Source organism: Anopheles coustani, chromosome 3, assembly GCF_943734705.1.
Source record: "Anopheles coustani chromosome 3, idAnoCousDA_361_x.2, whole genome shotgun sequence".
NCBI classification, from domain to species: domain Eukaryota; kingdom Metazoa; phylum Arthropoda; class Insecta; order Diptera; family Culicidae; genus Anopheles; species Anopheles coustani.
In genome coordinates this window covers 20171439-20240064 of record NC_071288.1, presented here as the reverse complement: position 1 = coordinate 20240064, position 68626 = coordinate 20171439, and the positions used below count along the sequence as shown (strand labels likewise).

The window sequence follows — 68626 nt, the reverse complement described above, 5'->3', positions numbered from 1 at the left end:
GCGAGAAAATCGATCGAGTGCAAGACAAGGAATCGTTTCTCGCATTGAAAGCGCGAACCAAATCCGGCACTGTACGCCACCACCAACAAACAGTGATCGTGGCGAAGGGGGGGCACATTTTCCGTGATGATGATTTCGATTCGCGATCGCCCGAAGATTCGAGTACGGATGCGCTTCGTATGCCGATCGTGGTCCTGCCAGCTCGTGGCAATCGAGTTGTTCCTCTTGAATAAAAGAAAAAGAAACACGAGCCTCCTTCTTCTTTATCCCGTCGTATTTTTCTAGTGTAGCTCAGTGAATTCCAAGTGTTGGGAAGAATGAGCAGGGCGGAAAACCGTAGCATTCCAGTGGTCCCAAGCCCAGCGCGTTCTGGCCTTGTGCCACGCCTGGGAAAATTTTGAAGCTCCTCTGCTCGCACCGCCTTTACCTTGCAATCTTGCGTATCCTTCACCATCCATAATTCGTGCTTTTCTAGTACTCTTATCCGTGGTTTCTGCCAAAGTGCAGTTTCAAAGCAGAAATGGTATTCATTTCTTTCCGATTTGCTTGTGCTAATCAAAACTAAATTTTTAACTAAATTGACAATTATGTCAAACTGTGTTCCCTACTCTTTTACTTCATGCCTTGTTAACTAAATCTGTAAGCAAAATTCAGGAACCCCGCCACCTTATCTCAGAATATTTGTTTTATACTTTAACTCTTCATCCGACACTTCTTTGAAAAGAACCATCAAAAACCGGGTTTCAACAAAAAGCACATCTGAAATCCAACACGTCAAAAACCACCCAGCTGGTGGAAAAGCTCCATTCCGAGCCAAATCAAATGGCGCCTACTTGAACAAAGGTAGAATGATTCTTTCATCAAACGCTCATTGAATCTCGGCGTCGTTGCGGGGTTGCGGATTGAGTTCGCGAATGATGAACAACCATCATCAAACCGCAGCCCTTTCAAGCAACATTTTGCGAGCTCAGCACACAGGACGCAAACAAACAAAACGGTTTAGTGTTACCGCAAAGTGTAGACAAAAATAAGTCAACAAAAATCCTTCGCCATATCGCACCGTATCGTTTTTCTTCTCCCCAATCAAATAAACTTCCTGCCCTTAGTGGGCCTTTTCCATCTTTCTCACCCTACGAAGACCGCTTTAAACGCAAACCGGGAGCTTTATGGAATACAAACGATCCGTCGAACGTAAAAGTTGTGCCAGGGGATCTTCGAGGATGGCTTACATGCTAAAAGGAATAAATAAAGCACGGCGTATGCAACCCAAATGGGTTTAAAAACGGCACTCCACCAGAAGAATACCGAGGCCCACCCCAATGCTGCGTGTTTTATTTTTCTCTTTTGTTTGTTTGTACTTGAAATATTACCGATTGTCCAGAACAAAAGAAATCATTCTCGGTCTCCCATTTCAATAAAATAAATTCCCCTGCCGGTTTTCCTCCCAAGGCGCCGGAGGATCGTCCTGCTCTCTGTTCGCGTTGGTAGCTTTCTCTAGCTTAAACTGCTTTTTTCCCAACATGCTACTGGAGAGAAGACAATCCTTCCTACCTTTCCCCGCCAGTACATATGCCGAACCAAGAGCAAAATACACGGTGGACTTACGGACCTACCTCTAGGCTTTTAGAGCGGCAACCTCGCCATGGGGCAGTACTGGAAAATTAAGACAAGCCCAATAAAAATAAAAACACGCAACCCCGCTGGCGGGACCCATCCCTTCCACCTTGTACGATGGGGCGCCGGAATGTTGGCGACATATTCGGAAAAGTCAAATGAATTTTCTGCTGCTCCCGCGACAGGCAAAACGTCCTCTGATAACAGATACACCACGGTGCATAGAAACCCACCGTCCGTCCGATCAGAACGTAAAGAGTACGTGTAGAGGAGAAGCATCTGCAGCATCCATGTCCTGCGAACGATAACCTCAATCAATGGACCCCTCGCAGAACGCGGGTGGCGAGTGTGGAACGACGGGAGAACATTTTTCTACCGACGACAACTGTCCACAGGGTGAGATTTGGGCTGCCGGGAGCGCGGGAGTACAATTTTCAAATATTATGTTCACAATATAAAAATCTCGAACAAGACATTGTTCTCGTGCTAGCATCGGCCGGCATCGGTTCGGAAGGAAAGTGGCGAACGATCGGGGCCTGGCGCAGGATGGAAAGTGCATGTACGATTATATGCCCGTGTATATTTATATCCCACCACCGTGCCGTGCCTTATGAAATGTTTTGTCTGCTGTCGGATTCCAGGATTGTTTCGTTTGCTTCTTTTTCTCGTATTCTCCTCTTTACTTGCTGGCATTTTTTCGCTCAATTGTATCGATCGATGCTTGTCGCGGGCGGTACAATCGGGTCGAAAGATTTTATTTTCCGTTTGTTCGCTCGTTTTGCTCCTGTTTTATCGTCGATTTGTTTTCCGTATCGCAGCAAAAAATTGTAGCTTGAGGAGCGTTTGCTTTATCGATCAAAAGTCAGCCCCCGCCAGGCGATCTCTACTACCGGATTAAATTCAACAATTGCTTTCCGTCCGACTCCCGTTGTCAGTAGGCCACCATGGTAAAACAAGCGCTAGCGTAAAATATCCTTACATATCATAAGCATGCATGATAAATGACAAGGCAAATAATATTGCCATTATTTATAAAATTATTTAAATAGTTTTTAAGCCGCTTAGTTATTCAATAACCATTAATGGTCTCCCAAGATTATCTGTTCAAACGTGTTGAAATATAATTATTGCACATTTCCCTTGTGGCTTAAACGGTTAATACAAACGTCCACTTGGCAGAACACTTCTTCGAGTTTCTACCCGTGGGATAGCTATCAATGCCTATGATATTTGTGCAAAGAATTCCCTGTGCACTTTACCATTCACAACGGTCGGGCGTCTTGTAGCTGATAATCGGGTCACAGCAGGAAGCTTATCGAATCGCAACCGATTTCCAATACTCCCCCTTCGAGCGCACAGCAGCCGGTTGGTAGAGGGAAAGCCTTGAAAGCCAGATCGTCCGTGTCGTTCGCCAAACCGCTCAGCGGTACACGGTTGGTTCTCCCTATCACCCTATCTTGATGCTAATGCCGATGGTCGATACGTAGTGCAGCCTGACGCAGCCTATGCAACAACGGTCACCTGCAGGAGGTGGTTGATAGCAGCGAACAATATGCTAGGGAGCCCAGCCAAATGTTACTCGCACAAACGTGTTGCGTTAACGCTTTACGCGTTTTTCTCCTACCTTTCTCAGCGAGCCAGTGTACGCTGCAGACTATCTGAAGAATGTCATCATCATACCAAGCCCCGAGGGTGCATGTGAGAAAGTGTCCTCAAAGTTGAGGCAAGAAAAAGCATGTGTACAGAAAACATTACGCGGATTTCCATGCGTTTGTCACGAGCGATCGGTTGTTGTTGATCTCTTAGATAGAAGCATGTTGCGAGTTAGTTTCATAAAATGCTAATTTCGAGATAGACAAAAACTAGCAAAGAAACACTGACCAGTAAAAGGTTGGAGCTGGTTCCGATTTCCCGTCGGGTATGTATAAAAAAAAATTACTAAGACATTGGCATGCCATACTTTGTACATTAGCTTTGGAGAAAACCGGATGTAGTATGGTTCACTTCTACAAATTTCCCCCTGGCTCTAATTATTATAATTAAAGCTTAAACAAAATTAGACTTCCAACTCAATAAAAAGTCAATTCAATTTTTTTGAACGCTTTTCTTCGTCATACACGAGCTGAAGCCGATGATACGCAGTATTTGCAATAATTTTCTAATTTCTGCACTGATTTTTGTCACCAACCTGTGAATGCTGCTTTGATTTGTTGAACAGTATTCTTCTTTATCATTTTTGTTTACTGATGCAAAAAAATCTTCACAACCATTAATTATCACAGCCGTTTCACACTGAGTTCACTTCATTTTGTTTAGCAGTATTACTTCGCTTTTCAAGCTATCGCTATGAAACCAAGAGGGGTTCGTCGCTTGTTGCACGCATGTCGGTCATTGCTGTCACTTGTTTGTTTCTGCGTTATGCGGTTGCGGACTGTATTAAACACTAACTGGTGTAGTTTTGAAATAAATTTCACTACATTTCCACAATATTAAACTAAACCACATATGCTACTTAACGTTGCGAAGTTTATTCAATCCATTTTCTAATGTGAAGATATATATATTTTTTTTCATTTGCATTAAATTAACTTTCCGGCTCATGCATATCTCATTCAATCATATATATTTTCAATCATTAGTTGCTTTTTTCACAAACACTGAAGTGAACTGAGTGAACCGCACGCGTCAAAAAGCACTATACAACAACTTAAATTCCAATCGACAAGAAACCAACAAAAATGTCGATTCGCGCGCACTGATTCACTTCGAACCGCTCTGATTTCACTCGCTAATATAGCGCTAATCACATCAGTCAACATAAGACACTCTTTGCAGTGATTTCCTTTTTCCGTCTAACAGTACTCTTGCTTCTGCATCTGTCTGTCGGTTGTCGTCAGATTAATCTTCGATATACATTACAAGCTGCTTTGTAGTTTCACATTGTTTTCTGTTGTTTTCATATTTCCACTATAACCAACTCATGATTACCAGTATTCAGTAGCAACTTACAGATGACTAAATAGACCTCTAAAGGGTCTTTTGCGACAAGACACTTTTAAAACTTCATTTTTTCTAATATTTCATGTTCACGGCTCAAACAATACCACATCTTTCCTAAAAGTTAACACGGAAGTTTGATCACATTTGACAATAGAAGTTGTTTCAAATAAATGGAGATATGCGTACACAAAACTTGTAATTGGTGGCGAGAATGTACTATCTCGTCGAGAAACACCACGCCACACGATCGCGTCTAAACAACGACGGCCGACAGAACGCGTCTAACAACTTCGTCCAAAGCGATCGAGGAGCGCACTGATCCGAACGTCACCTGGATCGATCCCACGAAGCGCGAGTGTTCGCGCAACTGAGGATCGCTGTTCGCGGAACCGAAACAAACCGGCTAACAACATGCCGTCCGCGATCACTCACACACCGTTCCAAAGGTATTGGTAAGCCAGCAGGTTTCTCCACCGATGGCACCGGAATCCCGGTATCCACCCGCTGGCTGCCCAGCAGCTACATCCAATCAGTAGCGTGCTACGATCATTTGCTGCTCCACCGACGAACAGAGACAACCGGATACGGTCCACGTGGGCTCTTACGATCGAGCGAGGAGACCAACTCGCGTCGTTATTCCAACAACCCGCGCAGGCCATTCATTCTCGCTTACTCCTCCTCTTTATGTGCATCACACGGAATGTGATATCATTTCAAACTTTCATTCTTATCACTTTAGCCTTACACCGTTTTTAAATCCCTTTTGCAACCAATATTAGCTTCTTTCTATCCTCTTGACTTCTCCAGGCAATTTATAGCTTCACCAGGACGTTAGTGGAGCAAGTCGTTCATGGTTTTGCATTGCTTTAGTCACGAAACGACAGCATTTCTGATCGATCGATCAATCGGTCGAAAAAGTCACGATTGAAAGGTATGTGATGTGCCTCTTTTGATCCTTCCATTCATTGCGAGGCTAAGTTGTCTCTCTATTAATATAATGTTCTTATAGATCCAATTGTTTGACTTATCTTCTGTTTTTTTTTTCATTCTATTAGTTATTGGTTTCACTGACATTTGTTTTGTTCTAATCTGTATATTCTATTTTATATATCTTACTATATGTGTATATACTTTATATTTACTTTTCAAATACACAATAAAATCTCATTGCTACAACAGCCGCAATAAAAAGCTAAAACACACATAATGATTTTTTTAGGATAAACTTAATTCAATTATAATTACACCACCTATAACACCAACGTAAAAGCAATAGCGAACATGAGTTTGATAAACCAAAAATTAAGTTTTCGTGGCGTACCAAAATATTATCAAACTCGATGGAATTTTGTTTATGATTTTTCTTCTTTCAAAATTTCATACTTTATCTCCAACGTATTTGGCAAACACAACCAAACCACATTGCTTCAAAGAATAAGAAATGTGAGAAAACAAATCGGAGGCAACCTAAAAAAGGATTTTAAAAACTTCATTTGCCCCCCTTTATGTCACGACATGGGCGTGGTCGTGCGGTGAAGCGTAAAGCATCATTTCAGGTGTAATAAATGTTGGAGACTTCAAGCAGTAACAACAACAACAACCCATAGCATTTAAAAAAAGATGAAATTATCGCCAACGAGTGAGCCAATGGTCAGCGTGAGAATTTCTTGGGCTACTGTCGCGGTACAATCGGATCACGATCGTATGAAGCCTCTCTCGTTCAACCTCACTGGTTTACCATCAAATGGCTTATTTGGTTTTTACATATTACAATAAATTCTATTTTGTTCGTAGAATACAAGATGTTTGCCTTCGCTTATAGTTTTACAGACTAATAAATTTTGTTGTTTAAATATTTTTCTGAAATTTAACCCTTCGTTTTCACAGACTGAACAGAAGAAAACGTCAAAGTTAGATACTACATTAAGTAGCAATTTCGTATGCACTGTTCACCGTGAAGTGAACATAAATCCAGTCCACCATTTTAAACTTCCCCGTTAAGGGAAAAAACTGGCTTTCCTTATTTGTTGAATGAACTAACATGTTGCCCGACGAAAAGATGGGGGCAATTAAATTCAGTTCAGTACTTTTGAAGGCAGCAACGGTAGTTTCGGATATTCAGGAAATAAACAGAAAACAACGACGGAAGCGTGACTGACAAAGTGAACCCGTGCGTAGAATTGTTAAGTATTGTTCTTTCATGTTTTAATGAGTTTCTCAGCTTCTTGCGCAGAATGACATCAGACCGGATCAACTAGTCTGAACCAAATGTAAATGATGTCTAAGTGGCCCCTTTCCTTGATACATTGCCGGACCACATGTTCAAGAATGTACTTTGAATCTTTACTAAGATTCAGTTGTAAACTTGTTTATTGGCATAGCAAATATGACTATGTTCGCAGATAAGTTTAGCTCTGTACCAGCAGCGGCTCTAACGGTAAGCGGACTAAGCGGCCGCGGAGGGCCCCGAGCTGTGGATCACAAAAATAATAGCAGCATTCAAAGCTGGATTTCAGCAAATCAAGGAAGCGTTAAATAAAATAGTTACTGCTGAAAATGAAAAACAGGGGACAATTTAGGAAGCAAAATCATTGTTAATAAAAATGTTTAAATTTGAAATTTATTTAATGACCATAATCTGGAATAGAATTTTGCAAAGAATGAATGTGACCAACAAGTCACAACAATCAGTAGAATGCGAAGTAATAAAAGGGTCAATTTTACTTCGATCTCTCACACATTTTGTTAATAATTTCAGAAATAATTTTGATGAAATCGAAAGGGAAGCTGCAAGACTAACTGTCTTATCGTTTAATTCGAATGAGCGAATTCGGAAAGGAACAAACAAAACTCTGAATAATTTCAGAGTCAATACCTTCTACAGCATTTGCGATAATATAACTGCCCAAATAGCTCAAAGAGCAGACAAATACGAAGAAACTATTGAACCGTTTAAAATATTTGTTGACTTGAATTTATCAATAGAACAAAAACTACAATGCTGCTAAAAATTAAAAGAAGTTTAAGCAAATGACATTGATATAAATGATTTGGACGATAAAATCGAACAATTTTTATTGTTACTAGCTGATTTGATTTTTTTTTTTGCATAACGAGCGGTAGAGCCGGTTAGAAAATCGGCCCATGAGCGCCGGGGCTCACCACCTCGACGGCGTGGATTCGAATCCCAACCGAGACCGGACCCTCCCCTGTACGAGAGGACTGACTATCCACGTACAACAGGGATACAAGTCTCGTAAGCCCTTAATGGGCAGGCATGACCAAGAGGTCGTTACGCCAAGAAGAAGAAATAATTATGTTTGGTGTAAATTGATTAGACCAATTTTGTGTCATTGAAAATATTTGTTACGAAGAAGAAGATAGAAGAAGTCTAAGATGAGATTGAGCGCTCAAACTATGATCATTCGATTTAGTGACCAAAATACTACGAAAATTCCATTCAATGTAGAAACCCCCCATAATGCCATTCAATGTAGAAACCATAAATACTGCGAAATTGATACCCATATTGCATTTTTACCATTTTTATATACAAACAACGGTGACTTTTATTTTTAGCCTTCAACCAGAACTCGCCCGAGCAGCCTTCAACCAGAACTCGTCCGAGCAGCCTTCAACCAGAACTCGCCCGAGCGGCCCTGAACCAAAACTCACCCGAGCAGCCCTGAACCAAAACTCACCCGAGCAGCCCTCAACCAGAACTCGTCCGAGCATCCCTGAACCAGAACTCGTCCGAGCAGTCTTCAACCAGAACTCGCCCGAGCAGCCCTGAACCAGAACTCGCCCGAGCAGCCTCGAACCAGAACTCATGCCATCCTCTACCAGGATTTCGTTAGATTGTTTCGTTAGATTATTCCCAGTCAATATTCGCAGCACTTGAGCCACTATCTTGCGTAACTCTTCCAACGTTTGTGCAAACAGTAGGATATCATCAATGTAGACACCTCCTTCAAAATTCGAGACACTGGAGCACAGTTCACATAAAACATAAGCCGCGTAAAACGGTACATGCCATCCTCTACCAGGATTTCGTTAGGTAGCGCTAATCGTTAATGAACTCAAGATGAGCTTCTGTTGGGTGCGCGCATGCCAAGCGCCAAGCGAAAATCGTCTTCACGAGCTCATCGAGCTGCCCTAAACCGTGCTCATCCCAAGCTGCCCTCCACCAGAACTCGTCCGAGCAGCCTTCTACCAGAACTTGCCCGAGCAGCCTTCAACCAGAACTCGCCCGAGCAGCCTTCAACCAGAATTCAACCTAGCAGCCTTCAAACAGAACTCGCCCTGCCAGTCCTGAACCAGAACTCGCCCGAGCAGCCCTGAACCAGAACTCGCCCGAGCAGCCCTGAACCAGAACTCGCCCGAGAAGCCCTGAATCAGAACTCGCCCGAGCAGCCTTTAACCAGAACTCGTTCGAGCAGCCCTGACCCCGAACTCACCCGAGCAGCCCTGAACCAGAACTCGCCCGAGCAGCCCTGAACCAGAGCTCGCCCGAGCAGCCCTGAACCAGAACTCGCCCGAGCAGCCCTGAACCAGAACTCGCCCGAGCAGTCCTGAACAAGAACTCGCCCGAGCAGCCCTGAACCAGAACTCGTCCGAGCAGTCCTGAATCAGAACTCAACCGAGCAGCCTTCAAACAGAACTCGCCCGAGCAGCCTTCAACCAGAACTCGTTCGAGCAGTCCTGAACCAGAACTCGCACGAGCAGCCCTGAATCAGAACTCGCCCGAGCAGCCTTTAACCAGAACTCGTTCGAGCAGCCCTGACCCCGAACTCACCCGAGCAGCCCTGAACCAGAACTCGCCCGAGCAGCCCTGAACCAGAGCTCGCCCGAGCAGCCCTGAACCAGAACTCGCCCGAGCAGCCTTCAACCAGAACTCAACCTAGCAGCCTTCAAACAGAACTCGCCCTGCCAGTCCTGAACCAGAACTCGCCCGAGCAGTCCTGAACCAGAACTCACCCGAGCAGCCCTGAACCAGAACTCGCCCGAGCAGCCCTGAACCAGAACTCGCCCGAGCAAACCTGAATCAGAACTCAACCGAGCAGCCTTCAAACAGAACTAGCCCGAGCAGCCTTCAATCAGAACTCGCCCGAGCAGCCTTCAACCAGAACTCGTTCGAGCAGCCTTCAACCAGAACTCGCCCGAGCAACCCTGAACCAGTACTCGCCCGAGCAGCCCTGACCCCGAACTCACCCGAGCAGCCCTGAACCAGAACTCGCCCGAGCAGCCCTGAACCAGAACTCGCACGAGCAGCCCTGAATCAGAACTCAACCGAGGAGCCTTCAACCAGAACTCGCCCGAGCAGCCTCGAACCAGAACTCGTCCGAGCATCCCTGAACCAGAACTCGTCCGAGCAGCCTTCAACCAGAACTCGCCCGAGCAGCCTTCAACCAGAACTCGCCCGAGCAGCCTTCAACCAGAACTCAACCTAGCAGCCTTCAAACAGAACTCGCCCTGCCAGTCCTGAACCAGAACTCGTCCGAGCATCCCTGAACCAGAACTCGCCCGAGCAGTCCTGAACCAGAACTTGCCCGAGCAGTCCTGAACCAGAACTCGCCCGAGCAGCCTTCAACCAGAACTCGTTCAAGCAGCCCTGAACCAGAGCTCGCCCGAGCAGCCCTGAACCAGAGCTCGCCCGAGCAGCCCTGACCCCGAACTCACCCGAGCAGCCCTGAACCAGAACTCGCCCGAGCAGCCCTGAACCAGAACTCGCCCGAGCAATCCTGAATCAGAACTCAACCGAGCAGCCTTCAAACAGAACTAGCCCGAGCAGCCTTCAATCAGAACTCGCCCGAGCAGCCTTCAACCAGAACTCGTTCGAGCAGCCTTCAACCAGAACTCGCCCGAGCAACCCTGAACCAGTACTCGCCCGAGCAGCCCTGACCCCGAACTCACCCGAGCAGCCCTGAACCAGAACTCGCCCGAGCAGCCCTGAACCAGAACTCGCACGAGCAGCCCTGAATCAGAACTCAACCGAGGAGCCTTCAACCAGAACTCGCCCGAGCAGCCTCGAACCAGAACTCGTCCGAGCATCCCTGAACCAGAACTCGTCCGAGCAGCCTTCAACCAGAACTCGCCCGAGCAGCCTTCAACCAGAACTAGCCCGAGCAGCCTTCAACCAGAACTCAACCTAGCAGCCTTCAAACAGAACTCAACCTAGCAGCCTTCAAACAGAACTCGCCCTGCCAGTCCTGAACCAGAACTCGTCCGAGCATCCCTGAACCAGAACTCGTCCGAGCAGCCTTCAACCAGAACTCGTTCGAGCAGTCCTGAACCAGAACTAGCCCGAGCAGCCTTCAACCAGAACTCGCCCGAGCAATCCTGAAACAGAACTTGCCCGAGCAGCCTTCAACCAGAACTCGCCCGAGCAGCCTTCTACCAGAACTCGTCCGAGCAGCCTTCAACCAGAACTCGCCCGAGCAGTCCTGACCCAGAACTCACCCGAGCAAACCTGAACCAGAGCTCGCCCGAGCAGCCCCGAACCAGAACTCGCCCGAGCAGCCCTGAACCAGAACTCTTCCAAGCAGCCCTGAATCAGAACTCAACCGAGCAGCCTTCAAACAGAACTCGCCCGAGTAGCCTTCAACCAGAACTCGCCCGAGCAGCGTTCAACCAGAACTCGTTCGAGCAGCCTTCAACCAGAACTCGCCCGAGCAACCCTGAACCAGTACTCGCCCGAGCAGCCCTGACCCCGAACTCACCCGAGCAGCCCTGAACCAGAACTCGACCGAGCAGCCCTGAACCAGAACTCGCCCGAGCAGCCCTGAACCAGAACTCGCCCGAGCAGCCTCGAACCAGAACTCGTCCGAGCAGCCCCGACCCCGAACTCACCCGAGCAGCCCTGAACCAGAACTCGCCCGAGCAGCCCTGAACCAGAGCTCGCCCGAGCAGCCCTGAACCAGAGCTCGCCCGAGCAGCCTTCAACCAGAACTCTTCCGAGCAATCCTGAATCAGAACTCAACCGAGCAGCCTTCAAACAGAACTAGCCCGAGCAGCCTTCAACCAGAACTCGCCCGAGCAGCCTTCAACCAGAACTCGTTCGAGCAGCCTTCAACCAGAACTCGTTCGAGCAGCCTTCAACCAGAACTCGCCCGAGCAATCCTGAACCAGTACTCGCCCAAGCAGCCCTGACCCCGAACTCACCCGAGCAGCCCTGAACCAGAACTCGCCCGAGCAGCCCTGAACCAGAACTCGCCCGAGCAGCCCTGAACCTGAACTCGCCCGAGCAGCCTCGAACCAGAACTCGTCCGAGCAGCCCCGACCCCGAACTCACCCGAGCAGCCCTGAACCAGAACTCGCCCGAGCAGCCCTGAACCAGAGCTCGCCCGAGCAGCCCTGAACCAGAACTCGCCCGAGCAGCCTTCAACCAGAACTCGCCCGAGCAGCCTCGAACCAGAACTCGTCCGAGCATCCCTGAACCAGAACTCGTCCGAGCAGCCTTCAAACAGAACTCGCCCGAGCAGCCTTCAACCAGAACTCGCCCGAGCAGCCTTCAACCAGAACTCAACCTAGCAGCCTTCAAACAGAACTCGCCCTGCCAGTCCTGAACCAGAACTCGCCCGAGTAGTCCTGAACCAGAACTCGCCCGAGCAACCCTGAACCAGTACTCGCCCGAGCAGCCCTGACCCCGAACTCACCCGAGCAGCCCTGAACCAGAACTCGCCCGAGCAACCCTGAACCAGAACTCGCCCGAGCAGCCTTCAACCAGAACTCGCCCGAGCAGCCTCGAACCAGAACTCGTCCGAGCATCCCTGAACCAGAACTCGTCCGAGCAGCCTTCAACCAGAACTCGCCCGAGCAGCCTTCAACCAGAACTCGCCCGAGCAGCCTTCAACCAGAACTCACCCTAGCAGCCTTCAAACAGAACTCGCCCTGCCAGTCCTGAACCAGAACTCGCCCGAGCAGTCCTGAACCAGAACTCGCCCGAGCAACCCTGAACCAGAACTCGCCCGAGCAGCCTTCAACCAGAACTCGTCCGAGCAGTCCTGAACCAAAACTCGTCCGAGCAGCCTTCAACCAGAACTCGCCCGAGCAGTCCTGAACCAGAACTCGCCCGAGCAGCCTTCAACCAGAACTCGCCCGAGCAGCCTTCAACCAGAACTCGTCCGAGCAGCCTTCAACCAGAACTCGCCCGAGCAGTCCTGACCCAGAACTCACCCGAGCAGCCCTGAACCAGAGCTCGCCCGAGCAGCCCTGAACCAGAACTCGCCCGAGCAGCCCTGAACCAGAACTCGCCCGAGCAGCCCTGAACCAGAACTCGCCCGAGCAGCCCCGAACCAGAACTCGCCCGAGCAGCCTTCAACCAGAACTCGCCCGAGCAGCCTTCAACCAGAACTCACCCGAGCAGCCTCGAACCAGAACTCGTCCGAGCATCCCTGAACCAGAACTCGTCCGAGCAGCCTTCAACCAGAGCTCGCCCGAGCAGCCTTCAACCAGAACTCGCCCGAGCAGCCTTCAACCAGAACTCAACCTAGCAGCCTTCAAACAGAACTCGCCCTGCCAGTCCTGAACCAGAACTCACCCGAGCAGCCTTCAACCAGAACTCGTTCGAGCAGTCCTGAACCAGAACTCGCCCGAGCAGCCCTGAACCAGAGCTCGCCCGAGCAGCCCTGAACCAGAACTCGCCCGAGCAGCCCTGAACCAGAACTCGCCCGAGCAGCCCTGAACCAGAACTCGCCCGAGCAGCCTTCAACCAGAACTCAACCTAGCAGCCTTCAAACAGAACTCGCCCTGCCAGTCCTGAACCAGAACTCGCCCGAGCAGTCCTGAACCAGAACTCGCCCGAGCAGCCTTCAACCAGAACTCGTTCGAGCAGCCTTCAACCAGAACTCGCCCGAGCAACCCTGAACCAGTACTCGCCCGAGCAGCCCAAACCCCGAACTCACCCGAGCAGCCCTGAACCAGAACTCGCCCGAGCAGCCCTGAACCAGAACTCTTCCGAGCAGCCCTGAATCAGAACTCAACCGAGCAGCCTTCAAACAGAACTCGCCCGAGCAGCCTTCAACCAGAACTCGCCCGAGCAGCGTTCAACCAGAACTCGTTCAAGCAGCCTTCAACCAGAACTCGCCCGAGCAACCCTGAACCAGTACTCGCCCGAGCAGCCCTGACCCCGAACTCACCCGAGCAGCCCTGAACCAGAACTCGCCCGAGCAACCCTGAACCAGAACTCGCCCGAGCAGCACTCAACCAGAACTCGCCCGAGCAGCCTCGAACCAGAACTCGTCCGAGCAGCCCCGACCCCGAACTCACCCGAGCAGCCCTGAACCAGAACTCGCCCGAGCAGCCCTGAACCAGAGCTCGCCCGAGCAGCCCTGAACCAGAACTCGCCCGAGCAGCCCTGAACCAGAACTCGCCCGAGAAGCCCTGAATCAGAACTCGCCCGAGCAGCCTTCAACCAGAACTCAACCTAGCAGCCTTCAAACAGAACTCGCCCTGCCAGTCCTGAACCAGAACTCGCCCGAGCAGTCCTGAACCAGAACTCGCCCGAGCAGCCTTCAACCAGAACTGGTTCGAGCAGCCTTCAACCAGAACTCGCCCGAGCAACCCTGAACCAGTACTCGCCCGAGCAGCCCTGACCCTGAACTCACCCGAGCAGCCCTGAACCAGAACTCGCCCGAGCAGCCCTGAACCAGAACTCGCCCGAGCAGCCTTCAACCAGAACTCGCCCGAGCAGCCTTCAACCAGAACTCAACCTAGCAGCCTTCAAACAGAACTCGCCCTGCCAGTCCTGAACCAGAACTCGCCCGAGCAGTCCTGAACCAGAACTCGCCCGAGCAGTCCTGAACCAGAACTCACCCGAGCAGCCTTCAACCAGAACTCGTCCGAGCAGTCCCGAACCAGAACTCGTCCGAGCAGCATTCAACCAGAACTCGCCCGAGCAGTCCTGAACCAGAACTCGCCCGAGCAGCCTTCAACCAGAACTCGCCCGAGCAGCCTTCAACCAGAACTCGTCCGAGCAGCCTTCAACCAGAACTCGCCCGAGCAGTCCTGACCCAGAACTCACCCGAGCAGCCCTGAACCAGAACTCGCCCGAGCAGCCCTGAACCAGAACTCGCCCGAGCAGCCCTGAACCAGAATTCGCCCGAGCAGCCCCGAACCAGAACTCGCCCGAGCAGCCTTCAACCAGAACTCACCCGAGCAGCCTCGCACCAGAACTCGTCCGAGCATCCCTGAACCAGAACTCGTCCGAGCAGCCTTCAACCAGAACTCGCCCGAGCAGCCTTCAACCAGAACTCGCCCGAGCAGCCTTCAACCAGAACTCAACCTAGCAGCCTTCAAACAGAACTCGCCCAGCCAGTCCTGAACCAGAACTCACCCGAGCAGCCTTCAACCAGAACTCGTTCGAGCAGTCCTGAACCAGAACTCGTCCGAGCAGCCTTCAACCAGAACTCGCCAAAGCAGTCCTGAACCAGAACTCGCCCGAGCAGCCCTGAACCAGAGCTCGCCCGAGCAGCCCTGAACCAGAACTCGCCCGAGCAGCCCTGAACCAGAACTCGCCCGAGCAGCCCTGAACCAGAACTCGCCCGAGCAGCCTTCAACCAGAACTCAACCTAGCAGCCTTCAAACAGAACTCGCCCTGCCAGTCCTGAACCAGAACTCGCCCGAGCAGTCCTGAACCAGAACTCGCCCGAGCAGCCTTCAACCAGAACTGGTTCGAGCAGCCTTCAACCAGAACTCGCCCGAGCAACCCTGAACCAGTACTCGCCCGAGCAGCCCTGAACCAGAACTCGCCCGAGCAGCCCTGAACCAGAACTCGCCCGAGCAGCCCTGAACCAGAACTCGCCCGAGCAGCACTCAACCAGAACTCGCCCGAGCAGCCTCGAACCAGAACTCGTCCGAGCAGCCCTGACCCCGAACTCACCCGAGCAGCCCTGAACCAGAACTCGCCCGAGCAGCCCTGAACCAGAGCTCGCCCGAGCAGCCCTGAACCAGAACTCGCCCTAGCAGCCCTGAACCAGAACTCTTCCGAGCAATCCTGAATCATAACTCAACCGAGCAGCCTTCAAACAGAACTCGCCCGAGCAGCCTTCAACCAGAACTCGCCCGAGCAGCGTTCAACCAGAAGTCGTTCAAGCAGCCTTCAACCAGAACTCGCCCGAGCAACCCTGAACCAGTACTCGCCCGAGCAGCCCTGACCCCGAACTCACCCGAGCAGCCCTGAACCAGAACTCGCCCGAGCAGCCCTGAACCAGAACTCGCCCGAGCAGCACTCAACCAGAACTCGCCCGAGCAGCCTCGAACCAGAACTCGTCCGAGCAGCCCTGACCCCGAACTCACCCGAGCAGCCCTGAACCAGAACTCGCCCGAGCAGCCCTGAACCAGAGCTCGCCCGAGTAGCCCTGAACCAGAACTCGCCCGAGCAGCCCTGAACCAGAACTCTTCCGAGCAATCCTGAATCAGAACTCAACCGAGCAGCCTTCAAACAGAACTAGCCCGAGCAGCCTTCAACCAGAACTCGCCCGAGCAGCCTTCAACCAGAACTCGTTGGAGCAGCCTTCAACCAGAACTCGCCCGAGCAACCCTGAACCAGTACTCGCCCGAGCAGCCCTGACCCCGAACTCACCCGAGCAGCCCTGAACCAGAACTCGCCCGAGCAGCCCTGAACCAGAACTCGCCCGAGCAGCCTTCAACCAGAACTCGCCCGAGCAGCCTCGAACCAGAACTCGTTCGAGCATCCCTGAAGCAGAACTCGTCCGAGCAGCCTTCAACCAGAACTCGCCCGAGCAGCCTTCAACCAGAACTCGCCCGAGCAGCCTTCAACCAGAACTCAACCTTGCAGCCTTCAAACAGAACTCGCCCTGCCAGTCCTGAACCAGAACTCGCCCGAGCAGTCCTGAACCAGAACTCGCCCGAGCAGTCCTGAACCAGAACTCACCCGAGCAGCCTTCAACCAGAACTCGTCCGAGCAGTCCTGAACCAAAACTCGTCCGAGCAGCCCTGACCCCGAACTCGCCCGAGCAGTCCTGAACCAGAACTCGCCCGAGCAGCCTTCAACCAGAACTCGCCCGAGCAGCCTTCAACCAGAACTCGTCCGAGCAGCCTTCAACCAGAACTCGCCCGAGCAGTCCTGACCCAGAACACACCCGAGCAGCCCTGAACCAGAGCTCGCCCGAGCAGCCCTGAACCAGAACTCGCCCGAGCAGCCCTGAACCAGAACTCGCCCGAGCAGCCCTGAACCAGAACTCGCCCGAGCAGCCCCGAACCAGAACTCGCCCGAGCAGCCTTCAACCAGAACTCGCCCGAGCAGCCTTCAACCAGAACTCGCCCTGCCAGTCCTGAACCAGAACTCGCCCGAGCAGTCCTAAACCAGAACTCGCCCGAGCAGTCCTGAACCAGAACTCGCCCGAGCAGCCTTCAACCAGAACTCGCCCGAGCAGTCCTGAACCAGAACTCGTCCGAGCAGCCTTCAACCAGAACTCGCCCGAGCAGTCCTGAACCAGAACTCGCCCGAGCAGCCTTCAACCAGAACTCGTTCGAGCAGCCTTCAACCAGAACTCGCCCGAGCAACCCTGAACCAGTACTCGCCCGAGCAGCCCTGACCCCGAACTCACCCGAGCAGCCCTGAACCAGAACTCGCCCGAGCAGCCCTGAACCAGAACTCGCCCGAGCAGCCTCGAACCAGAACTCGTCCGAGCATCCCTGAACCAGAACTCGTCCGAGCATCCCTGAACCAGAACTCGTCCGAGCAGCCTTCAACCAGAACTCGCCCGAGCAGCCTTCAACCAGAACTCGCCCGAGCAGCCCTGAACCAGAACTCAACCTAGCAGCCTTCAAACAGAACTCGCCCTGCCAGTCCTGAACCAGAACTCACCCGAGCAGTCCTGAACCAGAACTCGCCCGAGCAACCCTGAACCAGAACTCGTTCGAGCAGCCTTCAACCAGAACTCGTCCGAGCAGTCCTGAACCAGAACTCGTCCGAGCAGCCTTCAACCAGAACTCGCCCGAGCAGTCCTGAACCAGAACTCGTCCGAGCAGTCCTGAACCAGAACTCACCCGAGCAGCCTTCAACCAGAACTCGTCCGAGCAGTCTTCAACCAGAACTCGTCCGAGCAGCCTTGAACCAGAACTCGCCCGAGCAGTCCTGAACCAGAACTCGCCCGAGCAGCCTTCAACCAGATTTCGCCCGAGCAGCCTTCAACCAGAACTCGTCCGAGCAGCCTTCAACCAGAACTCGCCCGAGCAGTCCTGACCCAGAACTCACCCGAGCAGCCCTGAACCAGAACTCGCCCGAGCAGCCCTGAACCAGAACTCGCCCGAGCAGCCCTGAACCAGAACTCGCCCGAGCAGCCTTCAACCAGAACTCGCCCGAGCAGCCTTCAACCAGAACTCACCCGAGCAGCCTCGAACCAGAACTCGTCCGAGCATCCCTGAACCAGAACTCGTCCGAGCAGCCTTCAACCAGAGCTCGCCCGAGCAGCCTTCAACCAGAACTCGCCCGAGCAGCCTTCAACCAGAACTCAACCTAGCAGCCTTCAAACAGAACTCGCCCTGCCAGTCCTGAACCAGAACTCACCCGAGCAGCCTTCAACCAGAACTCGTTCGAGCAGTCCTGAACCAGAACTCGCCCGAGCAGCCCTGAACCAGAGCTCGCCCGAGCAGCCCTGAACCAGAACTCGCCCGAGCAGCCCTGAACCAGAACTCGCCCGAGCAGCCCTGAACCAGAACTCGCCCGAGCAGCCTTCAACCAGAACTCAACCTAGCAGCCTTCAAACAGAACTCGCCCTGCCAGTCCTGAACCAGAACTCGCCCGAGCAGTCCTGAACCAGAACTCGCCCGAGCAGCCTTCAACCAGAACTCGTTCGAGCAGCCTTCAACCAGAACTCGCCCGAGCAACCCTGAACCAGTACTCGCCCGAGCAGCCCAAACCCCGAACTCACCCGAGCAGCCCTGAACCAGAACTCGCCCGAGCAGCCCTGAACCAGAACTCTTCCGAGCAGCCCTGAATCAGAACTCAACCGAGCAGCCTTCAAACAGAACTCGCCCGAGCAGCCTTCAACCAGAACTCGCCCGAGCAGCGTTCAACCAGAACTCGTTCAAGCAGCCTTCAACCAGAACTCGCCCGAGCAACCCTGAACCAGTACTCGCCCGAGCAGCCCTGACCCCGAACTCACCCGAGCAGCCCTGAACCAGAACTCGCCCGAGCAACCCTGAACCAGAACTCGCCCGAGCAGCACTCAACCAGAACTCGCCCGAGCAGCCTCGAACCAGAACTCGTCCGAGCAGCCCCGACCCCGAACTCACCCGAGCAGCCCTGAACCAGAACTCGCCCGAGCAGCCCTGAACCAGAGCTCGCCCGAGCAGCCCTGAACCAGAACTCGCCCGAGCAGCCCTGAACCAGAACTCGCCCGAGAAGCCCTGAATCAGAACTCGCCCGAGCAGCCTTCAACCAGAACTCAACCTAGCAGCCTTCAAACAGAACTCGCCCTGCCAGTCCTGAACCAGAACTCGCCCGAGCAGTCCTGAACCAGAACTCGCCCGAGCAGCCTTCAACCAGAACTGGTTCGAGCAGCCTTCAACCAGAACTCGCCCGAGCAACCCTGAACCAGTACTCGCCCGAGCAGCCCTGACCCTGAACTCACCCGAGCAGCCCTGAACCAGAACTCGCCCGAGCAGCCCTGAACCAGAACTCGCCCGAGCAGCCTTCAACCAGAACTCGCCCGAGCAGCCTTCAACCAGAACTCAACCTAGCAGCCTTCAAACAGAACTCGCCCTGCCAGTCCTGAACCAGAACTCGCCCGAGCAGTCCTGAACCAGAACTCGCCCGAGCAGTCCTGAACCAGAACTCACCCGAGCAGCCTTCAACCAGAACTCGTCCGAGCAGTCCCGAACCAGAACTCGTCCGAGCAGCATTCAACCAGAACTCGCCCGAGCAGTCCTGAACCAGAACTCGCCCGAGCAGCCTTCAACCAGAACTCGCCCGAGCAGCCTTCAACCAGAACTCGTCCGAGCAGCCTTCAACCAGAACTCGCCCGAGCAGTCCTGACCCAGAACTCACCCGAGCAGCCCTGAACCAGAACTCGCCCGAGCAGCCCTGAACCAGAACTCGCCCGAGCAGCCCTGAACCAGAATTCGCCCGAGCAGCCCCGAACCAGAACTCGCCCGAGCAGCCTTCAACCAGAACTCACCCGAGCAGCCTCGCACCAGAACTCGTCCGAGCATCCCTGAACCAGAACTCGTCCGAGCAGCCTTCAACCAGAACTCGCCCGAGCAGCCTTCAACCAGAACTCGCCCGAGCAGCCTTCAACCAGAACTCAACCTAGCAGCCTTCAAACAGAACTCGCCCAGCCAGTCCTGAACCAGAACTCACCCGAGCAGCCTTCAACCAGAACTCGTTCGAGCAGTCCTGAACCAGAACTCGTCCGAGCAGCCTTCAACCAGAACTCGCCAAAGCAGTCCTGAACCAGAACTCGCCCGAGCAGCCCTGAACCAGAGCTCGCCCGAGCAGCCCTGAACCAGAACTCGCCCGAGCAGCCCTGAACCAGAACTCGCCCGAGCAGCCCTGAACCAGAACTCGCCCGAGCAGCCTTCAACCAGAACTCAACCTAGCAGCCTTCAAACAGAACTCGCCCTGCCAGTCCTGAACCAGAACTCGCCCGAGCAGTCCTGAACCAGAACTCGCCCGAGCAGCCTTCAACCAGAACTGGTTCGAGCAGCCTTCAACCAGAACTCGCCCGAGCAACCCTGAACCAGTACTCGCCCGAGCAGCCCTGACCCTGAACTCACCCGAGCAGCCCTGAACCAGAACTCGCCCGAGCAGCCCTGAACCAGAACTCGCCCGAGCAGCACTCAACCAGAACTCGCCCGAGCAGCCTCGAACCAGAACTCGTCCGAGCAGCCCTGACCCCGAACTCACCCGAGCAGCCCTGAACCAGAACTCGCCCGAGCAGCCCTGAACCAGAGCTCGCCCGAGCAGCCCTGAACCAGAACTCGCCCTAGCAGCCCTGAACCAGAACTCTTCCGAGCAATCCTGAATCATAACTCAACCGAGCAGCCTTCAAACAGAACTCGCCCGAGCAGCCTTCAACCAGAACTCGCCCGAGCAGCGTTCAACCAGAAGTCGTTCAAGCAGCCTTCAACCAGAACTCGCCCGAGCAACCCTGAACCAGTACTCGCCCGAGCAGCCCTGACCCCGAACTCACCCGAGCAGCCCTGAACCAGAACTCGCCCGAGCAGCCCTGAACCAGAACTCGCCCGAGCAGCACTCAACCAGAACTCGCCCGAGCAGCCTCGAACCAGAACTCGTCCGAGCAGCCCTGACCCCGAACTCACCCGAGCAGCCCTGAACCAGAACTCGCCCGAGCAGCCCTGAACCAGAGCTCGCCCGAGTAGCCCTGAACCAGAACTCGCCCGAGCAGCCCTGAACCAGAACTCTTCCGAGCAATCCTGAATCAGAACTCAACCGAGCAGCCTTCAAACAGAACTAGCCCGAGCAGCCTTCAACCAGAACTCGCCCGAGCAGCCTTCAACCAGAACTCGTTGGAGCAGCCTTCAACCAGAACTCGCCCGAGCAACCCTGAACCAGTACTCGCCCGAGCAGCCCTGACCCCGAACTCACCCGAGCAGCCCTGAACCAGAACTCGCCCGAGCAGCCCTGAACCAGAACTCGCCCGAGCAGCCTTCAACCAGAACTCGCCCGAGCAGCCTCGAACCAGAACTCGTTCGAGCATCCCTGAAGCAGAACTCGTCCGAGCAGCCTTCAACCAGAACTCGCCCGAGCAGCCTTCAACCAGAACTCGCCCGAGCAGCCTTCAACCAGAACTCAACCTTGCAGCCTTCAAACAGAACTCGCCCTGCCAGTCCTGAACCAGAACTCGCCCGAGCAGTCCTGAACCAGAACTCGCCCGAGCAGTCCTGAACCAGAACTCACCCGAGCAGCCTTCAACCAGAACTCGTCCGAGCAGTCCTGAACCAAAACTCGTCCGAGCAGCCCTGACCCCGAACTCGCCCGAGCAGTCCTGAACCAGAACTCGCCCGAGCAGCCTTCAACCAGAACTCGCCCGAGCAGCCTTCAACCAGAACTCGTCCGAGCAGCCTTCAACCAGAACTCGCCCGAGCAGTCCTGACCCAGAACACACCCGAGCAGCCCTGAACCAGAGCTCGCCCGAGCAGCCCTGAACCAGAACTCGCCCGAGCAGCCCTGAACCAGAACTCGCCCGAGCAGCCCTGAACCAGAACTCGCCCGAGCAGCCCCGAACCAGAACTCGCCCGAGCAGCCTTCAACCAGAACTCGCCCGAGCAGCCTTCAACCAGAACTCGCCCTGCCAGTCCTGAACCAGAACTCGCCCGAGCAGTCCTAAACCAGAACTCGCCCGAGCAGTCCTGAACCAGAACTCGCCCGAGCAGCCTTCAACCAGAACTCGCCCGAGCAGTCCTGAACCAGAACTCGTCCGAGCAGCCTTCAACCAGAACTCGCCCGAGCAGTCCTGAACCAGAACTCGCCCGAGCAGCCTTCAACCAGAACTCGTTCGAGCAGCCTTCAACCAGAACTCGCCCGAGCAACCCTGAACCAGTACTCGCCCGAGCAGCCCTGACCCCGAACTCACCCGAGCAGCCCTGAACCAGAACTCGCCCGAGCAGCCCTGAACCAGAACTCGCCCGAGCAGCCTCGAACCAGAACTCGTCCGAGCATCCCTGAACCAGAACTCGTCCGAGCATCCCTGAACCAGAACTCGTCCGAGCAGCCTTCAACCAGAACTCGCCCGAGCAGCCTTCAACCAGAACTCGCCCGAGCAGCCCTGAACCAGAACTCAACCTAGCAGCCTTCAAACAGAACTCGCCCTGCCAGTCCTGAACCAGAACTCACCCGAGCAGTCCTGAACCAGAACTCGCCCGAGCAACCCTGAACCAGAACTCGTTCGAGCAGCCTTCAACCAGAACTCGTCCGAGCAGTCCTGAACCAGAACTCGTCCGAGCAGCCTTCAACCAGAACTCGCCCGAGCAGTCCTGAACCAGAACTCGTCCGAGCAGTCCTGAACCAGAACTCACCCGAGCAGCCTTCAACCAGAACTCGTCCGAGCAGTCTTCAACCAGAACTCGTCCGAGCAGCCTTGAACCAGAACTCGCCCGAGCAGTCCTGAACCAGAACTCGCCCGAGCAGCCTTCAACCAGATTTCGCCCGAGCAGCCTTCAACCAGAACTCGTCCGAGCAGCCTTCAACCAGAACTCGCCCGAGCAGTCCTGACCCAGAACTCACCCGAGCAGCCCTGAACCAGAACTCGCCCGAGCAGCCCTGAACCAGAACTCGCCCGAGCAGCCCTGAACCAGAACTCGCCCGAGCAGCCCTGAACCAGAACTCGCCCGAGCAGCCCCGAACCAGAACTCGCCCGAGCAGCCTTCAACCAGAACTCGCCCGAGCAGCCTTCAACCAGAACTCGCCCGAGCAGTCCTGACCCAGAACTCACCCGAGCAGCCCTGAACCAGAGCTCGCCCGAGCAGCCCTGAACCAGAACTCGCCCGAGCAGCCCTGAACCAGAACTCGCCCGAGCAGCCCTGAACCAGAACTCGCCCGAGCACCCCTGAACCAGAACTCGCCCGAGCAGTCCTGAACCAGAACTCGTCCGAGCAGCCTTCAACCAGAACTCGCCCGAGCAGCCCTGACCCAGAACTCACCCGAGCAGCCCTGAACCAGAACTCGTCCGAGCAGTCCTAAACCAGAACTCAACCGAGCAGCCTTCAAACAGAACTCGCCCGAGCAGCCTTCAACCAGAACTCGCCCGAGCAACCCTGAACCAGTACTCGCCCGAGCAGCCTTCAACCAGAACTCGCCCGAGCAGCCCTGACCCAGAACTCACCCGAGCAGCCTTGAACCAGAGCTCACCCGAGCAGCCCTGAACCAGAACTCGCCCGAGCAGCCCTGAACCAGAACTCGCCTGAGCAGTCCTGAACCAGAACTCGCCCGAGCAGCCTTCAACCAGAACTCGCCCGAGCAGCCCTGACCCAGAACTCACCCGAGCAGCCCTGAACCAGAACTCGTCCGAGCTGTCCTAAACCAGAACTCAACCGAGCAGCCTTCAAACGAAACTCGCCCGAGCAGCCTCGAACCAGAACTCGCCCGAGCAGCCTCGAACCAGAACTCGCCCGAGCAGCCCTGAACCAGAACTCGCCCGAGCGGCCCTGAACCAGAACTCGCCCGAGCAGCCCTGAACCAGAACTCGCCCGAGCAGCCTTCAACCAGAACTCGCCCGAGCAGTCCAGAACCAGAACTCAACCGAGCAGTCTTAAACCAGAACTCGCCCGAGCAGCCCTGAACCAGAACTCACCCGAGCAGCCCTGAACCAGAACTCGTCCGAGCAGCCTTCAACCAGAACTCGCCCGAGCAGTCCTGAACCAGAACTCAACCGAGCAGTCTTGAACCAGAACTCGCCCGAGCAGCCCTGAACCAGAACTCGCCCGAGCAGCCTTCAAACAAAACTCGTCCGAGCAGCCCTGAACCAAAACTCGCCCGAGGCTCGTAACCGGGCCATGTAAATTGGCCGTGCTGCCGGGGGCCCTTGAACAGGGACCTGTCAACGGGTCCTGTCAACGGGTCCTGTAAACGGGTCCTGTAAACGGGCACTGTAACCTGGCCCTGTAAACGGGCCCTGTAACCGGGTGCTGTAAGCGGGGCCTGTAACTGGGTCCTGTAACTGGGCCGTGTTACCGGGCCGTTTTACCTAGTTTGATAAAGAAAAGGAAGCAAAGAATGAAATTATATCGAGAAAAGTATTATAAAGAGTAGTTATCAATAGAAAATTATCATGACGTCTCGGTTCGGGACTTGGATGCCGACCACAATGAACAGAAAGGTTCAGATCTTAGAAAACTATTTCAAAATTTAAGATTCATTAGTTGAATATGAAGAGTTACATATCAACAAGCAAATAAAGGAAAAGGAATAAAAACACCAAAACGGCTTTATACTATAGCAATAATTTAAATTCTTCTCCTGATATTTCCTATGTCGATCAATTAATATGTAAATCTATGGAAAAACATAACAACCGCAGTCATGACAATACTGCAAACATATACAATTGATTACAAGCCACAAACAAACAAGTTCAACTTTGTTCAATGGTATAGAAACATGTAGGGCAATGGAACTATCTGTAGGGCCCCGATTACCCTTGCGCTTGGGGCCCTGGAAAAGATTGATCCGCCTCTGCTCTGTACTGCTCAAATATAAAGATATCCTACAAATATCAAATAACATACATTTTTTATGTTGTTGCCACCTATTAATATGTAAGTAATTCATTGCAACCTATTAATATGTAATAGTAAATGTGTTTCGATTACCATGTTAGCACCTCAGCTTACCAACGCCTTATCTCACCTGTTTTATCATTTTATTAGCGTTAACGTTTCCAAAGCAATTTTTCGTGATCATTTCTTGCTGAAATAATTACTGATCGATTAAACCATGTTATATTTTGTGTAATACGCTCTTAACAATTGTATGGTCTTTAGACAAGCAATTCTTATAATTTCTTCATTTTTTCAAAAACCGTTAACATCTCTAGCGAAGTTGCGAAAAGGCTCATTTATTGAGAAATTTCACAAAATTCCATCATATTCGAAGTTGATTTGTCGTTAACAATTTCATATACTTTTTCTTTTCTTTTAGCCTTTCCTTGTTTAAAAATATGTATCAAATTTACATTATTTTTGATTACAAATAGTCGATCTTAATCGTTTAACGTTTTCGAAACAGATTTGTTCATCGAAACAGTGTTGCCAGCTTAAGCTGAAACATTTTTGATAGAGATGATGATACTAGCTCCGGAGTGGGATCAATTTGTTAACACCAATCCGCAAAAGGAGCGAACTCATTGGTTATGACTCCGAGAAAAAACATTTGTCTCAAACCGGTAAATTTTTATTACACTCGGAAACGCCTGAATGAAGGATTTCGAAGTAACAATCTTACCAACGCTGTTTCATGACTGCATATCTTATATATCCTTAGCATGTTGAGGCTTTTTTGATTCTTACTTATTGAGACAACTACCCAGAGTGCAAAATCATCGTGCTTTCTCGTTCTGTCTAATCGAACATTGTTAACAACAAAACGAGATAGCATGACGATTTTGCACGCTGGATAGACTACTCCCATTTACTCCCGGATCCAGTTCCTATTCCCCTATGCACGATGAATCCCCATAGGAGCTGATGACGAGTTAATGAGTCTCAAATTGGGATCGGGTATATCCATACGATCCAGCTCCGACCTTGTATCACTAGTTTGGATGAGGAAATCCGAATGGCGAAAGAAGAGAATGGTGCGTGATTGGCATAAAAATCACAAAAAGACATACTTGAGAACTCTTTCTTAAAGTTATATTATTGTATAGTGCTTGTGTAAAGTAGTAATAATACCAGTACTTCAACTCTTGCCAGCGCGTCCTTGCGAGAAGGTCTTGAAAGTCATCGCTTTCGAAAGTGCGCATCTTGTAGACGCGCGATATTTATTGAAAACATTCGCCAAGTTGCTCATATTACGAACTGTTTTCCCTTCGTTTACTAATTAACCAGTGCACATAGTGGAATAGGATTTTGGTATTTAGTTTCTTAATGTTTTTATTTGTTTAGTTTGCATTGTGACGCCTATTCCTCCCTGCAAACTACCCCGCGACCTTCCTGACAAAAGTTATCTTATCGTACGCGTGCCAAATTTGTTTGTGTACCCGCGTGTGTAGTATATTTTGGTACCGTCGCTTGTTTTGATTCCGTCGTCAGTGGACGCTTTTATAATAAAAACAATACAGGCAATTCCGATTGCCCAGCAGAGTTTGTAAATCTGGACAAAAACTTATCGTAAGTCAACGAAGATGTCTGACAAATGGATCGGCAAGTCCGTGTCGATACACTGCCGCGATGATATCGGCGTATTCCAAGGCATCATCAAGCGGGTCACACCTGCCGAGGTGGTCATTACGAAGGCTGTCCGCAATGGCATACCGTTGAAGAAGAACAGCGTGGAGGTGTCGCTAAGTGCGCGCGACATTGTAAAGTTCGACCTGATCTCGTGGAGCAACGTTCCTAGCATACCGCTGAAACCGGTGGCAACCGTTGCTGCCAACTCGGGCATGGTTACCTCCCTGGATGACCAATTCGATGGGATGACGTTGATGAACAATGGCAAGCAGCACCATCAGCTGCAGCAGCAGCCCCAACCGCAACCGTTTCATAACGGTACCGGAAGTGCATTCAAGTTGGCCAGTAAATCGCCAGGTCCCATCAAGTATGCCAACAACACAAACCCCGTATCGCAGAACAAAGGGGACAATGGTGGGTCGATCAAGAGCACCAGCCATCCGATCGACATTAACGGGTCGGCCTCCAAGTCTAACCACGTGGTAGCTAACTCGATGGCTACAAGTGCAACGATCGGCTCGTTCTTCAATGGACGACCGATGGCGATGAGCCAGTCGTTGCCGTATGCGGAGGGCAGTGCTAAAAAGAATCCCACCAACGGAAAGGTGTCTCGTAGCAGAAAGAATCTTGCCAAGGACAGCACGTTCGGTTCGCCTGACGACGATCCGCTTCTGATGGACGAAGAGTTTGACTTCGAGAAGAACCTGGCGCTGTTCGACAAACAGGCTATCTGGAACGAAATTGACGCAATTCAAACGAAGGCTTCGGAAGGGGAGAAGAAGCAACGGCAGGCACCCAACTCGGCGGCCAAAACGAAGTACAGACACGACGAGAACGTGCTTGCGTCCACCCCGGCTCAGTACCGGCAGATTGAGATCGAATGCCCGGCAACGGCTCTAGCTAGCCAGGAGTACGTGACGGATGAGGGACTGGTGATTCCTTCCGTGCCGGCCACGGTGCGCAACACGGTCGAGCAGCTAGCCGAAGGCAACGGTTTGTCCCGGCAGCGACAGAACGACTTCCTGGCGCGGGGTGCAACGGAGCTTGCGCTACAACTGCTCGGCGGCTCACGACGCCTTACGCCAAACAATCAGCACCAGTGGCCGAAGATTGTGGTTGTATGCGATGGGACACAAAGTGAACGGTTGAATGAGGTTGGATTTTCAACCGCGCGGCAACTCGCCTGCCACGGACTGGAAACGGTTGTGTACGTATCTTCGGTCACTGATCCGACGCGTGTCAGCACCGAACTACCTTTGTACATGGCTACTGGAAATAAGTTTACCCTTGATGTTAATAGTAAGTATAAACGATCGAGAATATCAAGTGTACGATTTATACAAAATCTCATATCACCCATTTGCTTCGTTCACAGCTCTACCTCCGTGTGATCTCGTGATCGCGGCGGTGACCACCCCCAAACTGAGCGAACGGTTACGCACATGGATCACGAACAGCCGCGCACCAGTTCTTGCCATCGATCCGCCGGGGGCCGGCCTTGAGGGCATCTCAATCAAATGTTCTATCTTGCCGATTCTGCCCGTGAACGGAATCGACGCGAACGACGCTTGCGGACGACTGTACCTGTGCAACATCGGCATTCCGAATCAGTTCTTTAACCGGGCGGGCATCGCCTATAAAAGTCCGTTCGATAAGTTCGTTATACCGATTCATTGACGAAAGGAAGATTAATTTTAACCTGCGGAAGAGGCAGTGCACCCTTTCTTGGACCACCAAGAGCGTTTTAATTTACGATTCGTTTTTTCTTCTACTTACGACCGTGGACAACGCAACAAGTAAAAAGGATTAATAGATCCTTACCCACCTACGTCCCGCTCGGTACCGGTGGCACATCATGAAACCCTTTTGAAACTTCTGCAAATATAGGTTGGGCACCACCCGATCGATGGGGAAAATTTTATTTTGTATCCTTAAAAGGGTGGAAGGTACACACAGGATAATAAATGCGCTAAAATAACATCAACAGCAGCAACCAAACAAACAACCGTGTGCCTTCAATTCATTTTTATTTACATTTTTACATGACCTATTAATTTTCACAAAGCTGGTCGTTCTTACGCAAAAATCAACTTTCCTCGCGAAAAATAAAAGGTACGTGAAACGGAAGAAATAACATATTTTGCTGCGATTAATATGATGATTAAATCCTGTATACGCTATGATATGCATGCACTGCAGTTACATTAAACAAATGTATTTCACCGAAAAATGAAAGAAAACAGAGAACGTAAAATTAAAAAGTAACATCTAAATATAAGGAACATCACGTCCATTTGTAGGCGATCCTTCGCTTACAAATTTTACATTTCGTCGATTGGCTCCAAGCCGAGCAAGTTCAAGAGGGTTTGCAAGACGTTGTATATGGCTTCCAGCAGATGCAATCTAGCAAACATAACCGGAAGCAACTTTGGTCTGTTGTCGGTCAGAATTCGTGTACTTCTATAGTACTTGCTAAGGCACGAGACGAGGCCAAACGTAAACTCCAACAGATGATGTGGGGCGATCCGTTCTAGGTCTTTGTCACCCAACGTGCGTCTCATGGCGTACGGAAATCCGATCACATACACGTACAGCAGATGCCACTCTTCCGGGTCGGTGAGCAGACCAAAGTCAACCTCGTTTACGGGTGGAATTCGTGGGTAGCCTTCCTGTTCCATCATTAGTCTGTACTTTTTAAATATCGACACCAAGCGGGCAAAATTGTATAGAATAAAGGCGGCCCCCTTGGTTGCAGTTGGTGTACGCGTAGTGCCTTGCCCTGCTACGCGCATATCGATTGTGCTGGAATGCTTCTGTTGAAGCACATCGACGATGGCAGCCGAGCGGCCCAAACTGGCCACAATTCTCTCGAGTTCGTTAACATCACGAATGCGCACTCCGTAACGATGTTGGGCGATCAATTGCATTTCGTTCGAACGTCGCTTAATATAGTCATCCGCATCTGCGAGGTCGGAACCAATCAGCACCGGGCCGGACAGTATTTCCACAACATGCTCGGCCATTTCGCCCAGCTGCTCGTTGGCTACTTTATTTTTTCTTTGGACAAACGCAATCTTCTTTACGGGTGCCAGCATATTTGTATCTTCCAGCTGGGCCTTTTCTACCATGATATATCCAGCATAGGTAAAACAGTTTTTCATAACCTTTGTTAGCGCGTTCGCCCGGAAATGTGCCATCGAATTTGAAGTGGCTGCTTGGATAGCCGGTGAATCTAGGCATAGTCGTTCCGAACCGTTGCTACGGTTTGTCATGGGCAGTTTCCATTCCATCGCAGCGATGGCATTACGAAATGCAATTTTTCGTTCAAACCAAATGTATACTACGTTACTAGCGATGGAGATGCGATATATCGGAAGCGGCCAGCATGTACTGGTTCGTTGAAGCGCCTCCACGTCGAAACTGATGTCGGTATCAGTTTTGCTCTTGATCATCAGATCGCCCATTTCACATAGCCTTTTGTCGAGAAATTTAACCGTTGTGGAGCATCCTTCGTTGTGAAGAAACTCGTTCAGTAGTCGTTTAATGTCGAATATTATTTCCATTTCGAATGTAGCTGATTTGGGCGATTTGTTTCTTGTCTCAGAACCACAACGGCGCAACGAACTGCGTAGGACTGGGAAATTCAACTGAACAAAACAAGCGGCCGTTGACAACAACAGATGACAGAGGCTGCAAAAGAGTAGATCCATATCAAACAAATCCGTTGGGTTTTGATTTGTAAGTAACTTGAGCAACATTTCTGAAAATATAAATACGGACAATAAAAAGCAATTAAAAAAATTTGTTTTTCCTACATTTCCTAGCGGTATTTTTATTGTTCAACAAAAAAATATTCTCGGGTCAAACTTTTCTTATCTGTCATCCGTTAGGCAACCTGGCGTGTGCTACAAGCACTTTGAACTATCGTTTCGCATCAGCTGTCAAGCAGACGGTCGTCGTGCTGTGGAAACTGCGAACGAACAAAATTGTCCGGAACGGAGCGCTCTAGTCGTAGCTGTGTTAAAGAGCATAAAGAAAATACCCAACCGTACGCGCCCCGCGAGGTCAATCTACATATTCGTTTCCGGTTTCATAGCAGCTTCTCCGTGCTTAGTGTGGAAATTGTAACCGAAGCGTGGTCGTGAGTTGTTTTTCCCCCTGCATTCCTTGTAGCTCGGCAGGCTCTGGCGACGATTCTCATATTCGTACGTGCTGCAGCGTCTGAATCATAGCGCATTACGATGTAATTGACATCGAATTCGCAATCTTGTGCTGTCCGGATTCTTGAGGGCAGTGGTGTTCAGTTGATAATCCTGCGGAATAATGTAACGTAGACCGAAACGTGTATAGTGGCGTAGGAAAAAAAGAGGCGAGCAAAATCTCAAGAAGTTGAAAAGAGAAAGAAAGTGAAGGGGAGGAAAGAGTGTAACGAAAAGTGCAGTGCATGAAGTGCAACAACGTTCTGGCAAGTGCGTACCAGAGCGTAATTGCTGTTCATTTCGATAGTTCTGCTGTGCATAGGCGTGAAGCGAAGTGTCCTCCCGTGCCCCGAGGCGGATGGACCCGTGTTGAAGGTTCATGGAGAAGGGCAGTGGGGCGCACATTCCGTTGCTCCCGTTCCTGCTCGATGTAGAATCGTTTTTCTATTTTCCCGTTGTCCGATGACTAACCCTTGCTCTGGCTAGAAGGCACAACACTAGCGTACCACCGGAAGTATTTGGTTTGCGCGGGTGAAGCAAGTGGTGTAGCAGTGGTGTGGCGTAAGCACTCATCCATTTGGGCATGCGATCGCACATCAGCAACCTTCCGTCAACCCTCCTGTATCGCGGTTCGCCATCGTCCGGTTCTCCTTCGCTAGCCGTCGATTCCCTCATGGCGCCACAACGGCCACCCCGCAGAAGGGCGCAGTCCGTGGGCAACTCGAGTTACGGCTCCAGCCCGGCGCTGGCATCCCACACGCCACGAGGATCACTTTTTGCAGCGGTATGTATTCCAACCATAAGTTTGTCGTTCGCCAGCCCTTTTAAGTATTATTACTACCAGTCTCCGTGCAAGATGTGTGTCACTGTTGCCGGAACAAAAGCCGCTGCAGACAGAAAGTTTACATGTCTGTTTCCCGTCTCTGTAGAACCACTGTTCATGGTGCACACAAAGTAGACCAAGTACCTCTTTTCCCTCGTCGGGTTCATGTCTCGCGATCTCAATGCCCGCCGATCGGGTGAGGATGAAATCTCAACCCACCGTCGTAATGGTTATGAGAGTAATTTGATGCACTGATAAGATAGGCCAGTCCACCGGATGTATGAATGTTGCGCAAAAAAAGCCAACTTGTGCTCATCATCAAAAGAGACAACAGGGCAGCTCAGTGGCCAACGAATGATATCTCCGATTACTGCAACTGGCTCTGCTTTTTGGCCTATTGTTGTCGGGTGTAGATAATCTGTAGACGAACAGCACTCAGACGACCTTCCCCGTAAGGCAAGATAGTAGGTATTTAACATATGGAATTCCGTGTGTATTCTTTGAGCACCCAAGTGGTAGTCGACGATCCAATGTTTATTTTCCCTTGAAGAGGAGGTATTTATAGTTCAAAATAAATTGCAATTCAAACATAAACTTTCCGCACACAACCTCAGCACGCCCGGGCGCCAATTGGTATATTCTAATATCAGTCACGTTTCGGGGCGAATGCAACGTGTTTGAATGCAAATTTTCCAATAACGAACGGCGCTGGTTGGATGGTTTTTGGTGGAAATGGTATGCGTCATCCAAAAATCACAAACTGGCAAATATACGTAGTAAAACAATGGTTGTTCTCATTACATGCCCACATTATTATAAAAAATTAGGATATTATAAAAAATGCTGAACGCCGTTGCACAATCTCAAAAGCTAATTTTAAGTTGATAATAATAATTTAACGATTACATGCTTCTTTAATCGTGCAATGTGGGATATTATAAAAAATGCTGAACGCCATTGCACAATCTCAAAGGTAATTTTAAGTTGATAATAATAATTTAACGATTACATGCTTCTTTAATCGTGCAATGTGGGATTTTTATGGTGTTTTAAATTTGAAAATAATGTAGCACTTTCTTATTATTGCTTTTCATAACCCACTATCAAAATATACAACTTTATTTGTTGCTATTTTGAATAACAAGCAACCGAAATTAATTAAATTATTATGCTTTTCAACATCAGTCCCCCGAAGGTTTCCTATCGGGTTCAACCAAATCACATGACACCAATGCACAAACGGACGGCATGTGCCCTTCCATTTCTATCCAAACACTTCACTACTAGATCGATCTGGATCTATCGACGTGTCACATCCGGTTAACTTCACTGCCCCGATGTTACATGCCTACTGGATGCGATAGAGGCTCGATGGATGTAGCACACGCACAGCTCGAAACGGGTTCTGTAATCCCGTGAGGAGGATGTTTTTTATCAATCCCCTGAGCCAATCCCCACCATCGAGGTATGTCGAAAATAAAACCGGCTCGCTGATTGTGATGTTTTCCCATGCGCCAGCGGTCGTCAACAAGTTTGACAAGAAGGGGCATAAAATGTACTGTTGTTGTAAATAAATATCTATTAAATAGACTAGACCCAGCTCAGCTCTACTTTCCTCATTCGATTTTTTTGCCCGTTAGGAGTAAGGGATGTTCATCCTTTTCGACCTTAATTTAGGTATGGTGTGCATACACATTTGCTTCAAATGGATCTGCACTAAATAGAAGTTGTCGATCCCTGCCTAATACCATATGGAACACAAAAAGAGCTTTTGAAAGCTTCCGTCCTTTTTATGCGCATTAACGAAACTAACACTTGGGTGGGTTTTTCCATAATATTGTCCCCAACCCTGTCCAGTTTACGCGATGAGCGAGCCACTGCGCGGATAGGAATATGGTTTATGGTTGGACGGACAGAAACGCTGACGATGCTTCTGGAACATCCGTATCTCCGCAGAAACCATGCTGATTTCTGCCATTGGAAACTGTTCAGATGTATATGCGTCACCGTGTGGCATTGCAACATACTCGTCGTCATCATCCCTGCATACGTAATTAATCCATTACGACCGGGTGTCGCCAAGTGTTTGGCAGTTTCGTTATCTTTTCGACCAGGCGGGAAGGGATTTGGTCCCCCTGCGATTCTTGCCGGCTTATCCAAACCTGGCAGAGCCCGTACGATAAACGCGATAGTGGGACCAACTCCTCGAGGTCATGAGTCAGGACGAGCGCCAGTTAGAAGATCCAACGTTGGATGTTCGGTGTTCCTGTTCGAACCGCGTACCGCCTGCTGCTGTGGTCGATGCTACTACACTAGAAGCCTACTACACAGGAATAACACGGTTGTGACACTATTCCTTTCACGCCATCCCAGGGACACTTGTTACACACACGCTTATCGGCTACAGGTTCCCGGCTGCCGGCCGCGCACCTCCCTTGCCACGTGTTATCGGTGCGTTAATTATCGCGTTGATAAGCGTCCACACTGCTGGTGCCCTTCACCGGGCCGCGAAAGTGTCTATTTTTGGTGGGACAACGGAAGGCAACGGATTCGGTGGCACTGTCACAGGTGTCGACGCAGGAAAGCGTCCAAAAAATGGACACATACTGAACCCGCTACCATCACAAACACCTTTCGGTTGCTAGCATCGCGATCCATCCTCCACTACAGCGATCCGCGGACATCATCATCGCCACGCCGTGTATGTGTGCTGGCAGGCTAAAACCAGAAATAGGTGACAGCGACTCGACGGCGATGAGTCGTCGATTAGTTCCGTAGAGAAGCAGATGTTTCGGGCTGCTGTCGCAGATACAACGTCGTCGGTTTGGCGTGTTGACGGTGGTGCTGCCGAGTGCACAAAAATATCGCACTTCGTAAAGTCCGCGACCCGCCAGCGGCGCGATGTAGCGAAATACGGGCGGCCCTAGCAAGCACACAGGAAAACAAAGGATAACTCTTAGTGTGAAGTTCCCAGTGGTTCAAAGATTAGTGACTGTCAACAACGCACTGAGTAAATACTTCCACCAGTTGCAGTGCGGTGCTGAAAAGCAACGAAATCGATTGAATCAATGACCAGAAGAACGATGCTGATTAATCTGGTACGTGTTGCCTACTTGGATGATGTCAAAAACATCACACCCGGAGTGGCAGACTGCCTGTGTGAGGTTTGCGGGGGGATTTTTCTTCCTGCCCCATGGAATTCGAATTTGACGATAAGAGGGACGGGAAAATTGAGATTAGTTGACCTGTCAAATTAGTGTGCGCGTGTGTTTGTTTCTTTTAAATGTTATTTGTTGATTAATTTACTACTGCTTCCGGTGCTGCATTTTTTCCGAAACAATCTCTACTAATCAATAACCTTTGACACTCTGTTTACTTTCTTTGATTGTCGTTCTGGATGGCTATGCATTGCCCGCTGGCTCCCATTAATCCGGTTGCATCATCACCCGGTGAATCTGCAGAACGACGAGGATGCCTGCTACGTCCGAATCAAGGTGATCGGGGCGAGCGGCTTGGCCAAGAAGGACATCTTTGGCTACAGCGATCCGTACGTGAAAATCGACCAAAACACCATCACCGGCGATGTCAACGTAGACCAGATGGTGACGAAAACGAAGCGAAGGGTAGGGACGACGCACTACGGAATGATTTACCGCTCGTGTGGTTTTGTTTAAGGATGCTAAATGTACAATATATTAATGGATATTTTTTTTGTATGAACCCAAGACGCTGAATCCGGTCTGGAACGAGGAGTTCATTTTCTGCGTCAAACCCAACGAACACAAGCTGGTGTTTCAGGTGTTCGACGAGAACCGGCTGACACGCGACGGATTCATGGGCCTGGTCGATCTGACGTTGATCAATCTGCCCCGTGAAGCCGAGGGACGCACGATCGCCACACAGACGTACACGCTTCGCGCAAAGCGCCAGCTAAGCTTGCGCATCAGCATGAAGATACGCGGTACGCTCGAGCTCTACCATGCGATCATGCGTGATGACGACCCGGCCATCGCAAACGCGACACCCCAAACGCCCGGTCAGTCGCTTCCCTGGTCGCCGGTACCGTCTGTTACCGGAGCCGGAAATCGGACTCCCGCAACGAGCACACCCGTCTCAACGCACCGGACGGTGGCGCCGTACCCGCAGCAGCAGCTTCCGGTGCACCACCCGCAGCACCACTACCATCAGCGCCAGCAGCAACCGGAGCCGTTGCCACCGGGCTGGGAGGTGCGTCAGGATCCGGTGGGACGAACATACTACGTGAATCACGTAGCCCGTACTACGCAATGGGAACGACCCAGCATCCTGCCAGCCCCACCGGGACTTAACGAAATGGTTGCCGCCTTTCAACGGCGGTTCCACATCAGCAACGATCCGGACAATGGCAGCAATAACACGAGCATGGTAAGACACAAACGCTGCTCGAAGATTTTCCTTGACAAAAAATGGAGTATTTTGGAACTTTTTGAAATATTTGTTTTTTTTTTCTTTTAATTCGATCGGGTTTTTCATTCCTGGGAATGTTTTCTAAACCCCGGGTGAGAAGAAACAGTAGCACAATTGTTTTTTGCCGGTTCCTTTGTACGGGTTTGGCCGATTTTTGCTGGCCCCCATCAGTTCTTCCCATCGTTTACATTTTCCACGATTGATTTCCACCTCCCTGTTCTCCCCATTTTAAGGCGGACAACGTCAGTATTACGTCGGACATTGGCAGTGGCGGTGGTGCGACGGTCGGGGCCACGTCGCCTGGCGCTGGCACATCCACTTCCGGTAGGGCCGCGACCGAGGGAGACACTACGGGCGGGGGTAGTACGCCACTACCAGGTGGTAGTAACACGGAACCGGGCGAACTTTCACCGTCACCCTCAAGCACTTCGATCACTAGCGGAACGGGTACCATTAGGCCGACCCGTCGCGCCCCGCCACCGCCACCATCGGCGTCGATCTCCGCCCGTTCTAGTCCGGCCGGCACACCGATTCCCAGCGAGCGGCGTCGACCCTCCCAGAACAGTAGCGTCACCTCCGACATCGAACGTGCCAATAGTTCCATGGTGAACGGTGATGGAGAGCCGGCGGCAACCGACACCAGTAGTACCGCGACCGAAGAACCAAATAATTCCTCCGACGTTTCCTCTAGTGCGGCCAACGGCGATGATGGCAGAGGAAGCGGTGCTGGTGTTCGAGAGGTTTGTTCATATCTCCTATACCTTTTCGCTGACATCATGCTCCAACGATGCAGCCCGCATACAGTATCAACATCATTGTGCCATGTATGAGTTGCTCAAATGTGCTCCACCAATTAACTTATCCGTCATGGAGCGGCAAATCTAACCTATACCGGAAATTGGCTGTTTTTGGTGGAAGAAATCGTACCTTTAAGCTTACTAACAAACGGAGAAGGCTATGCACTAACCGAACCTCCTATGATTGCGGAGACCAATGGGCTGAATGCCCTTACAATTTGTTTTCTAAACATAGAGGAGGAGTATTCACTAGTCGCACCTACTGTGTTCTACATGCCTAGCAAAGGTGCCAAGGGGACCCAGGTGACGGTCGCTTCTGATGCACTCGTTTCGCTCTGTCGCTCTTTCGCTCTATCACTTCAATCAACTGTCCCTCTAATATACTTCCTTCTTTCTCTCCTGCTTGCTATCCATTTCGACCTTTGATTGTGTCACATTCAACGTATACTATTGTTTCCCAATAATGTAAAAACACTTTTGTTTTTAAATTAATTTTACAAAAATCCCTTTTGCCTGGTATCCGCAGATTTCGGGCAAAATGTGAGAAAATGAGTCAAGAAATTGAAATTAAATAGTTTAAAACTAGAAAAACAAATCTATGGTACATTGTTGCCACACTGAATGATCATCGGAAAATTTGTTAAATGGATTAAAAAAACTAACAGATGATCTTTATAGTCTCATCACGTCATCACTTATCGATCAAGAGGGATTTCCTCTTAGTAGGTGTTTTAATTTGTTTAGTTGTTCGTTTTAGTGCATGATTGGAAATGTGAGATGTGTATACTCCACCAAAAAAGGAAAAGGGTCCAATGTGTACACTTTCAGATTTTTCATAAAGGTTTCATTTTCCACCCCCCACTTTTTTGTAGGCCAATGAGAGCGCTTCTTCTTCCACCGTCAGTGGCCAACCGGCATCCACGGGATCGTCGAATGCACTGCAGCCAGAGACACCAACTTCTTCCATTGCTCACGGCCAGCCAGGATCTCCTGCCGGGGCCATCACCGAATCACCCGGTAGCGCCCCGAGTGCCGCCGGTCTACCGCCCGGTTGGGCCGTACAGCTGGCTTCCAATGGGCGGCTGTTCTTCATTGATCATATTAATAAAACCACCTCCTGGGTAGATCCACGCACCGGGCTCGCCAGTCCCATACCGAGCGCCAACAGCGAGGGAGGCTCGAACGCGTCCGGTACGGCTAACGGGACCGCTGGCGGAGGCGGCCGGGATGCACGATCGTCTGACGATAATCTGGGCCCGCTGCCAGAGGGCTGGGAAGAGCGGGTTCATAGTGACGGCCGGACGTTCTTCATCGATCACAACACGCGCACGACGCAGTGGGACGATCCGCGGCTGTCCAACCCGAAGATTGCGGGCCAGGCGGTTCCGTACTCGCGCGACTACAAACAGAAGTACGAGTACTTCAAGAGCCAGCTGCAAAAGCCAAGCAACGTGCCGAACAAAATCGACATCAAGGTGCGTCGGGCATCGATTCTGGAGGACTCTTACCGAGTAATCCATGCCGTGACCAAAATCGACCTGCTCAAGACGAAGCTATGGGTGGAATTCGAGGGCGAAACCGGACTCGACTACGGTGGGTTGGCGCGCGAATGGTTCTATCTGCTGTCGAAGGAAATGTTCAACCCATACTACGGTCTGTTCGAGTATTCGGCAATGGACAACTACACGCTGCAGATCAATCCGAATAGTGGGCTGTGCAATGAGGAACATCTCAACTACTTCCGGTAAGCGCTAGCGGAGGAAATTCCACATCCTGGTACAAGACATGACCTGAATGGTAACACGTTTTTTTCGGGTTCTGTTTTGCAGATTTATAGGTCGCATTGCCGGCATGGCTATCTACCATGGCAAATTACTCGATGCGTTCTTCATCCGGCCGTTCTACAAGATGATGTTGCAGAAACCAATCGACCTGAAGGACATGGAAGCGGTAGACACTGAATACTACAACTCGCTGCTCTACATCAAAGAGAACGATCCGGCTCCACTCATGCTGACGTTCAGCGTGGACGAGGAAAGTTTCGGCACTACCAACCAGCGCGAGCTGAAACCGAACGGTGCCGACATCGAGGTGACGAACGAGAATAAGGACGAGTACATCAAGCTCGTGATCGACTGGCGGTTCGAGGCGCGCGTAAAGGAGCAGATGCAGGCATTCCTCGAGGGCGTCGGTTCGTTGGTGTCCCTCACCCTGCTGAAGATCTTCGACGAGAACGAGCTGGAGCTGCTGATGTGCGGCATCCAGAGCATCGATGTGAGCGATTGGAAGAAGAACACGATGTACAAGGGTGACTACTACGCCAACCACGCCGTGGTGCAGTGGTTCTGGCGCGCGGTTCTTTCGTTTAGCAATGAGATGCGGGCTCGACTGCTGCAGTTTGTTACCGGTACGTCGCGTGTACCGATGAACGGCTTCAAGGAGCTGTACGGATCGAACGGTCCGCAGTTGTTCACAATCGAGAAATGGGGCACGGTGAACAACTTTCCCCGGGCGCACACATGGTAAGGCCGAACGTCGTTCACGGAGTGTGTTATCGCTTTCTAATCGAAAACTCTGCCTTTCGACTTTCTTTTACTTACCGTACAGCTTCAACCGACTAGATCTACCACCGTACGAGAGTTACGCCCAGTTGAAGGAGAAACTAATCAGTGCTATCGAGGGCAGTCAAGGATTCGCGGGAGTAGATTAAACCAGCTGCTACTCTTGACGCATAATACAGCTCAAGTAAACAATATGGACTGCCCTTAGTCATTGGGGGGTTTTATTATTATGCAACTTAGCGACTACTTGTCATGGTAATCGATATCAATGTTGATGAAGTATTCCGCGTACCCATGTTTAGAGCGTGGTAATCCCCGACGTTTGTAGCATACTACCCACACTACTTTCGCTTTCGGTTCGGTTTCGAGAATGTCGAACGTTCCTTTTTTATATTTTTCACACAATCAATGTGAATGGTCCTATGTAGGGACATCACCTATCGTACATTCCGTAGAAAACGTCTCATAATTTTTGCTCCCATAAAAAGCTCGTTGGTTTGGCAGAGATAGAAAACAACAGTTTAATACAACACTAATGCAATCATCTTGCGGTCACGTTCTGCATTTTTTTTTTAATTTTGGAAACGAGGACATGATGTGCATCTATCCGTTTTAGAAAAGTCATCTGGATAAGTGATGGTATATCATGCATGCAAGTAACTCCAAGCCAAAAACATAAGTGATGTGGAGGAGCATCGAAGTTTGAATTACTGACCGATCCCTTGACTGTGTTTTCGAAGACGATGGCAGACAATGAATGCGTTAAAAAAATCAGTATTGCAACAGATAGAAACGGGGCTAAACGCGGACGGTTTTGTGAAAAGTGTAATTCAGTGCCTTCAGTGGTTTACTTCCGATACGATCTTATTCCGCCGTTGCGTGTGTCCTTCTTTGCGTTCTTTCTTTGGAAATTTTCATTTCATGCTAAACATTGTTTGCCCAACATGGTCGAGCTAACCTGAGATTCTGTTGATAAAATACGAAAATTTAATCATACCTGAAAAAAGTACACGTTCACTTTACATCACACACCAAAAAATATTAAATCATCGTTACAAAACAAACGGATGTAATCACCTGTGGCGTGGCATTCTCAGTGCGCGAAAGTCAGTTTAGTAGAGGCATAAGAAAGGGATAAAATCATGTCCGCTAACCGGTTCGAAGACGCAGTGGTGAGTGAGGTATTTAAGAGGAACATAAGATCCGGAACGATAAATCGGAACCGCCGGTGAGACAGAGTCCCACATATAAAACTATTGTTACTTGGTACTTTTACTACTTCGAAAATAATCAAAGTAGGCGTTGAATTATTCGGAGATTATTGCTGAAGAAGGAATACATCAGGCGCACAATTGCAAGCGTGATGAGGAGGAATACTAGCTAGTTTAGTCGTCGTAGTTAAGTAGGGAGAAAATAAAACCGTTCCGTCAAAGGCAACCGTGGTCTAACCAGTCCAACGCCATTGGATTTGCTGGCCCCCCAGGAAACAACCCAGCGGTTATATGCATATACATAATAGCTTTAGGTAGAAAGGAAAATGGTGCGCAATGTGTTTTTGCACCGTTGGTATATTTTTAATCGACTATAAGAAAAAAAGAAAGAAAGATTGGGCGATAATCGGAGGACGCACATGGACCGCAAGTAAACGAAGAAACGGAAAAGGTAATACATAATAAAATAAAAAAGTGATGCTACTTGTAATATTTTGGTTTTTTAAATAAAAATGCATTAAAAGCGAATATTGTAAAATTATAATTGTATGCTGTGTACGATTTCTTTAAAAAAAATCATTCTTCACTTAAACTTTGAACAACCACTGTAGAACGCTCTTTTATATGACAGTTGTCAAGATATCACAGAGATTTCAACAACAAAAAAGAAGAAATTGTCTACCGAAGAACTACGCCGGGTGGACAGAACTGATAGTAAAGTGCATTGAGTCCAAAGGCGTTCTTTAATAAGTTAGTAATTTGTTTAAAGAATATTTCGTTGTATCCTTGTGAAAAATACGGTCCAAAATGCGTTATCACCAGCTAATTCTCCTCGGATTGGCGACGCTTGCTCTGGTGCAGTGCGTAAGTGCAGCCGAGAAACTGAAAATAGGCGTTAAGAAACGTGTCGATAACTGCACCGTGCGCTCGAAAAAGGGTGACCTAGTCCACATGCATTACACGGTAAATATGCACTTATAAGTCGCCAACGCCCACAAACATTACATAGTTGATGTTTGTTTTCGTTTCAGGGAACACTCGAGGACGGAACGGAATTCGACAGTAGCATTCCGCGTGGTGATCCGCTTACGTTCACCCTTGGCATGGGCCAAGTAATAAAGGGTTGGGACCAAGGATTGCTAGGAATGTGCGAGGGTGAAAAACGGAAGCTTGTCATCCCGCCAGAGCTGGGCTACGGGGAGCGTGGAGCTGGCGAGAAAATCCCACCTAATTCGGTGCTTATTTTCGAGGTGGAGTTGATGAAAATAGAGCGCAAAACAGAACTCTAATTGAATGTACTGCTTTGGCGTTAAGGCCTCTGTGCTTGTGCACGATATCAAAGTGAAAATAAACACTTATTTTTACTATTCATTTAATTTTGGGATTGAGTTTGTTTTGTTTGTTTATTATTCGTCCGGTTGTAGTTGACAACATCTGTACGGTAAACAATTATCTTTGTAAATGGCAGTCAATATATAATGAAGAGAAAATCGGGATGTGGGATATATTATTATTACCAATTATTATTTCTATCGTACGTTAATGCTAATATTTTTTAATTGCCTTTCGTATTAAGGCTAAACGTTGTTTGTGTGCTTCCGTAACAGTTGCTCGCTTATAGGGTCTCAGCTCATCGGTTCCGAAACCAGGAATCCACATGTTCCAATTACGTTCTGTAAAGAAACGAATCGTTTAAAAGCCGATCCCAAATCAATCGTGAACCCTTCAACTTACCTAGATGCAACTGTACATCTCGCACTTCCACCTTTGGAACTTTCCGGTGTTTGGCCAGGAGACAGGCGGCGTTGACCGTGTTTTCTACGAAATCGTCCGCAATCTGCAGTAGCAATTCCTCGACCTCCTCATCCAGCTGCTCGGTCGGATCTATCTCTCGCACCAGCTCTTGGAGCCGTGGTTTAGTTAGCAGCTGTGTTGCACTATCGGTTGCGCTACTGCCAGCGCCAGATGAAGAACCTCCTGGGCCGGAACCCTTGGTATTTCCGGTGACATTCGATGATCCAGTAGTTGTGGCTCCAGCACCGAGCGCTGGACTGCTCTGAGAAGGCGATGCCATCGAAGTGTTATGCTGTGGACTTTACTGTTGATGATCGGTAGCTGTTTTTTGTGGCCGAAGAAAGGATAAGAAAAGACTTTGAGAACAAAATGAGAACAGGATGTATAGCGTTAACAAACAATCCGGAGGAAGATGGATCTCGGGCACTAGGAAAAGGAAACCCCAACTCGCCTATATGGGAGGCGTCCTCGAGGGTTAGGTCTAACTCACTGAGAGCGTCTCCTGAAGGACGCCGTGATGGATTCTATGTTACTTTCCTATTGCACCTAAACTCCTTACGTATCGTTATATGTATTCACGAAACACACAACTTTTAAAACGAACCTGTGCTTGGGCCTTCCGTCCACCGTCACGGCTGCGAGCGAATGATGCTTTGGTGGATTGTTTTGTTTTGACTACAAATTTGATGACAGCTAAGTTGTCGTTATGACGTTTACGATTTGAATGGATCTAAGCGACCGGAGCTTGAAACAATCGGTCGAAAAAATAATAAATTTGCGGAATTTCGTACTTAATAGATTTTATTTGCCATACACAATATTTTTCACAGCCAGAAATTCTCACTCCATCGAATTTCGAGTAATTTTAGCCACGGTGCACTTTTGAGTGTTTGTGAAATGGGGTTTTGTTTACGAAAGAAATGTACAGACAGCTGTTGTCGGTTGTGTATGCGTGCCATCCGGTCGAAATGTGGTACACGTTCAATTAACATCACGTTTCAATTCACATTGCTTTGGCTAAATTAATCGCACAAACGTCGTTGCCGCGCAGAAGAAACTCGTTCGTAGCTCGGAGAGCAATACAGTCGACCGTCTTATCATCACTGTCAACGGCATCAGCAATAGTAGCCAGGTGGGTAGCACGAGTTTGACGTAATCAAGATTACAATATTGAGTTTAGTGACGAGAGTTGTTCTGTGTTTAGAATCTTTGCAGCCTTGAGCGTTTAGATAAGATGTCTTTAATACGTTCTCTGAGCACGGTTCTAGGAAAGAGGGTATCATTTGTGCGGTTTGTCCAATCGGCAAAGGTAGGAGCATAGCGTGTCATTAACACACTGTTGCAAGTACGCAAAAGTATCGAACCATGAACGGAGACTCATTTTTCGGTATCCCCCTTCTCCTGTAGTGCGTTTCGTCGGATGCCGCTGCTAATAATGCACGCGCCGGAGGTAGCCTGTTGCACGCAAAGTTCCCTGGAGCCCTGGAAGCCTCCTTCGTGACGGCACCAAAGCTTTCGCTCCCGGCGGACATCGAACCGATTCCGATATATCGCGTGATGAACAGCGAAGGTGCGGTAGAGGATCCGACGCAAGATCCCAACCTCGATCAGGCAACCGTGCGAAAGATGTTCCGCGATATGGTGTTGCTCAACACCATGGATAAAATCCTGTACGAATCACAGCGTCAGGGCCGCATCTCGTTCTACATGACCAACTTCGGCGAAGAAGCAAGCCATATCGGCAGTGCAGCCGCCCTCAGCCCGGAGGACTGGGTGTACGGGCAGTATCGTGAGGCTGGAGTATTGGTATGGCGCGGTTTTACCATCTCCGATTTCATCAACCAGTGCTATGGCAACGCGGAAGATCAAGGAAAGGGTCGTCAGATGCCGGTACACTATGGATCGCGTAAGCTCAATTTTGTGACCATCTCCTCGCCACTGGCCACGCAAATACCGCAGGCGGCAGGAGCGGCTTACGCGTTTAAGCTGCAGCCGAACAACCAACGGTGCGTGATTACGTACTTCGGTGAGGGAGCAGCCTCGGAGGGTGACACCCATGCGGCGTTCAACTTTGCGGCTACCCTCGACTGTCCGGTGATATTTTTCTGTCGCAACAATGGATTTGCTATTTCCACGCCATCGAAGGAGCAGTACAGAGGGGACGGCATTGCCGGACGGGCGGCCGGGTACGGTATGGCGGCACTTCGTTTCGATGGTACGGACGTATTTGCGACGTACAACGCAACGAAGTTGGCTCGCGAATACGTGCTACGTGAGAACAAACCAATCGTGCTGGAAGCGATGGCATACCGCATCGGGCACCACTCGACGTCGGACGATAGTACCGCGTACCGACCGGCGGAGGAACTGGAGGTATGGAACACGGTCGAGCATCCGATCACCAAGCTCAAGCACTACATGGTCCAACGCGGGTGGTTTAACGAGGGGGAGGAAAATGAGTTCGTGAAATCCGTCCGCAAGCAGGTCCTGTCGCAGATTAATCAATCAGAGCGAATTCCCAAACCGGACTGGCGTGAAATGTTCCAGGACGTGTACACGGAAATGCCCGCGCACCTCAAAGAACAACTGCGTGAAATGGAGAAGCACGTCGAAGAGCACCGGGACCATTATCCGCTGAAGGACTTCAAACAATAATCGAACGGGTTTTACTTCCCTACTTATTGTCTTCCCATTCCAGAACCTCGTTCACTAAAGTGCATTTATTAGCTACGTAAAACGTTTTCAAAACGCCTGTAGGCAAAGGTTTCATATTTTCGGACAAATAGAAAGGACCAACAAAACGAGAAATTTTCCTAGCCTTTCGCGCAATCATGTACCTCGTGCCTTATTTTTTGCTGCAAGCAAAAATATATAACCACATTCAATTTACAAAGCATATTAGTGTAGTGTATTCTAGTGACCATGGCGTTTAGCGTCGAATGGAGAAATCTTTGAATGAATAACTAGTGACTTCCTTTGGTACGCTGAAAACCGCCTTGTCGATACGGCTCGATGGACTTCCCTTCGTCTGTAGCCAATACTTCCTGTTGGTATCGAAAGAAAGAGAATGATTGTTAAAGACAACGGTTGTTAGAGAGGCGTCCGGATCAGTAGTTACATTTCATTGAAGGGTTTTTCTTCTCCCTCGAGCTGTCCTTTGACCGTGTCATCCTTAGTGTTCATGCACCATCCACGAACGCCTAGGGTGGCTGCCTGTTTTTGAGTATACTGTACCAATTGGTAGGTAAAATATTGTTGCATAAAAAGACGTGGCATCTCATTCGACAGCATCTACTTACCTTACGAAAGAATACTCCTGCAATATAAATGTAAAAAGAACACACTTTTTAGTTGTTTCTTACAATAGAATACGAAGCTATAGGATACATACCCTGCACTATACCAAAAATCTCAAAATCACAGGATAATATTTTGGTGCTCATCGTTGATTGGTATCCAGAATCAGTCAGCAATGATTTGCCCTCAAATGGTTGGCGAACGTCTGAGCAAAGTACTAGTTCCTTTGCCAGGAGCCGAGTTGCTATTATTGCAGTAAACGAAACGAAAATAACTAGCCGATCGTTAGCAACCATTGCGTCCCATGTCATTTGTTGGTGTCTTTGGGAAGAGGCAGGCGAAAATAGTGTTCTAAGCCGACAACATTACAAAACCATGCTTGCAAGCGATCCACCATAAAGCTAGTTTATTATTTAGGGAATCGCGCGAAGAAAAATAAATAGGACTTTACTGTAGGATTAAAATAAGTCTGATTTTAGCCAGTGACTGCGACTGAACAAAATCTTTCGACTGTTTTCGATCATTTTGCTCAATAAACAATCCGCTGTCACATTTGTTGTTACCGATGGGCAACTGTCTTGGGCAGCTTTTCATTGCGCCAGTGTGTCGAAACAAAAATACGCATCTCGTTCGTCTTAACCGAGCCCACAGCATCCGCGAGTGCAAAGGATTATACTCATAACGTTAACAGCGAAAGAAATATGTTTAAAAGTGTTCGAAGAACCTTCACAATAGATCTTCCACAAGGCGGTGCCGTTGAAAGGTCCAAATAAGTGTATCAAAACACCTCGTCCCTAGCAACGTGGTGCACAGACACACAACCACACACCCCATGTTCGTAGCAGTCGAGCATCTGTCAAAATTGCGAAAGAAAATTCGGAACGTTGGATCCGCAGCAGTACGGGACGGCAACGACGACGATATATGGTCGAATGTGACGACTATCAGCAATAACAATAACAACAAGCAGTCCCGACAACCGCAGCACTACCAGTTGCTGTAACCGCGGGTGAAAAGTGGAAAGAAGAAAAGTGAAACGATAATCCCCTTGAAAAGAGAAAGTATTTGGCCCTCGCCGTCATTGTCGTGGGCCGCCATCGGTTACGCCGTCACATCGTCTTGCTCCCGGGTGTTTTCCTTCCGCCTGGCCCGAGAGTCTGTGTGTCTCGAGCATATTTTCTTCGCCCCCCTGTCAATCCTGCTGCGAAGTGCGTATCATTCGGAGGAGTGTACCCGTGTATGTTTGTGCAGCGAAAGTGCAGTCCGGAACTGTCGCAAGGTTCTCGTTCGAATTGGGGACAGTAGTCTAGTGAATCGTGGCTGTTTGCACCGAAGATATGTGAAGCTTTTTTGTGTAATTTAACCTTAGAGTGGACCAGTGTAGGCATCTTCTCCCTGATCCCGTCGAAAAATCCGTGTGTTCAACGTATCCGAACGTCCGAATAGCAAATAATCTTACGTGACACCAATGGTCCTTCAGTGTTTGGTTTCTTTTCTTCGTCGCGCGTAACGGATCGACTTAAAAAAACAAAATCGGTGAAAACCCCACAACGCGAAGAAGCAACACCCAACGTAACGTGCACTGCCGTATCTCTTGATAGGAACGACGCGTCGTGTTTGATAAGACCGCGGGTTCAACGGCAGCGTAACCGAATAATACTTGCCCCGCGGCCTCACTCCCCCTTCGGTGGACGCTTGGAAGGTTCAAAAATGTACATTGCTTTGCGCTGCGGGTACACAATCGTATCTTGATCGGTGTAAGATTCCCTTCTGACCCGCTTGTTTTGCTTCCGTTTGAAGCGGCCTCCCAAAAGAACTGCGCCGTAAGGTGCCTTCGGTACGGACTCTGCGAAGGACAACCACGGGGCAAAAGGAGCGAGTGTAAACAAGTTGGCCGACTGTCCTCGCGTCAGTGGAAAAACTGGGTGAACTGTATCTGGGCCATCTGGTGGGGATACTGCTCGCACTATTTACCAACTTGGAGGAAGCCAGCAGACTCTGGTCGAAGATACGGAAGAAAATGGATGGCAGCAGTGGAGGTGCTGGCGGTGGTGGTGGTGGTGCCCACAGTACAGTTAACTCTTCCATCGCTTGCCCAATGGCTACGGACGCGGACATGCTCCTGGATTTCCATACCGGATACCCAGAATACTCCTACCGGTACGATGGGAGCAACGGTGCAACGTCATCCAGCGCGCCGGGAGGCTGTAGTAGCGCTTTGATGAACGGTCTCTCCACTGGGAGCCGCGGTCGGGGCACGAGTACGGGTGAAGGTTCGTCTGGGAGCAGTGGGACGCCACGCAAAAAGAGTTGGTCCGAGCTGAAGAGCATCGTCAGTGAGAGCCGTCGGCAGATGGCAACGACGATGGCAGCCTCCTTCCCGATGAGCGTAAACTTCCGCACCCTGTCCGACGGAAGGACACGGGTTTATTTTCTAAGCCCACCACCGGCGAACGGTTGGGATACGATACTTTTCTACGCGGACGTTCCGCCGTTGGAAGCCGACAAGCAGGACGACGGCGAAGACGACACCGTCGACGATGAGGAGGACCAACCTCAGCCCAACCGGCACCTTGAGTGGCACCAGCTGCTCGAGTCCGTTTTGGGTCACCTATCGACCAGTAATTCCCGCGAGGTACAACTCCTGCTCGAACGGAAGCGGCTCTCCATTTGGGGTATCACTTCGTACGAGCTGCACAAATCGAGCGGGAAAATCGTTTTCCCAGCCTGCAACACACTCTACCAGTGTTTGGACACGGGCTACGAGGTAGGATAGAATTTATCCGAAGCGAATATTTTTAAACTTCCGTTCAATAAACTAACTGGTTAATAAAATTCCAGGAAAACACGCTCTTCCCATCGGAACTACGAATCTTCCAGCGTGCGGCTGCCATCGATCCCCAGATCTGTCCACAAAACTCCGACCTGGTGGCGTTCGTGTGCAACGGCGATATCTGGGTGGTCCATACGCACAGTGGGCACAGTGAGCGGCTCACGTACGCCCACGATGGACGCCGATCGTTCGCGGAGGATCCGCTTACGGCCGGTGTTCCATCGTACGTCATGCAGGAGGAGTTCAGCCGCTATCAAGGCTTCTGGTGGCAGCCGGAGAGTGACGGTGAGTAGCAACAGTTTTTGAAGAGGTTGGGGCAGCGTATTTTTCTTTTTTAGTAAACTCTTAATAATCTTCATTAGGCGCTGCAATAGCTTAAGATAAACGATTTCTATAGCTTGTCCTAAAATTAAAGACCGACATTGCGATACTGCCCATAATGAATTACGTCCTTGAACGTAATATTGTTTGGGTGATTTGCAATCGACATGCGCTAGCATTGCCAATATCCATATAACCGGAACCACTAACCATGGCTTCCTCCGAATTGCCTCACACGGATGGCTTACTTTAAACTGAAAAACAAAAACAAGCGAAAAAAAACCTCCAGTAGTCTTTCACCGACGACTCGAGTGGGCATATGGTGCACGGTGCTGTCCATCCATCAGCATCACCGTTGACGATGCAATATTCGAATGTAACTATATCCGTGCACTGCGAGTTGGTCTGTCCTTCCGAGCGAAACCCTCCCGATGCACAGTATCGGTTTGTGCGGTTCGGAAATGATCTTTTACAGAACACCTGCTCTTCAATCGATCAGTTTCCGGCCCTCTGCTACTGGTTGGAACACACACGCGGGACATGTTACACTAATGCACAGTTTGCTCATTCAATTTGCTGCTCTATTGGTTCTTCTAATATGTCAGTTGATAGTTGATCAAACTTGGAGCTAGAGATTTAATAATGCTAAAAAATATAATAATAATATTGCTTAATGTTATTTGTGATATAAGGAGTACATTTTATTAAACTTGGTCCCCATCTTTATTTCGCAGTTTTCTCGATTTTAAGACTTGTCCATTGCACATACTACCATTATTAGTGGAACACTTTTTCTATCCATTAAATCGAGAGTGATAAAAGTTTCTCGCCAAAACTGTTCGTGATCTATCTCTTTGGTTTCACACAAGCATTAAGTGTAACTCCTCAACTTTATTTATTTTATTGCTTTAAACATCCGTTTGAACTAGGTTGTAACTTATACGTTATATAACAAGCTTAGGAACGCATTTGGCATCTACATTCCAGACCATAATCGCTTCCGGCAGTTGCAGTTGCCTGTTTTCCCGTTCTTCTTTACGGCTCTTTGCAACGACGATTTGCGTTTGGTTTTGCGAAGCGGTTCGTTAGATGATGGTTCGTTTTTCTGCAGGTTGTTTTCGTTTATTTTGGCCATTAATTATCCAAAAGCTGGTGAGCAGACCAATAAAACAAAAAAAAAGAAATATTGTGAAACAATAAGTTAGTGCAGTAAAAAGTGTTAAAACCGCGCTGTTTTACGTTTGGTAGTTTTGATGATGATTACCGCAGCGTTTCGCGTGGAATGCACTTGTTGTCTGCATTTCCAAACCATGCAAAACAAAATTATTTTGTTTTTTATTTAACTCATCTTTCTCTTTGTCAGTAAATAATATTGAAATCTATGTTGGCTTTCTTCTGTTTTCTTCTATAAACACAATTAACTTTTATTAGGAAACATTCTTGATAAATTGATGTTAAAAAATTGATATTGTGTAAACAACGTCTGAAGAAAATCCGCGGGACCTCATTCACTCCTTAAAGTTGACTTTACCTTCGGTGCCCTGGGGGTGCCATTTTACAACCAGCAAATATATACAAAAAAAAAAAGAAGGATGAAGTCAATGCCCGCCACCGAAACGTGTCGAAATTGAGTGCAACTTTGATGACTTGCGGATGCGGTTTTTCGATGGTTTGAAAAGCAATCTAGTTGGAAGCATAATTTCGACGGAGGAATAAGAAGCAACCCTAATAAAGCTACCCCGAAAATGAAAGCGCGCCTCCCTTGCCCGGTGGACGCAACGTGCGCGTACGCGTGCTCACGACCTTCACCGCATTCGACCACAATCTCCCTGCATCGGCGTGTGGCGCACGTGTTGGGTGAATGTTGAACGGGGTTGTCGGCCGGACGGGAGGGTGGAGGAGGTGGAGGAAAAAGAGCGATCTCCCAGTGGGTCAAAGGTGTGTGTTGAGAAAGGGGTCTCCGACACTCTCCAAAACTATTGCCAACATCCAATTGTTGTATTGCGCACCACAAGCGAAATTATCCCGGACGAAATTATGGTTTGATCTTTGGTTGATCTTGGATCAAACATAACTGTTGGGTGCTCGAAAGAGAGACAGGGTACCACTGTATTGGTGAATCGTTTCGAAATAAGTGTTTCAATCAGTAATGAGCTGTGAATTGCATTTTTGGTACATAGATTGCTTGCTAGATTGCCAAATTATTTCTTATCCGTATCTTCCAACGGTTAATTCCACAACGAGGTGTATAAATCCAGAGGTGTGGCGCCTTACATTGATCGCTGCTCGTCACCACCTGTTTTGCCCCGAGTGCTGATACTGAAACAATACGGAAATCCATCGGCAAACAAACAATTATCAAATGTTGCCGCAAGTTGTGTGCGGTCGAATGGATCGGTCGGGGTTCTGTTCGATACACGGGTATCACTACCTTACCATTTGTCTGCGATTGTTTCAGCACCTCGACACAATGATTGCCCCCGGGCGCTTATGATATGATGGTGGCCGGCGGTTCCCCTCCGACCCGAACGCCGCCACTCTGTTTCAAACCATTTTTCTTTCTTAGCCGTCTGCATACCTGCCGATCGGGCGGCAACTCCTGATTAAAAATCCGCTCGATCAACCGATCGCCCACCCGCCCACCCGTCTCCCCGATAATGCTAATAACGTGTGACGCCGGTGGCAGGTGCTAATGGCAAGCAATTGCATTTCTCGCATCGTTTTTCGACCGCCACATAGAACGCGTGCACGCGTGCAACTTGCGGTACCGTACCGATGCGCCATACACGGCATACGCAAACGAGTCCCCGATTGTGGGTGTTGGTTGTTTAAAAGTGGAGTTTTTTTCCTCCTCACTATCGTGGTGAAATGCTTGCATGAATGCATCAAGCGCATATGGGCTTCTGTTTCCTCTGCATCTGCATTCGAAAACGCACGGACGGAGGGGTGTGTGTGTTTGTAGAGGGTTTGGTAACGAGTGAGCTTTTGAGGCACTGTTAAGCAGTCGTTTAACAATGTCTGCATATTTCGTGGTTGTGTTATACTGGTTGTTTTTTCATGTCCTTTTTAATTGCATTATTGTGTTTTAGCATTGCGCGCATAGTTTTACGTCTGCTGGGGAGTTCGAACCAATTGATTTAAATTGCACTTCCTTATTTGGCACCGTTAACCCGCCCTTGGTTGTAATTACTCTTTTAGTTGATCACCCGTTTTGTATGTGTTGTAGTACAGTGGTTGATTTACACAATCTATCTATTCATCATAAAAAAAGATTAATTATCCTTAACTCTCTTTAATAGAAACGAAATAATCGTCCTATTCAATTGATTTAAAATGTAGAGCATCTTCTTATCTAACCATTAATTAAAAAATGCCACGCTTTTTATCTTTTTGATAAATCCTTTAAATGATTTGTTACCCTTTCATGCCGCGTTGGGGATGAACAAGGTTAAGTTTAAGTGTTTACTACATGTTCATTGTAAAATAAGTATTAATTGATCTTACGACCAGATGATGATGGAAATGCTGAAATTAATATTTCTTTTAATGCGTTCTATGGGGTCCATGAGACAGACTCTATTATTCGTGTTAAACACATATTTGTTAATGCTCCATAATTTTTTTTTTCTGTGTTAGATATGGTTAATTTCAAAATGCTTAATTAATGGGAAATGTTAACTACAGCTGAATTATTTGTGGCTTTTTTGCTATCTTCTCTTTAACACCCTTCTTTGTTTATAAAAAAAGAAGCAAAACTCGTTCATTTATGATATTATTTTTGGTACAAAGGGTGTTAAGGTATATAGATTTGCAATACTGATCATCAAATTATATTTGAAGAATTTGCTAAAGTGCAACAAAATTTGTACAAATTAGTCACATGGAATAGAATAGGGTCTGGGATTTGGATGTCCCGTACAAGACGCGGAAAAGAAAAGTGTTAAAAGTTAAACATTTAAATCATTCGTCATTTCAACCACCAACTTGCATAATCTGTCATAGCGAATATTTCCCTGAGTAAAATCTCACATCCATTTGTCATTCACGGAACGCACGGATGAACCGCCAGAGCAGAAATATTTTTCAAAAAAGCACCCTGTCATCAGGCGCCAATTGAAGCGCCACAAATGATAGCTTATTAATAACCAATCCACTGCATGCACACTGCACTCCTCGATTAGACGGTTGATATCGATCACACTAACGCGATCGTGCCACGTGTGACGTGTGACAAATGGTTCGAAACAGTACCAAAAGTACCGCACCTTTAATTCCGATTCGGACGTAATAAATCTTTACGTAAAACTGTCACCCAAACGTACCATCGGCCCGGAGAGGGCGTCATTGGGAAACGGTGGGTGTTCAATATCTTGCGGGAGTCATCTGTGAACACGGTTTTGCGAACGCGTACAAAACAGCACAAACTGAACACCACCGCGATGTTTGATTTTCTTCGTACGATGTGTGATGTTGAACTTTCCGTAACTCCCTTCACAGTCCCAGTGCTACTGACTTTGCTCGCTAGCGGTCCAACACTAACGGTCCCTTCAGTCACATTTTTGTGAACCACATACCCAACATTCTCCTCCGGTCCGGTGCTCCACATGCTGGCGGGCGCCGGGAGTCCTCATCGCGTGACACGATTTGTTTACGCACGAAACTACGTCCCAATTGGGAATATTGGCTGCAAAAAAGATTCAAAGCAACACGCAGAGCCGGAGCGGCGCGGCAACATGAAAACCTTTGCCCACAGCCGGCCGATGAAAAGGCCAACGACGGGGGAAAGGAAGCGGAGTGGAGAACAGCCCATGGTGGGGTTGGCGTTTAAAGGATTGCCTCAGCAAACCCACGGCGCCACCGATGCGCTTCGAGAAGAGCCTCCTTTTTCCCCACCCGTACGCCTTCTCTCCGACTGCTGGTGGCTCCATCATGGTGGTGAGTAGTGGCAGTGCCACTTCTGCCCACCACTTGTTACGGCTGCAAAGTTGAACTATAAAACCGCCCGGTGGCCAACGGTGGAGCATCATTCGTCGGTGTTCTCCAGCAAGACACAGGTCGAATCGTACCGAGCAACAACTTGTAGTATCAGCAGTTTTGCCTGCGATAGAGAGAGAGTTCAACAGTTTCCAGCTTCGGTGTTGAGTGAGGTTTATTTCAATCCTGGTGATCTCCTGCAGTGGTCGTCCAGACTAACGTGAAACCCACCATGAAGGTAAGTAGGTGACTGCACTCCAGGCACGCTCCTTCTGGAAGCTTCTGCTCGAGCACAGTTGATCGCAACCTGCGTTCTACTCCGACTGTAGACTTTCATCGTGCTGTCCATGGCGTTGGCCATCGCGGCCGGAGCCGCCGTCGGCGAAAGCGAAAGCAAGGTGAAGCGAAGCAGCTGGGACTTTGGTGGCGATGACTTCGGTGGGCACGATTTCGGCCACGAGCACAAGGAGGAGGTGGTGAAGCACATTACGGTCGAGAAGAAGGTCCCGGTGCCGTACCCGGTCCACGTGACCAAGCACGTGCCGGTCGAGGTGAAGGTACCGTACCCGGTCGAGGTGGTCAAGAAGGTCCCGGTGATCGTGGAGAAGAAGGTGCCGGTGATCGTCGAGAAGAAGGTGCACGTCGACCGCCCGGTCCCGTACCCGGTGAAGGTGCCGGTCAAGGTGCCGGTCATCCACAAGGAGTACGTCGAGGTACCGAAGCCCTACCCGGTGCACGTTGAGAAGCATGTCCCGGTCTACATCAAGAAGCCGGTGTACATCGAGAAGACTGTCCCCGTGTCGATCCACATCAAGAAGAAGTCCCACTGGCACTAAGCGGGAAACCCGTCATCGCGATCGTTAGGAGGCAGAAGCGGCGACACATTCGAGACACACACACGGGCTGCGTTAAAATGTTTTCAATCTGTGACTGAAGTTACCGATCTCCTCCTCAAGCACAAGCCCGCTCGGAGGTGACGCAGCTTTCCTTGCGGTTGTTATGCTTTGTAAATAAATTGACTCTCTAGAGACTAATCGCGCATGTCTGCTGATAGACATGGTAGATATTAAAACATTCGTTGTTTTCATTCGTTACTCGGGAACCAATTGGCGTTCTATATTGGGAAGAACTAACGATCCATGAAATAATTGGGAACAAGAGTTTTTTCTCATGAGATTTAAAATTATTGGAGTTTGATTGCCTCAAAATGGAACGCTACGACTGCCATGTTTATCTACCAGTCGTATTAAAAAAGGTAGAAATTAAATCCATTTTTGTTCCATTTGCCTAGACTCAATTCTGGCGTGCTTATCTTCCTGCGCTACAATCCTAACTGAAATATTTAACGTAACTCAAGAGCTTTATACTGTCCTACTGACGTTAAGCTGGCGTTCCTTTGCCGTAGTCGGCCCTGGGACGGTTGCATAAAAAATCGAAAACAAGAAACAAACTTCAAAATCAACCAAAGTATCACCCCGAACGCATCTTCAACACGTCAGACTTTCGTTGCCCACGGATGCACCGAATCGAACGTTGCAAAGGCGTGGACGGGGATTAAAAAGGATCGATCATGTAACGGTGCCGCACGGTGCCGATCCTCCTTATTGGGTCACCGCGGTGGATCAGCGCGAAAAAAGAAACACTCCTACAAAACACGTTCAAAACTGCAATTTTCCAACTACCAATCTGGCCCGCGATCGGGGGGCCCTAAATGCACACTTTAACCAGATCGGTATCAGCAAAAAGGGTGAGGGTAAACATCTCACGGTGACGGAGACATAGCACGTGCACATTTACTCCGCAGCGGCCCGGAGGGAACAGTGCGCCACCAGTGTGCCGCCACTCACCCTAAATCCATCACGTGGATCGTTAAGTAATTGCTATCGGCGCGATCGGATGGAATGGCCGCGAATTGAGGATAAAAACCTCCTTTAGAAAACCGGCGGCCCGTGTGGTGTCCTGTTGTCTTGGCAGCGGGGCAGCGGTGCTAATGCGGGGAAAATGAAAGTGAACTCCTAGCCGCGGCGATGAGTAATTATTAAAGAAGTTGTCGAGCTTTTGGATTCTCTTGTGCAAGATTAGCGCCACCAGAAAGGGAAGCGAAAAAGTGGCAATTAGAGATGCGAACGCCAGTTTTTTACCCCTCCCGTCAACTTTCAACTGTCGAAGAAGAGTGACTTGTCCACAAATGGAGTAATCGGCTAGCTAGTAATCCAGAATGTGGAACACGGTGGCAAACAGCCGGTGAAAAAGCAGGTTCACTTATATAATATGTTGAAGTTATTGAGAGAGCGAGTACTTAGGGCCACCGGGAGTTTCGCAGTCCAAGCGCGTCTAATAGTAATATTTCGAGGGTTTTAATGTTCCATTTGACGATAACGAAGTCTTCAAGACGTTGAATCTTACCAAAAAGGGAGAGTATTGCGCAAAAAGTTCGCAACATTGTTATGCAGTTGTCGTGTTGTGTGGAAGCTGTTATTCAAACGTGATACATTTCGTACCGTCCGTTGCATCGCGTACCGGCCGAGGTGCCCGATAAAGGAGCCGCAGCTGGCCACGCCACCATTGACGTAGGATGCTGACCGTCGGGAGTGCAGTAACCGGCAGATTAATTGACACACGTTGTTATTACTTTGTAGCCTCGTTGTGAATTCGCTTTCGAACGCCATTTGCATCATGTCCACCACTCGCCGAGCCGGCTGTTTGCCTCGTCGCCAACTGCTGCTCTAACTCTGGCCCCCCTTTGCCATTATTGCCGATTTTCCTTTTTCGGTCCGGTTAAACCCGGGCACACACTCTTCAGCTGAACGGGAGAAAGACGCATTCAAGCGCACGTGTTAAGACGCACGCACGCACGAATCTGCACACCGGCAATCGTGTGTTAGTTGTGTGTCCGTTTTCTGCTTCACGTAAACACCACGTGAAGTTTTCGGTCAACTTTTCGCGCACACCTTCGGTTGGTTTTGCGTGGTGCACCCGACGAGGAAGTAGGCGTTGGAAAGCCTTTCAAAGCCAGTTTCCACAACGTTTTCCAAACCACCCCCCGGGGGCGTACTTTGTACTAATGAGGGTACGTTTTCTAGAAGGTTCCCGCTTCCACAACCGCCGGTGTGGAACCGTACTTGCGAGATGTTTCCATCGATATTATCTAACATCCAAGAGAAATGTTTCTTCACATCCTTGGAACTGCTTGCAGAGAACTAAGAAATTTATTCATACATTATTCTGTTTGTTGCTTCGCAGATGAAATCTACCGCATCGTGTACGAGGAGGTTGACGAAAGCGATGTCAGTCTGTACACCTTCCCGTCGTCGCAGTCGTCCAACCGGGACTTCGAGGAGTACCGGTTTCCGCGGGCCGGCACACCGAACGCCAAATCGAAGCTGAAGCTGGTCCAGTTCCGGCTGTCGGAGAATCTGCGCATCACCGACATCTGCATCAAGGAGCTCCAGTGTCCGCTTACGTTCGCCTTCCCGTGGCTGGAGTACATCGTGCGCGTGGGTTGGACTCCGGACTCGAAGCAGTAAGTCACAGGAATATGTGTATGTGGTGCTGTACCAGGTTTGATCAACTCTCTTTTTGTTTTTGTTTTTGCTTTACAGTGTTTGGGCACAGTTACTCGATCGACCTCAGCAGCGGCTCGAGGTGGTGCTACTGCCGGTGGATAACTTCTGTGAGATCTACAGCAGCTCACCCTCGTCACCGAACGCACAGGCGAGTGGGTCACAATCTTCGCCCGGTCAGCATCAGCAAAACTCACAACAAACGCATCACCATCAGCAGCAGCAGCAGCAGCAAAATTCGGGATGGCGTTCGCCGCTGGACAAAACCACCCGACCGCTGCAGGTGATCTACTCGGAGACGTCGACCAGCTGGGTGAACGTGCACGATCTGCTACACTTCATTGAGCTGTCCGAGCACGAGGTGACGTTCCTGTGGGCCTCTGAGGAAACCGGCTACCGCCATCTGTACTTGGTCACATCTAGTCTTACCCCCGTCGGTAGTAGCAATAGTAGCAATAGTAGTGGAACCGTTAGCAATAGTACGCGATCCCACCACCAGAGTACGAATAGTCTTCACAATCAACACCAACCCTCCGTGCAGCAGCAGGAGGGTAACGGAACGGGACTATCGGGACACTCGACTACGGGGTCCGGTTCAAACCAGTCGCTCCCATCGATGGCCTGCATTGGGAGTACACTGACCCCACGGATTACCAGCAAGGTTGCCCTCACCAGTGGCCAGTGGGAGGTGCTCGGACGAAATGTTTGGTACGACCGGACCCATCGGATGGTCTACTTTATGGGGCTCCGTGAGACACCGCTCGAGAAGCACCTGTACGTGGTGAGCCTGGCGAAACCGAACCACCTGCGGCTGCTTACCATGCCCGGGTACTCGTTCACGGTTGAGTTTAATGACGTAAGTACAGATGATTCACTACTTCCCGTCAATCTCTTCCTATGCTAATGCTTGTCCCTCCCGACGGATTCTGCAGGACTGTACCGTTTTCCTTCAAACGTACTGCAATATCTACACGCTGCCATCGTGGGAACTGGTTAGGATAAGACACGCCACCGACGGCGGAAGTAACCGGCCGCCGGCGGTGGACGGACTCAAGCTGATCTCAGTGGGCTACCTGGCCGAGGGTGGAGCCTCGGAAAATACTCAGTACAATCCCTCCATCCACAGCCCGCGCATCTCGACCGGCGACGTGCTGTACGCGATGGTGTTCAAGCCGCACAACTTTGCGCTCGGCGTCAAGTATCCGACCGTGCTGAACGTGTACGGTGGCCCGGAGGTGCAGACGGTTAGCAACACGTTCAAGGTAAGTGCTCCGGTCATTCCCGGCGCGGTTGTGGATACTTCGATGGGGGACAAGAAGGGAAACCAAATTGTTTCATCCTCCTTTTTTCTATGTCCAGGGTATGCGTCAGCTTCGGATGCACATGCTTGCCTCGCAAGGGTACTGTGTGGTGTGCGTAGATTCGCGTGGCTCGCGCCACCGAGGGGTGGAGTTCGAGTCGTACATCCGGTGCCGGATGGGCACGGTTGAACTGTCCGATCAGGTCGAAGTGCTACGGATACTAGCCGAGCAGCTTGGCTACATCGACATGGATCGGGTGGCCATCCACGGTTGGTCCTATGGTAAGATCCCAACGTCTGTTTTGTACTTCATCTCATCCTTTTTCCCTAACATCTTAGTAGATTTAGCTTATTTAAAATATAGGTCTCCAGAATTTTGTTATCACACAAATCACATAATGATAAAGTTATGGTCATCAATAACATTCCCGTGGAAAGGTTCAGAAGAGCGCAGTTAAATGTCAAGCTAAATTTGACTGTGTTTTATATAAGAGAAATTCTTTTCCCACCGTTTATCAGATAGACTCATGATATCTAGAAAGAATTTCGAGGATTTTTCCAGTACAGCAGGAATTTTAGCTTGGTGACCTCAGTTGTAATGGAATCAATCATGCCGCGTTACTCTTTTCCAGGGGGTTACTTGAGTTTGATGGGACTGGTGCAATATCCGGAGATATTCAAGGTGGCCATTGCTGGCGCCCCGGTTACGAGCTGGGAGTACTACGATACGGGCTACACCGAGCGCTACATGGATCTGCCGGACAACAATCGGTCCGGTTACGCGGCCGGTTCCGTGCTGAGTTACATTCAGAAGTTTCCCGACGAGTAAGCAAGCTGGCTGTATGTGGCGTTTCTTGGGTGTATGATCATCCTCCGTTTGCTTTTTTCCCACAGGGACAATCGTTTGCTCATCATCCACGGGTTGATCGACGAGAACGTGCACTTCTACCACACCTCGCAGCTGGTCAATCGGCTCGTGCGGGCCAACAAGCCGTACCAGCTGCAGGTCTACCCGAACGAGCGCCACTCGCTGCGCAACCTGGAGGCAAGTAAGCACTACGAGACGAAGCTGCTCTCATTCCTGCAAAATCATCTCTGAACGCCGGTGCCGAACGTCGGTGCAGCGCGACGATCGAAACGATGGACCAGGATCCGACCGCGGTCACTAGCTAGTCGCTGTTTTTCTTTTCGATTTCGAAAATCATCGGTTCGTCGCTTTCCCTCGGACGATTCGCAGTGGGGAAAGGGTTCACTGCCGGTGGACCAACCGTCAACATCATCCAACTTCTCGCTTTGCTCCACGATGGCGGATTTGGTGCAGAAGCTTCGTGGGTTTCGCTTTCGTATGCTTCGTGCTACGCGTGGTGCTACGACTAAAAGTGCTTCCGTTTCGCAAGTGTAGAGATATGTGTATGTGAGCGCAAACTCGCTCACATGCTGTGGCTGGTGGAGACTCGCCCCTGCCCTCCCCCCCGTAACGTCATCGGGTCGACGATGGTTGGAAGAATGGTGCTTGTTAATTTTAATTGGAACGTTTAATAGAGTTTTATCCACTTTTAACTTTTGCTACCATTTTGACAAAACAATGGGTGTGCGAGCATTTTGGGAGATGAGAAAATGAATCCTGCGGCCCCTTTTTGCCTCCCGTTCGGGTGGCCAACATACTGCACTACTGCCTGCACCTAAAACCCGGTGATACTCTCCGCGCTGCCTTTTTTTACCTATCAAACCCACCTAACCCCAATCCCGAGCGCGTGTTTTCAAGCTGTTTTTGTTTGCCTTATCCTTTCGCTTCCGGGATTGCTGGTGAGGGAGTGTGTGTGTGTGTGCGTGTATATGACTGTGTGCCTATGTTGGTTCTGTTGTTGTTTGTGTCTTTTAGCTAAGTTCTCTGAAAGTAAGTTGCCAGTTTTGCAAGCTGTTTGTTACGTTGACCCATTTTGTACTTGAAAGGATATGTCGCTTTACTCCAGCGGTACGCTCCAACTAATACCACGTCTCGTTTAGACTGCTTGCTCTCCCGCCCTGCCAGGGCCGGTAGATTCTACGCGATCCTATCGGTGCCACTGAATTAGTTCTAAGTCTACACCACAGTACCACCAGCAGGAGTTATATCGGTTGTTTTCTTCGTTCGAACTGACCGGTCGCGCGTACCTTCAAATGTAATTTAGGTTCGGTCCGTTGTTAATGAAACTTTTTTGTTTAGATTCACAAAACTCTGTAGAAAAGGTTGTGTATAATGCTGCCCGTGCTACTAGCGTTCCATCGGACGGGTGATTTTATTTTTGTGGTGGAACGTTTGAGGAAGAGCTAACATGTACTAGTTTCCCGCAAGTTCAACAAGGTCCCATCGGACCAAAACAAAAACCATTAAAACTGACACACTATTAGAGTCGCTTGCAATCGGACAGTGGACACGTGGTTATTTATCGCCTCCGGACGTCCAAAGCAGGGCGTATGCCGGTGTGAGGGAGCGTATCAAACGGTTGAGCAATAATGCAAATAATGATGGTGAAGTAGCTGCTGTTAGTAACATTTAAAATAAAAAAACAAATCCTGATATTTATTGCGAAAAATTTTAGAATTACTCTTTACCTTTCGCCGACCTTCGAAGAAAGAAAGCGCTTAGTTCGGTTTCATAGATTGTATATTTCTTATAAAAAAAACTCTCATATTTCGTCGTAATGTTATGCTAAAATGTCACTCTTTTATATTTTTGATTATCAATCTTCTTGTCCGAGTGACGAAAACCAAATGGACGAATCTATCGTCTTCGTAACGTCATGCAGCCCTCGAGCCGTCTCAACCCCTAACTACGCTACGTTTTCACTGTATTTCCGATGGTATTTGCGTTCTAGCTTTACGTCCGGTTGCGTTCGAGCGGTTCAGCAGCCGTGTGTGCCGTCTGTCTGTTTCAATAAATATAATCCTAAAAAACACATCATCTCCCTTCAACGGGACGTCCGGTGGTGGGTCACTTTGTATGTTGTGTTCGCCAGCCTCCAGCCTGCTCGTTACTCCGGCCGACGGTAGACACCGTTGAACAGGACGGCCCGGCTCGCATAATCGTAGATAATGAACACGAACGGATGGGTGCAGTGGAACATGGCCGGATCGGCCGGGCGGGACGATCGGAAGCTGAACGCGATCGTCGCCGAGGCCGCAACCGAACCCTCCTCGTTCACCTCGATCTTGGACTTCTGTATCATCTCGTCGAACCCGATCGGTTCGCGGCCATCGGTGAACGTTCCGTAGTTGGCGCTGGAATCGAACAGCTCGCCCATACCAAGCCGCTCGAGGACGGGCCGCATCTCCACCTGCTTTTCGATGCTGAACTTTGGCAGCTTCACGTCGACCTTGCGCGAGATGCCATCGTTGACCACCTCCTGCAGGATGTCGGTATCGGCGGCGAGCCGGGCCAGCAGTTTTTCCAGTGCGTTCGGTTCCTGCGGGGGAAGGAAGACGAACATCGACACCTGATTGTTGCTGTCGTCGTCCGGGCCGGTGCTGTACGGAAGTTCTAGGATGTGGCAGCCGAGCTTTTCGTTGGCAGCTACAGAAAGGATAAATTAAAAACATTTATGGTAAGTGAATCACATTTATTTGCTAAACTAACAATTATTTAACTTGCCATTTTGTAATCTATGTTAAGAACCTATTTGACCTCGTTTGAAATCAAACTTACCGTGACTGAATGTTCCTTCGACGTGCATCATTTCCACAAACTTCCGTTCGTCAGCGGAGACGTAGAAGATTTCCATGTTCGTTTCGTTCGGCTTGAATTTTGTCTGCCATGAGCCCTGCAAAGATGAACGAATTCATACCAATAAACATTCGTCATAAGTACCATATAAAAACGGCGCGGTTCGGTAAAACCCACGCTGAACCTACCTTGAAGTAGGCCGCATTGGCCACCGCCAACTTGGTGTTGCGCGTGATCGCACCCGGAATCAGCAGATCCTTAATCTGGCCACGGGTTGTCTTCTCCACCCACTGGTTGATGTACACCCGCTGCTCTTCCGGCTTCGTCTCGTAGTCGAGCAGCTCGATCGTGTCGGCAAACTTCTCCTGCATGCAGCTCGCGATCGGGATCTGTCGGCCAAAGAACAGCTTGTCGACGGAGCTGAAGCCAACGGCGGCACCCTCGCTGAAGCGGCCCTGCAGTGATTTCCGCGCCGTATCGTACGCCTCGAACACGGTCGCCTTGCTGTCGGTCCACTGGAGGTTAAGGCCCTTGCGGATCAGCTTCTCCGTGCCCTCCCGGGCCCCGAAGTACATCATCAGCAGAACATTGTAGAGGCTGTACGGCGAGAAGAAGATGTTCTCGTTCGGTGTGGCCGTGTTGATTGCGTCCAACAGCTGCAGCGTGAAGATCGACTCGCCCTTGTACAGGCGGTTCTGGGATTGGGCTGCTTCGTCTTTGGTGCTTCGTTTGGCGTCGTCCTCCGGGAAGCATTGATCACTGGAGGTTGGTTGTGCCGCGCTGACGGCGAATAGTCCTAGCAGGACTAACGCTCCTGCCATACGTGACTTTGCACTCGACAGTCTCATTGTGAATGCTTTCTTCGTCGGTTCTGGGGGTGATAAGAAAAAGTAGAAAAATTAGTGACGACCTAACCTTGTATACCTAGGACATCGCTAGATACTTCTAGACGCCCTTCTGCAGTGTCGGACATTGGCACACGTCGTCCGGTAAAACCCAATCCAGTAGCAGACACACGCAACCTTCAATCCGTGTCGATTGCGGGCGTAGTTTGTTTCCCTACTCTAGTGTTTTTGTAGCCCTGTCTGAATGTGTTGTTTTAGCTGTTGTTTGTATGACGCCACCCGACGAGGAACTATTCCTTCGCAAGCGGCAAGCTCCTCATGGTCGTAGACATGGAGACATTGAAGACGTCACCACGTGCTCAGTGATTGATTCATGGAAAGGAATTCCCCCGCAGATGGTACGCGCGGGTACAGGAAAATACGGAACTCTCACTCGTTTACCGGTCGTGCCTTAATTGGGACGATCTTGTTTTTGTTTGGTTGTCCACCGTGAATGACTCAAACGAGTTGATTGTCTCGTTTAACAGACGTTAGACCTTTTTTATACTTCAAAGGCGCATTATCTATGGTTTGTGCGAAAGAATATCAGTACAGTTGAAAAAGCCTTACAAAGGCAAGATGTTTGCGGGTTAGAAAAATACAACCTTCAAGAAGTAACGTCTGATAGGAAAATCTAAGTTGAAGGACAAACTCAAAAGGAAGCGCGGCAAAGACGTTCAACTTTCCCCCAAGACGGCGGTGAGTCTGTAGAATTTCATTGCCACGTCGATGCACCTCCCTCTCGGGCACGATGCATCGCGCCGGTTGAAGGCCATCGTTATCGCCGTCAATCGGACTCGGATCCGACGGTCTTGTTGTGACGGAGGATGGAACTAAACACGGCAAACCGAATGGCTACACAAATATTAAGTCTTTGGTCTTTTAATCTTATTCAAATTTTGTTCGTAATTTATGTAAATTCTTAATGTTGAAAAAAAAAATCAACTAGATTAAACGTTGCTCCAGCAGCTTCGGACGGCATCAGACAATAGAAGCCACTGCCGGCACAAACAGTATGTAAACAGAAACCAGTTCTTTTTATTACTATTCATTTGTAAGGGCCATTAGTATTCAAATTCACAAACGACAATAATGCCTGTTTATCGCCCACATCATCGCGTTCCTATAAATGAGTAGTTTATTTTCGCAGTGTTTTTATTGTGTATAAGGGTCGCAAACGTCGAATAAACGAGTTTTAGCAAATTAGCTTTACCAACCGCGTTTTTGGTACTTTCGTGAATGAAAACGCAATTTACATATTCAAATAAATCATCAAATTTACGGTAGTTCTACAAATGATGATTCATAGCTCGTTTATGTTGTTGGTACTAAAATGGTATTCAAATCTTTTTAATGGCGTCATTTAATTGTTAATCTATTTTATTTATTTTTATTTTATTTATTTGTTGGGGTATGACGGACATTGCCGTATTGTTAGAGCCAACATGCTCTAACAGACTTTTTTGTTCTTAGGGCATTTCCTCCCTACGGTTAGGCCTTGCTATTGTTAATCTATTTCTTGAAGGAATAATTGTCAATTTTTACACCATTTTTAGCTCCAAGACACACTAGAAAGAAGCTAGCTCCGATAAATGACAGCAATTTACCTGAAACAGTTTTTTTTCAGTTACAACGTTTGACTTAAGGATTTAGTTGATCCACGGACGTAGTTGCAAGTAGCTTTGTTGTCGGTAGCCGTGTTTTATTTATTTATTTTTTTTTTCAAATTTTAGATTTAATATATTACGTTGAATCTTCAAGCCGGTTGTGGCCTTGCTTGAAGCAGAGCAGAGAAAGCTCAAAACGTATGCGATTAATCCGAAGTAGTTGATGTTGTTTTGCTCGATTCAACAACACCTTCCATGTGTGTTATCAATTAATGTAAACCAATTGGTCGCAAAAAAAACCCGGTGCAATTTCGTAGCGCATTCAATTCGTCCGGTATGAATGTTTATTTTCATCCGTATTCCCGACACAAAATGCAACACATGGTGGCTAACATAATAAAACACGCCAATCAACGTAGGGAAAAGTGATGATTTACGCACGGCGGCCATTTACCGACAGGGCAAGGTTTTGCCGGAACAATGTGCATTGAAGAAGTTCATTAATCGAGGCACTGCACCGGCGTCGCAAGTACTTTTCCCAGACGTACTAACAAACAACCCGGACCCCAGAAAGTGTCTGTTGGTACAGAGTGAGTAATTTTGGTTTTTGCAATACCGGCCTTCATAGGCAATGGCGATGATACGACGCGGATACGGTGAAGGAATTTGGCACGGATATGAAATATCGAGGGTTTGAACCCACGCTCAACAACAAGACCACGAGTAAGACCCCTTGGAGGTTTACGTAAATCGATTGATTGCATAAAACAATTATGTAAAATCATTAAAGCATTTTTGTTTTGCGAGGAATGCAACTTTACTACCTTACTTTTAAGGGAGTTCATTTGTATTTCCTTGCGTTAGTGCTAGAAGATTGTTGATTAAAATATTATTTAACATTGAAATTCATTGTATTCCGCGCTTGAATTTGTTGATAGTACATATTCTCCGAGGTACGAAATGCACATAGAAAAGTGATATTTTTTCAGTGACTGCCTTCAAAACAATAAAACTCGTACAAGAGCAACTTGCCGGTACGGTTGTGGGGTTTTCCCTGAAGCAGGAAGTTTCACATGCATGACCCCAAACCGGAAACCGGCAGAAACCGGGGTGTGCATTTTATCACTCCATTAAACAGCGGAACAAAGGCACAAATGAAACAACGTTGAATCTGGCTTCGGTTGGCCAAACACACACACACGCCTTTGGTTGGGAGGCACATCATCACGGCAACGGTTACTAATCGGAAGTGCAGGGAGCATTCGTTACGCCGCGATCTTTTTCGATGGCTACTGGATCAAAATAATTGTAACATAAAGCGTAGAAATCAAAAGCCTCCTTCATGGAGCGATGTAATGCAACCGGTGTGAAGGTTCAACTAACAGTTTAAAAACCGAATCTAATTGCTAATCGACGATGTGGTAACGGTTTGTGAAAAATGGCTAATCAATTTGGGGGATCCGAGCCCCACCATCCGTTGCTAAAACACGGGTGAAGATGAGACAATGAGATGCATTTTGCATATGTCATTTAGGCAGGCGTACTTTTCCGTCCACATCCGTCTCGGTATCCGCGTATTTTGCGTTCCTTTCGCATGCCCGCATCGAAATTTCCCAACTTTCCATCACGGGCGGTAGAAGCTTGCAACATACCCGGCCGGATGGGTTGGCCATGTGGCTGGAGGAGGCGCACGGTGTTACGCGTGGGTTAAACGCTGACAATGCAGCAGTGACTCATGTTCACCCCGTTACTTTACGTTAAAAAATAAACAAAAACAATAAAAACCCCGAATGTGGGAGGAACTTCGTTGGTTGTACAATGGTGAACCACATCCCCGCCTTTCCAGCGACCAAAAGCCCAACAATAAATTGTATTTATTTATCCATTCTTTTTTCGCTCGAACAAAATTTGAATATCAAGTCCTTGAAATAAATGTAAATTTCACACACACGTTACACACCGTTGGTGTTAAAAAGTGTGCCCTTCTTCCCTCGCGGGCCGCTATGGTTTCTCACGTGCTGGGGAGCCTCAAATATAAAAAAAGGTCACACGTTCCATCACCGAACGATGTAATCTTATTTTGAGCTTTTAGTGCGCTAGCCAAGTTACCATTCCGGCCGTGGGCTTGTCAAAGGAATCCGGCTGGAACCGAAAATTGACACTCACTGTGTGATCAAACGGGTTCGAGATGGAAAAAGAAAAGAAACGGGGAGCTGCAGTTAGCGCTTTCTTGGTTGACTCATATTCGGCGTCTGGCCCCAACTAAACACACACACACACACAAACGCCCCCAAACGACCAAGGTGCAACGTCGCGTTTGCATTGCGTTACGACAGCCAGTTGGAGAGCGCGCGCGCACATTGGGTCATCCTCGGGGCCACCAGCATACGGACGCCATTATGTAACGCAGCTCTCGGGCCACCGCTTACGTACACACACGCACACTGTCGGTTTCTCCTTCACGCGGGACGCGACCCGTCCGGGAACCGTTTCCGTCCCCTGCCACTCCGGTTCCCCCGCCGGTTACTCAACTTCGCCGAAGGTGGATGCGATGATTTCACCCTGCATTCCCCCGACCCCCTCACGGCAGTGGCCCTCATTGGGTTGAGCCAAGGCAAGGCAGAAAGAAACAGCGAGATTGCGCACGGCGTATGATCCTCGATGGATCGGCCTTCTTTCTCCAAATTCGCTCACCACCACCACCAGCCGCATTCCCCGCGGGTCTCCGGTAAGATGCGGTGCGCGAAATGCGATAACTTCTCCACCGATTCACTTTCATTTTCAAGTGCTATTATGTGGGAAGCTGATCCGGTTCTCTGCAGTCCGCCTCATTCGGTTCGGTTTCCGTCACCAGGTGGACTTCCGAGTGCGGACTCGAAATCGGCACTCGCTTCCGAAAGCTCCAAAATGGAGTTTCCAGTGCTTGGCCTCTTTGCCGTTTGGTCGACACGATGCCGCTGGCTGGTTGGCTGCTGTAGCTTATCTCCATTTTGAATCCGGTTTTGCGGTGAAATAAGAGCGACATACTAAAAAACCAACATACACATAGTCGCGCATCTACGCATCGAAAAAACACGGAAAACCCCATGATGAACTTAAATGGAAGTTTAATTGTACACACGAATCGGTAAACTGATTGCTTCCTTATCAAAACAAGAGACACTTTGCCTCGGTTGAACGTACTAATTACTAAGATACATAACACCATACGAAGATCGCGAAGATCTTCCCAGTGTGATTACTAACCTCCGGTACACTAAATCACTAATGCACACCAAACACGGATGTAACACACTTCTAAATCTCTGCTACCAAACAGTCGTCCACAACGTTTATCTAGTTTTTTTTTAATCTATTTCACCAGTCGATCAAGCTCGATCGATGATCGCACTGCTGTGGCGTTAAGCCGTGCACGTTTTCGTCCAAGTTTCGATTCGTTCGCGACCGACGCGTTTTAAGTCTGCGACGCAACTGAGGCGCCTCCGTTTGCCAACCAGTGCTTATGACTCCCGTGCGGCTTCCCAGCTTCACGCTCGGTGCGCCGCCACTACGCCGCGGAGAACCCCACGGAACAGATTAAATGTGGGGAAAAAAAAGATCGCGGCTCAATTGTGTGCGCCATCGCCGTTGTGTGGGTATAGAAAACACACCGTACCCGGGAGGGCCCGAAACAGAGCTCCATATGCGAGATTAAATTTAAAAAAAAACTCAGTCAAATTTAAAGCAATTTTTGCTTCTTTGACCTTACTTGAAGTTTATCTAATTTTATTTTTTGTACAATCTATGCAAATATTTATTTTTTATTTTTCTTTAACAATTATCATGA

At 49.4% G+C, this 68626-nt stretch overlaps 8 protein-coding genes across 9 annotated transcripts; 4 read left to right on the top strand and 4 right to left on the bottom strand.

Moving 5' to 3' along the window:
- The first annotated feature begins 25869 nt into the window (after nt 1–25869).
- LOC131260946 (enhancer of mRNA-decapping protein 3) lies at nt 25870–28331 on the top strand. The gene is made up of 3 exons (XM_058262809.1): nt 25870–26027; nt 26203–27786; nt 27863–28331. The coding sequence occupies exons 2-3, from the start codon at nt 26442–26444 to the stop codon at nt 28162–28164; spliced, it is 1647 nt and encodes a 548-aa protein (XP_058118792.1). The 5' UTR covers nt 25870–26027; nt 26203–26441; the 3' UTR covers nt 28165–28331.
- Nucleotides 28332–28580: 249 nt separating this feature from the next.
- LOC131260947 (DALR anticodon-binding domain-containing protein 3-like) lies at nt 28581–30106 on the bottom strand. The gene has a single exon (XM_058262810.1). It carries the CDS (start codon nt 30048–30050, stop codon nt 28809–28811), a length of 1242 nt encoding a protein of 413 aa, XP_058118793.1. The 5' UTR covers nt 30051–30106; the 3' UTR covers nt 28581–28808.
- A 215-nt stretch (nt 30107–30321) lies between these two features.
- On the top strand, nt 30322–61076 carry LOC131272474 (uncharacterized). The gene is made up of 19 exons (XM_058274219.1): nt 30322–31470; nt 34971–35132; nt 35236–35913; nt 36189–36695; nt 37625–38496; nt 38582–39274; nt 39360–39453; nt 41347–41487; nt 41556–41759; nt 43726–44921; nt 47506–48115; nt 48161–48382; nt 48457–48733; nt 56987–57266; nt 57346–58162; nt 58239–58568; nt 58666–58888; nt 59239–59431; nt 59501–61076. Exons 1-19 carry the CDS (start codon nt 31270–31272, stop codon nt 59703–59705), a joined length of 7905 nt encoding a protein of 2634 aa, XP_058130202.1. The 5' UTR covers nt 30322–31269; the 3' UTR covers nt 59706–61076.
- On the top strand, nt 41177–41894 carry LOC131259407 (peptidyl-prolyl cis-trans isomerase FKBP2). The gene is made up of 2 exons (XM_058260890.1): nt 41177–41487; nt 41556–41894. The coding sequence occupies exons 1-2, from the start codon at nt 41332–41334 to the stop codon at nt 41811–41813; spliced, it is 414 nt and encodes a 137-aa protein (XP_058116873.1). The 5' UTR covers nt 41177–41331; the 3' UTR covers nt 41814–41894.
- LOC131259405 (transcription initiation factor TFIID subunit 12) lies at nt 42023–43038 on the bottom strand. 2 transcript variants are annotated; one of them, XM_058260886.1, is made up of 3 exons: nt 42923–43038; nt 42259–42639; nt 42023–42197 (listed from the first exon to the last, which is right to left on the bottom strand). In XM_058260886.1, the coding sequence occupies exons 2-3, from the start codon at nt 42596–42598 to the stop codon at nt 42070–42072; spliced, it is 468 nt and encodes a 155-aa protein (XP_058116869.1). In that variant the 5' UTR covers nt 42599–42639; nt 42923–43038; the 3' UTR covers nt 42023–42069. The 2 variants fall into 2 exon arrangements, with proteins under 2 accessions (XP_058116869.1, XP_058116871.1); XM_058260888.1 differs by lacking the exon at nt 42923–43038 and having other exon boundaries at nt 42259–42659.
- On the top strand, nt 43331–45033 carry LOC131259404 (2-oxoisovalerate dehydrogenase subunit alpha, mitochondrial). The gene is made up of 3 exons (XM_058260885.1): nt 43331–43450; nt 43523–43627; nt 43726–45033. The coding sequence occupies exons 2-3, from the start codon at nt 43553–43555 to the stop codon at nt 44971–44973; spliced, it is 1323 nt and encodes a 440-aa protein (XP_058116868.1). The 5' UTR covers nt 43331–43450; nt 43523–43552; the 3' UTR covers nt 44974–45033.
- LOC131259406 (acylphosphatase-2-like) lies at nt 45150–45941 on the bottom strand. Its single transcript, XM_058260889.1, has 4 exons — nt 45710–45941; nt 45618–45634; nt 45437–45546; nt 45150–45362 (listed from the first exon to the last, which is right to left on the bottom strand). The coding sequence occupies exons 1-4, from the start codon at nt 45924–45926 to the stop codon at nt 45248–45250; spliced, it is 459 nt and encodes a 152-aa protein (XP_058116872.1). The 5' UTR covers nt 45927–45941; the 3' UTR covers nt 45150–45247.
- Nucleotides 61077–61235: 159 nt separating the features above from the next.
- LOC131260464 (serine protease inhibitor 88Ea-like) lies at nt 61236–68279 on the bottom strand. The gene is made up of 4 exons (XM_058262192.1): nt 68047–68279; nt 62498–63180; nt 62292–62406; nt 61236–62159 (listed from the first exon to the last, which is right to left on the bottom strand). The coding sequence occupies exons 2-4, from the start codon at nt 63155–63157 to the stop codon at nt 61621–61623; spliced, it is 1314 nt and encodes a 437-aa protein (XP_058118175.1). The 5' UTR covers nt 63158–63180; nt 68047–68279; the 3' UTR covers nt 61236–61620.
- Between the last annotated feature and the right edge of the window lie 347 nt (nt 68280–68626).

Excerpts from the sequence above, each read along its gene's own strand:
- LOC131260947 (XM_058262810.1), bottom strand. The coding sequence starts at position 30,050 with ATGGAAATAATATTCGACATTAAACGACTACTGAACGAGTTTCTTCAC.
- LOC131259405 (XM_058260886.1), bottom strand. The coding sequence starts at position 42,598 with ATGGCATCGCCTTCTCAGAGCAGTCCAGCGCTCGGTGCTGGAGCCACA. Across the intron at positions 42,198-42,258 it reads AGATGTACAGTTGCATCTAG|AACGTAATTGGAACATGTGG; the intron begins GTAAGTTGAAGG and ends GTTTCTTTACAG.
- LOC131259407 (XM_058260890.1), top strand. The coding sequence starts at position 41,332 with ATGCGTTATCACCAGCTAATTCTCCTCGGATTGGCGACGCTTGCTCTG. Across the intron at positions 41,488-41,555 it reads TAGTCCACATGCATTACACG|GGAACACTCGAGGACGGAAC; the intron begins GTAAATATGCAC and ends TTTTCGTTTCAG.
- LOC131260946 (XM_058262809.1), top strand. The coding sequence starts at position 26,442 with ATGTCTGACAAATGGATCGGCAAGTCCGTGTCGATACACTGCCGCGAT. Across the intron at positions 27,787-27,862 it reads GTTTACCCTTGATGTTAATA|CTCTACCTCCGTGTGATCTC; the intron begins GTAAGTATAAAC and ends CTTCGTTCACAG.
- LOC131260464 (XM_058262192.1), bottom strand. The coding sequence starts at position 63,157 with ATGAGACTGTCGAGTGCAAAGTCACGTATGGCAGGAGCGTTAGTCCTG. Across the intron at positions 62,407-62,497 it reads CCAATGCGGCCTACTTCAAG|GGCTCATGGCAGACAAAATT; the intron begins GTAGGTTCAGCG and ends TCATCTTTGCAG. Across the intron at positions 62,160-62,291 it reads CGAAGGAACATTCAGTCACG|CTGCCAACGAAAAGCTCGGC; the intron begins GTAAGTTTGATT and ends TCCTTTCTGTAG.
- LOC131259406 (XM_058260889.1), bottom strand. The coding sequence starts at position 45,926 with ATGACATGGGACGCAATGGTTGCTAACGATCGGCTAGTTATTTTCGTT. Across the intron at positions 45,363-45,436 it reads GAAAAACCCTTCAATGAAAT|GAAGTATTGGCTACAGACGA; the intron begins GTAACTACTGAT and ends CGATACCAACAG.
- LOC131272474 (XM_058274219.1), top strand. The coding sequence starts at position 31,270 with ATGCGATCGCACATCAGCAACCTTCCGTCAACCCTCCTGTATCGCGGT. Across the intron at positions 31,471-34,970 it reads GAGGATCACTTTTTGCAGCG|AACGACGAGGATGCCTGCTA; the intron begins GTATGTATTCCA and ends GTGAATCTGCAG. Across the intron at positions 35,133-35,235 it reads TGACGAAAACGAAGCGAAGG|ACGCTGAATCCGGTCTGGAA; the intron begins GTAGGGACGACG and ends TATGAACCCAAG.
- LOC131259404 (XM_058260885.1), top strand. The coding sequence starts at position 43,553 with ATGTCTTTAATACGTTCTCTGAGCACGGTTCTAGGAAAGAGGGTATCA. Across the intron at positions 43,628-43,725 it reads GGTTTGTCCAATCGGCAAAG|TGCGTTTCGTCGGATGCCGC; the intron begins GTAGGAGCATAG and ends CTTCTCCTGTAG.